A 72,089-nucleotide genomic window follows, 5' to 3' on the forward strand; every position below is an offset into this window, starting at 1 on the left:
AACATGGTGAGAATGTTCGTCTTTATTTTCATAACACATTTTGCTTTATTTTCTTAACACATTAAAAAGTATTATAATTTACTGTTGAGTACTTGTGTTTACTCATCTCATTACTATTTGATTGCTACATGCTTTCTATATTTGACACAGAATCTGTAGGTCAAAGAAATAGATAGTTGGACTTGAAAAGACAGAAGCAATGAAATTCTGGCTGGTACAACAGCATTTTTGCCTATTTATTATTGAGTGGTTTGTTGGTTATTTATTGAGCACAGTTTTGCCTGTGTCTTTTTGTTGTTTTTCTGTTTGCTTTCCTTGCAGTGAAAAAAAGCTTAAGCTAGCAAAGAACAGTAAGTAAGCAGTTTAGTTCTTTGATATAAAATGACCTGTATTGTTGTTTGCAACATGCTTTCGATACTTGACACACAATCTGTAGGTAAAAGAAACAGAAAGTTGGACTTGAAGAGTCACAAGAAATGACATTCTGGTTGGTACGACCGCATTTTTGCCTATTCATTTGTTATATATGTAGTAAGAATGTTCGTCTTTGTTTTCTTAACACCTTTTGCTTTATTTTCTTAACACGTATATTTTAGTATCAATTTATGATTGTAAAGATATTGTACTTTACTGTTGCGTACCAGTGTTTACTAATCTCATTACTATTTGATTGCTATTTAACTATATTACTACTTTATATAACTCTGTTCCCTTTCAGCATTGTGAAATTATTATTGAGTTGTTTGTTCCTTATTTGTTGAGCACAGTTTTGTTTGTGTGTTTCTGTTGTTGTTTTTCAATTTGGTTTCCTTGCAGTGAAAAAAAAGCTTAAGCTAGCAAAGTACTGTAAGTAAGCAGTTTCGTTCTTTGATATAAAATGACCTGTATTGTTGTTTGCAACATGCTTTCTATATTTGACACACCATCTGTAGGTAAAAGAAACAGATAGTTGGACTTGAAAGGACAGAAGCAATAAAATTCTGGCTTGTACAACCGCATTTTTGCCTATTCATTTGCTATATACATAGTAAGAATGTTTGTCTTAATTTTCTTAAAACCTTTGGCTTTATTTTCTTAACACATATATTTTAGTATCAATTTATGATCGTAAAATGTATTGTAAATGACTGTTGCGTGCTAGTGTTTATTCAACTCATTACTATTTGATTGCTATTTAACTATATTACTACTTTATATAACTCTGTTCCCTTTCAGCATTGTGAAATTATTATTGAGTTGTTTGTTCCTTATTTGTTGAGCACAGTTTTGTTTGTGTGTTTCTGTTGTTGTTTTTCAATTTGGTTTCCTTGCAGTGAAAAAAAAGCTTAAGCTAGCAAAGTACTGTAAGTAAGCAGTTTCGTTCTTTGATATAAAATGACCTGTATTGTTGTTTGCAACATGCTTTCTATATTTGACACACATCTGTAGGTAAAAGAAACAGATAGTTGGACTTGAAAGGACAGAAGCAATAAAATTCTGGCTTGTACAACCGCATTTTTGCCTATTCATTTGCTATATACATAGTAAGAATGTTTGTCTTAATTTTCTTAAAACCTTTGGCTTTATTTTCTTAACACATATATTTTAGTATCAATTTATGATTGTAAAGATATTGTACTTTACTGTTGCGTACCAGTGTTTACTAATCTCATTACTATTTGATTGCTAGTGAACTATGTTATTACCTTATAAAATTGTGTTCCCTTTCACCATTGTGAAATTATTATTGAGTTGTTTGTTGGTTATTTATTGAGCACAGTTTTACCTGTGTCTTTTTGTTGTTGTTTTTCTGTTTGCTTTCCTTGCAGTGAAAAAAAGCTGAAGCTAGCAAAGTACTGTAAGTAAGCAGTTTAGTTCTTTGATATAAAATGACCTGTATTGTTGTTTGGAACATGCTTTCGATATTTGACATACAATCTGTAGGTAAATGAAACAGAAAGTTGGACTTGAAGAGATAGAAGAAATGAAATTTTGGTTGGTACGACCCCATTTTTGCCTATTCATTTGTTATATACATAGTAAGAATGTTCATTTTTATTTTCTTAACACCTTTTGCTTTATTTTGTTAACACATATATTTTAGTATCAATTTGTGATTGTAAAGATATTGTACTTTACTGTTGCGTGGTAGTGTTTACTCATCTCTTTACTATTTGATTGCTAGTTAGCTATATTATTACTTTATAAAAATGTGTTTTCTTTCAGCATTGTGAAATTATTATTGAGTTGTTTGTTGGTTATTTATTGAGCACAGTTTTGCCTGTGTCTTTTTGTTGTTTTTCTGTTTGCTTTCCTTGCAGTGAAAAAAAGCTTAATCTAGCAAAGTATAGTAAGTAAACAGTTTAGTTCTTTGATATAAAATGACCTGTATTGTTGTTTGCAACATGCTTTCTATATTTGACACACCATCTGTAGGTACAAGAAACAGATAGTTGGACTTGAAAGGACAGAAGCAATAAAATTCTGCCTTGTACAACCGCATTTTTGCCTATTCATTTGCTATATACATAGTAAGAATGTTCGTCTTTATTTTCTTAACACATATATTTCAGTATCAATTTATGATTGTAAAAATTATTGTACTTTACTGTTGCGTACTAGTGTTTACTCATATCATTACTATTTCATTGCTAGTTGACTATATTATTACTTTATAAAATTGTGTTCCCTTTCAGCATTGTGGAATTATTATTGAGTTGTTTGTTGGTAATATTTTGAGCACAGTTTTGCTTCTGTGATTCTGTTGTTGTTTTTCTGTTTGCTTCCCTTGCAGTGAAAAAAAGCGTAAGCTAGCAAAGTACAGTAAGTAAGCAGTTTACTTCTTTGATATTAAATGAACTGTATTGTTGTTTGCAACATGTTTTCGATATTTGACACCCAATCTGTAGGTAGAAAAAACAGAAAGTTGGACTTGAAGAGACAGAAGTGAAATTCTGGTTGGTACGACCGCATTTTTGCCTATTCATTTGCTATATACATAGTAAGAATGTTCGTCTTTGTTTTCTTAACACCTTTTGCTTTATTTTCTTAACACATATATTTCAGTGTCAATTTATGATTGTAAAAATTATTGTACTTTACTGTTGCGTACTAGTGTTTACTCATATCATTACTATTTGATTGCTAGTTGACTATATTATTACTTTATAAAATTGTGTTCCCTTTCAGCATTGTGAAATTATTATTGAGTTGTTTGTTGGTTATTTATTGAGCACAGTTTTGCCTGTGTCTTTTTGTTGTTTTTCTGTTTGCTTTCCTTGCAGTGAAAAAAAGCTTAATCTAGCAAAGTATAGTAAGTAAACAGTTTAGTTCTTTGATATAAAATGACCTGTATTGTTGTTTGGAACATGCTTTCGATATTTGACATACAATCTGTAGGTAAATGAAACAGAAAGTTGGACTTGAAGAGATAGAAGAAATGAAATTTTGGTTGGTACGACCCCATTTTGGCTATTCATTTGTTATATACATAGTAAGAATGTTCATTTTTATTTTCTTAACACCTTTTGCTTTATTTTGTTAACACATATATTTTAGTATCAATTTGTGATTGTAAAGATATTGTACTTTACTGTTGCGTGGTAGTGTTTACTCATCTCATTACTATTTGATTGCTAGTTAGCTATATTATTACTTTATAAAATGTGTTTTCTTTCAGCATTGTGAATTATTATTGAGTTGTTTGTTGGTTATTTATTGAGCACAGTTTTGCCTGTGTCTTTTTGTTGTTTTTCTGTTTGCTTTCCTTGCAGTGAAAAAAAGCTTAATCTAGCAAAGTATAGTAAGTAAACAGTTTAGTTCTTTGATATAAAATGACCTGTATTGTTGTTTGCAACATGCTTTCTATATTTGACACACCATCTGTAGGTACAAGAAACAGATAGTTGGACTTGAAAGGACAGAAGCAATAAAATTCTGCCTTGTACAACCGCATTTTTGCCTATTCATTTGCTATATACATAGTAAGAATGTTCGTCTTTATTTTCTTAACACATATATTTCAGTATCAATTTATGATTGTAAAAATTATTGTACTTTACTGTTGCGTACTAGTGTTTACTCATATCATTACTATTTCATTGCTAGTTGACTATATTATTACTTTATAAAATTGTGTTCCCTTTCAGCATTGTGGAATTATTATTGAGTTGTTTGTTGGTAATATTTTGAGCACAGTTTTGCTTCTGTGATTCTGTTGTTGTTTTTCTGTTTGCTTCCCTTGCAGTGAAAAAAAGCGTAAGCTAGCAAAGTACAGTAAGTAAGCAGTTTACTTCTTTGATATTAAATGAACTGTATTGTTGTTTGCAACATGTTTTCGATATTTGACACCCAATCTGTAGGTAGAAAAAACAGAAAGTTGGACTTGAAGAGACAGAAGTGAAATTCTGGTTGGTACGACCGCATTTTTGCCTATTCATTTGCTATATACATAGTAATAATGTTCGTCTTTGTTTTCTTAACACCTTTTGCTTTATTTTCTTAACACATATATTTTAGTATCAATTTATGATTGTAAAAGTATTGTACTTTACTGTTGCGTACTAGTGTTTATTCATCTCTTTACTATTTCATTGCTAGTTAACTATATTATTACTTTATAAAATTGTGTTCCCTTTCAGCATTGTGAAATTATTATTGAGTTGTTTGTTGGTTATTTGTTGAGCACAGTTTTGTTTGTGTGTTTCTCTTGTTGTTTTTTTTATTTGGTTTCCTTGCAGTGCAAAAAGCTTAAGCTAGAAAGTACAGTAAGTAAGCAGTTTAGTTCTTTGATATAAAATGTCCTGTATTGTGTGCAACATGCTTTCTATATTTGACACAGAATCTGTAGGTCAAAGAAACTGATAGTTGGACTTGAAAAGACAGAAGGAATGAAATTCTGGCTGGTACAACAGCATTTTTGCCTATTTATTATTGAGTTGTTTGTTGATTATTTATTGAGCACAGTTTTGCCTGTGTCTTTTTGTTGTTTTTCTGTTTGCTTTCCTTGCAGTGAAAAAAAGCTGAAGCTACCAAAGTACAGTAAGTAAGCAGTTTAGTTCTTTGATATAAAATGACCTGTATTGTTGTTTGCTACATGCTTTCGATATTTGACACACAATCTGTAGGTAAAAGAAACAGAAAGTTGGACTTGAAGAGACAGAAGAAATGAAATTCTGGTTGGTACGACCGCATTTTTGCCTATTCATTTGTTATATACATAGTAAGAATGTTCGTCTTTGTTTTCTTAACACCTTTTGCTTTATTTTCTTAAAACATATATTTCAGTATCAATTTATGATTGTAAAAATTATTGTACTTTACTGTTGCGTACTAGTCTTTACTCATATCATTACTATTTGATTGCTAGTTGACTATATTATTACTTTATAAAATTGTGTTCCCTTTCAGCATTGTGAAATTATTATTGAGTTGTTTGTTGGTTATTTATTGAGCACAGTTTTGCCTGTGTCTTGTTGTTGTTGTTTTTTCTGTTTCCTTTCCTTGCAGTCAAAAAAAGCTTAAGCTAGCAAAGTATAGTAAGTAAGCAGTTTAGTTCTTTGATATAAAATGACCTGTTTTGTTGTTTGCAACATGCTTTCTATATTTGACACACCATCTGTAGGTAAAAGAAACAGATAGTTGGACTTGAAAGAAAGGACAGAAGCAACAAAATTGTGGCTTGTACAACTGCATTTTTGCCTATTCATTTGCTATATACATAGTAAGAATGTTCGTCTTTATTTTCTTAAAACCTTTTGCTTTATTTTCTTAACACATATAGTTTAGTATCAATTTATGATCGTAAAATGTATTGTAAATGACTGCTGCTTGCTAGTGTTTATTCATCTCTTTACTATTTGATTGCTAGTTAACTATATTACTACTTTATAAAATTGTGTTCCCTTTCAGCATTGTGAAATTATTATTGAGTTGTTTGTTGATTATTTGTTGAGCACAGTTTTGTATATATGTTTCTCTTGTTTTTTTTATTTGGTTTCCTTGTAGTGCAAAAAGCTTAAGCTGGCAAAGTACAGTAAGTAAGCAGTTTAGTTCTTTGATATAAAATGACCTGTATTGTTGTTTGCAACATGCTTCCGATATTTGACACACAATCTCTAGGTAAAAGAAACAGAAAGTTGGACTTGAAGAGACAGAAGAAATGAAATTCTTGTTGGTACGACCGCATTTTTGCCTATTCATTTGTTATATACATAGGAAGAATGTTCGTCTTTGTTTTCTTAACACCTTTTGCTTTATTTTCTTAACACATATATTTTAGTATCAATTTATGATTGTAAAGATATTGTACTTTACTGTTGTGTACTAGTGTTTACTAATCTCATTACTATTTGATTGCTATTTAACTATATTATTACTTTATATAACTCTGTTCCTTTTCAGCATTGTGAAATTATTATTGAGTTGTTTGTTCCTTATTTGTTCAGCACAGTTTTGCTTCTGTGTTTCTGTTGTTGTTTTTCTGTTTGCCTTCCTTGCAGTGAAAAAAAGCTTAAGCTAGCAAAGTACAGTAAGTAAGCAGTTTAGTTATTTGATATAAAATGTCCTGTATTGTTTGCAACATGCTTTCTATATTTGACACAGAATCTGTAGGTCAAAGAAACAGATAGTTGGACTTGAAAAGACAGAAGGAATGAAATTCTGGCTGCTACAACGGCATTTTTGCCTATTTATTATTGAGTTGTTTGTTGGTTATTTATTGAGCACAGTTTTACCTGTGTCTTTTTGTTGTTGTTTTTCTGTTTGCTTTCCTTGCAGTGAAAAAAAGCGTAAGCTAGCAAAGTACAGTAAGTAAGCAGTTTAGTTCTTTGATATAAAATGACCTGTTTGTTGTTTGCAACATGCTTTCGATATTTGACACACAATCTGTAGGTAAAAGAAACAGAAAGTTGGACTTGAAGAGACAGAAGAAATGACATTCTTGTTGGTACGACCCGCATTTTTGCCTATTCATTTGTTATATACATAGGAAGAATGTTTGTCTTTGTTTTCTTAACACCTGTGCTTTATTTTCTTAACACATATATTTTAGTATCAATTTGATGATTGTAAAGATATTGTACTTTACTGTGTGTACTAGTGTTTACTAATCTCATTACTATTTGATTGCTAGTAATATATTATTATTACTTAAAACTCTGTTCCTTATCAGCATTGTGAAATTATTATTGAGTTGTTTCTTGGTTATTTATTGAGCACAGTTTGTGCCTGTGTCTTTTGTTGTTGTTTTTTGTTCCTTCCTTGCAGTCATAAAAAGCTTAAGCTAGCAAAGTACAGTAAGTAAACAGTTTAGTTCTTTGATATAAAATGACCTGTATTGTTGTTTGCAACGTGCTTTCTATATTTGACACACCATCTGTAGGTAAAAGAAACAGATAGTTGGACTTGAAAGAAAGGACAGAAGCAACAAAATTGTGGCTTGTACAACTGCATTTTTGCCTATTCATTTGCTATATACATAGTAAGAATGTTCGTCTTTATTTTCTTAAAACCTTTTGCTTTATTTCTTAACACATATAGTTTAGTATCACTTTATGATCGTAAATGTATTGTAAATGACTGCTGCTTGCTAGTGTTTATCATCTTTTACTATTGATTGCTAGTTAACTATATTACTACTTATAAATTGTGTTCCCTTCAGCATTGTGAAATTATTATTGAGTTGTTTGTTGATTATTGTTGAGCACAGTTTTGTATATATGTTTCTCTTGTTGTTTTTTTTATTTGGTTCCTTGCAGTGCAAAAGCTTAAGCTGGCAAAGTACAGTAAGTAAGCAGTTTAGTTCTTTGATATAAAATGACCTGTATTGTTGTTTGCAACATGCTTCCGATATTTGACACACAATCTCTAGGTAAAAGAAACAGAAAGTTGGACTTGAAGAGACAGAAGAAATGAAATTCTTGTTGGTACAACCGCATTTTTGCCTATTCATTTGTTATATACATAGGAAGAATGTTCGTCTTTGTTTTCTTAACACCTTTTGCTTTATTTTCTTAACACATATATTTAGTATCAATTTATGATTGTAAAGATATGTACTTTATTGTGTACTAGTGTTTATAATCTCATTACTATTTGATTGCTATTTAACTATATTATTACTTTATATAACTCTGTTCCTTTTCAGCATTGTGAAATTATTATTGAGTTGTTTGTTCCTTATTTGTTGAGCACACTTTTGCTTTTGTGTTTCTGTTGTTGTTTTTCTGTTTGCCTTCCTTGCAGTGAAAAAAAGCTTAAGCTAGCAAAGTACAGTAAGTAAGCAGTTTAGTTATTTGATATAAAATGTCCTGTATTGTTTGCAACATGCTTTCTATATTTGACACAGAATCTGTAGGTCAAAGAAACAGATAGTTGGACTTGAAAAGACAGAAGGAATGAAATTCTGGCTTGTGTAACCGCATTTTTGCCGATTCATTTGCTATATACATAGTAAGAATGTTCGTCTTTATTTTCTTAAAACCTTTTGCTTTATTTTCTTAACACATATATTTTAGTATCAATTTATGATCGTAAAATGTATTGTAAATGACTGTTGCGTGCTAGTGTTTATTCATCTCTTTACTATTTGATTGCTAGTGAACTATATTATTACTTTATAAAATTGTGTTCCCTTTCAGCATTGTGAAATTATTATTGAGTTGTTTGTTGGTAATATGTTGAGCACAGTTTTGCTTCTGTGTTTCTTTTGTTGTTTTTCTGTTTGCTTTCCTTGCAGTGAAAAAAAGCTTAAGCTAGCAAAGTACAGTAAGTAAGCATTTTAGTTCTTTGATATAAAATGACCTGTATTGTTGTTTGCAACATGCTTTCGATATTTGACACACAATCTGTAGGTAAAAGAAACAGAAAGTTGGACTTTAAGGCACAGCAGAATTGAAATTCTGGTTGGTACGACCGCATTTTTGCCTATTCATTTGTTATATTCATAGGAAGAATGTTTGTCTTTGTTTTCTTAACACCTTTTGCTTTATTTTCTTAACACATATATTTTAGTATCAATTTATGATTGTAAAGATATTGTACTTTACTGTTGTGTACTAGTGTTTACTAATCTCATTACTATTTGATTGCTATTTAACTATATTGTTACTTTATAAAATTGTGTTCCCTTTCAGCATTGTGGAATTATTATTGAGTTGTTTGTTGGTTATTTGTTGAGCACAGTTTTGTATATATGTTTCTCTTGTTGTTTTTTTTATTTGGTTTCCTTGCAGTGCAAAAAGCTTAAGCTAGCAAAGTACAGTAAGTAAGCAGTTTAGTTATTTGATATAAAATGTCCTGTATTGTTTGCAACATGCTTTCTATATTTGACACAGAATCTGTAGGTCAAAGAACCAGATAGTTGGACTTGAAAAGACAGAAGGAATGAAATTCTGGCTGGTACAACGGCATTTTTGCCTATTTATTATTGAGTTGTTTGTTGGTTATTTATTGAGCACAGTTTTGCCTGTGTCTTTTTGTTGTTTTTCTGTTTGCTTTCCTTGCAGTGAAAAAAAGCGTAAGCTAGCAAAGTACAGTAAGTAAGCAGTTTAGTTCTTTGATATAAAATGACCTGTTTTGTTGTTTGCAACATGCTTTCGATATTTGACACACAATCTGTAGGTAAAAGAAACAGAAAGTTGGTCTTGAAGAGACAGAAGAAATGACATTCTTGTTGGTACGACCGCATTTTTGCCTATTCATTTGTTATATACATAGGAAGAATGTTTGTCTTTGTTTTCTTAACACCTGTTGCTTTATTTTCTTAACACATATATTTTAGTATCAATTTATGATTGTAAAGATATTGTACTTTACTGTTGTGTACTAGTGTTACTAATCTCATTACTATTGATTGCTAGTTAACTATATATTACTTTATATAACTCTGTTCCTTTTCAGCATTGTGAAATTATTATTGAGTTGTTTGTTGGTTATTTATTGAGCACAGTTTTGCCTGTGTCTTTTTGTTGTTGTTTTTCTGTTTCCTTTCCTTGCAGTCATAAAAAGCTTAAGCTAGCAAAGTACAGTAAGTAAACAGTTTAGTTCTTTGATATAAAATGACCTGTATTGTTGTTTGCAACGTGCTTTCCATATTTGACACACCATCTGTAGGTAAAAGAAACAGATAGTTGGACTTGAAAGGACAGAAGCAACAAAATTCTGGCTTGTACAACCGCATTTTTGCCTATTCATTTGCTGTATACATAGTAAGAATGTTCGTCTTTATTTTCTTAAAACCTTTTGCTTTATTTTCTTAACACATATATTTTAGTATCAATTTATGATCGTAAAATGTATTGTAAATGACTGTTGCGTGCTAGTGTTTATTCATCTCTCTACTGTTTGCAACATGCTTTCTATATTTGACACAGAATCTGTAGGTCAAAGAAACAGATAGTTGGACTTGAAAAGACAGAAGGAATGAAATTCTGGCTGGTACAACGGTATTTTTGCCTATTTATTATTGAGTTGTTTGTTGGTTATTTATTGAGCACAGTTTTGCCTGTGTCTTTTTGTTGTTTTTCTGTTTGCTTTCCTTGCAGTGAAAAAAAGCTTAAGCTAGCAAAGTACAGTAAGTAAGCAGTTTAGTTCTTTGATATAAAATGACCTGTTTTGTTGTTTGCAACATGCTTTCGATATCTGACACACAATCTGTAGGTAAAAGAAACAGAAAGTTGGTCTTGAAGAGACAGAAGAAATGAAATTCTTCTTGGTACGAACGCATTTTTGCCTATTCATTTGTTATATACAGAGTAAGAATGTTCGTCTTTATTTTCTTAACACCTTTTGCTTTATTTTCTTAACACCTTTTGCTTTATTTTCTTAACACATATTTTAGTATCAATTTAGGATTGTAAAAATTATTGTACTTTACTGTTGCGTACTAGTGTTTACTCATATCAATACTATTTGATTGCTAGTTGACTATATTATTACTTTATAAAATTGTGTTCCCTTTCAGCATTGTGAAATTATTATTGAGTTGTTTGTTGGTAATATGTTGAGCACAGTTTTGCTTCTGTGTTTCTGTTGTTGTTTTTCTGTTTGCTTTCCTTGCAGTGAAAAAAAGCTTAAGCTAGCAAAGTACAGTAAGTAAGCAGTTTAGTTCTTTGATATAAAATGACCTGTATTGTTGTTTGCAACATGCTTTCGATACTTGACACACAATCTGTAGGTAAAAGAAACAGAAAGTTGGACTTGAAGACACAGCAGAAATGAAATTCTGGTTGGTACGACCGCATTTTTGCCTATTCATTTGTTATATACATAGGAAGAATGTTTGTCTTTGTTTTCTTAACACCTTTCGCTTTATTTTCTTAACACATATATTTTAGTATCAATTTATGATTGTAAAGATATTGTACTTTACTGTTGTGTAATAGTGTTTACTAATCTCATTACTATTTGATTGCTATTTAACTATATTATTACTTTATATAACTCTGTTCCTTTTCAGCATTGTGAAATTATTATTGAGTTGTTTGTTGGTTATTTATTTAGCACAGTTTTGCCTGTGTCTTTTTGTTGTTGTTTTTCTGTTTCCTTTCCTTGCAGTCATAAAAAGCTTAAGCTAGCAAAGTACAGTAAGTAAACAGTTTAGTTCTTTGATATAAAATGACCTGTATTGTTGTTTGCAACGTGCTTTCTATATTTGACACACCATCCGTAGGTAAAAGAAACAGATAGTTGGACTTGAAAGGACAGAAGCAACAAAATTGTGGCTTGTACAACCGCATTTTTGCGTATTCATTTGCTATATACATAGTAAGAATGTTCGTCTTTATTTTCTTAAAACCTTTTGCTTTATTTTCTTAACACATATATTTAGTATCAATTTATGATCGTAAAATGTTTTGTAAATGACTGTTGCGTGCTAGTGTTTATTCATCTCTTTACTCTTTGATGCTAGTGACTACTATTATTACTTTATAAAAATTGTGTTCCCTTTCAGCATTGTGAAATTATTATTGAGTTGTTTGTTGGTAATATGTTGAGCACAGTTTTGCTTCTGTGTTTCTGTTGTTGTTTTTCTGTTTGCCTTCCTTGCAGTGAAAAAAAGCTTAAGCTAGCAAAGTACAGTAAGTAAGCAGTTTAGTTCTTTGATATAAAATGACCTGTATTGTTGTTTGCAACATGCTTTCGATACTTGACACACAATCTGTAGGTAAAAGAAACAGAAAGTTGAACTTGAAGACACAGCAGAAATGAAATTCTGGTTGGTACGACCGTATTTTTGCCTATTCATTTGTTATATACATAGGAAGAATGTTTGTCTTTGTTTTCTTAACACCTTTTGCTTTATTTTCTTAACACATATATTTTAGTATCAAATTATGCTTGTAAAGATATTGTACTTTACTGTTGTGTACTAGTGTTTACTAATCTCATTACTATCTGATTGCTATTTAACTATATTATTACTTTATATAACTCTGTTCCTTTCAGCATTGTGAAATTATTGTTGAGTGTTTGTTTGTTATTTATTGAGCACAATTTTGCCTGTGTCTTTTTGTTGTTTTTTTTTTCTTTCCTTTCCTTGCAGTCAAAAAAAGCTTAAGCTAGCAAAGTACAGTAAGTAAACAGTTCAGTTCTTTGATATAAAATGACCTGTATTGTTGTTTGCAACATGCTTTCTATATTTGACACACCATCTGTAGGTAAAAGAAACAGATAGTTGGACTTGAAAGGACAGAAGCAACAAAATTCTGGCTTGTACAACCGCATTTTTGCGTATTCATTTGCTATATACATAGTAAGAATGTTCGTCTTTATTTTCTTAAAACCTTTTGCTTTATTTTGTTAACACACATATTTTAGTATCAATTTATGATCGTAAAATGTATTGTAAATGACTGTTGCGTGCTAGTGTTTATTCATCTCTTTACTATTTGATTGCTAGTGAACTATATTATTACTTTATGAAATTGTGTTCCCTTTCAGCATTGTGAAATTATTATTGAGTTGTTTGTTGGTAATATGTTGAGCACAGTTTTGCTTCTGTGTTTCTGTTGTTGTTTTCTGTTTGCTTTCCGCAGTCAAAAAAAAGCTTAAGCTAGCAAAGTACAGTAAGTAAGCAGTTTAGTTCTTTGATATAAAATGACCTGTATTGTTGTTTGCAACATGCTTTCGATATTTGACACACAATCTGTAGGTAAAAGAAACAGAAAGTTGGACTTCAAGGCACAGCAGAATTGAAATTCTTGTTGGTACGACCGTATTTTTGCCTATTCATTTGTTATATTATAGTAAGAATGTTCGTCTTTAATTTCTTAACAACTTTTGCTTCATTTTTAACACATATATTTTAGTATCAATTTATGATTGTAAAGATATTGTACTTTACTGTTGTGTACTAGTGTTTACTAATCTCATTACTATTTGATTGCTATTTAACTATATTATTACTTTATATAACTCTGTTCCTTTTCAGCATTGTGAAATTAATATTGAGTTGTTTGTTGGTAATATGTTGAGCACAGTTTTGCTTCTGTGTTTCTGTTGTTGTTTTTTGTGTTTCCTTTCCTTGCAGTCAAAAAAAGCTTAAGCTAGCAAAGTACAGTAAGTAAACGGTTTAGTTCTTTGATATAAAATGACCTGTATTGTTGTTTGCAACATGTTTCTATATTGACACACCATCTGTAGGTAAAAGAACAAATAGTTGGAATTGAAAGGACAGAAGCAACAAAATTCTGGCTCGTACAACCGCATTTTTGCCTATTCATTTGCTATATACATAGTAAGAATGTTCGTCTTTATTTTCTTAAAACCTTTTGCTTTATTTTCTTAACACATATATTTTAGTATCAATTTATGATCGTAAAATGTATTGTAAATGACTGTTGCGTGCTAGTGTTTATTCATCTCTTTACTATTTGATTGCTAGTTAACTATATTACTACTTTATAAAATTGTGTTCCCTTTCAGCATTGTGGAATTATTATTGAGTTGTTTGTTGGTTATTTGTTGAGCACAGTTTTGTATGTATGTTTCTCTTGTTGTTTTTTTTATTTGGTTTCCTTGCAGTGCAAAAAGCTTAAGCTAGCAAAGTACAGTAAGTAAGCAGTTTAGTTATTTGATATAAAATGTCCTGTATCGTTTGCAACATGCTTCTATATTTGACACAGAATCTGTAGGTCAAAGAAAAACAGTAGTTGGACTTGAAAAGACAGAAGGAATGAAATTCTGGCTGTACGACGGCAGTTTTGCCTATTTATTATTGAGTTGTTTGTTGGTTATTTATTGAGCACAGTTTTGCCTGTGTCTTTTTGTTGTTTTCTCTGTTTGCTTTCCTTGCAGTGAAAAAAAGCGTAAGCTAGCACAGTACAGTAAGTAAGCAGTTTAGTTCTTTGGTATAAAATGACCTGTTTTGTTGTTTGCAACATGCTTTCGATATCTGACAACAATCTGTAGGTAAAAGAAACAGAAAGTTGGTCTTGAAGAGACAGAAGAAATGAAATTCTTGTTGGTACGACCGCATTTTTGCCTGTTCATTTGTTTATATTCATAGAAGAATGTTTGTCTTTGTTTTCTTAACACCTTTGCTTTATTTTCTAACACATATATTTTAGTGTCAATTTATGATTGTAAAGATATTGTACTTTACTGTTGTGTACTAGTGTTTACTAATCTCATTACTATTTGATTGCTATTTAACTATATTAATACTTTATATAACTCTGTTCCTTTTCAGCATTGTGAAATTATTATTGAGTTGTTTGTTGGTTATTTATTGAGCACAGTTTTGCCTGTGTCTTTTTGTTGTTGTTTTTCTGTTTCCTTTCCTTGCAGTCAAAAAAAGCTTAAGCTAGCAAAGTACAGTAAGTAAACAGTTTAGTTCTTTGATATAAAATGACCTGTATTGTTGTTTGCAACATGCTTTCTATATCTGACAGACCATTTGTAGGTAAAAGAAACAGATAGTTGGACTTGAAAGGACAGAAGCAACAAAATTGTGGCTTGTACAACCGCTTTTTTGCGTATTCATTTGCTATATACATAGTAAGAATGTTCGTCTTTATTTTCTTAAAACCTTTTGCTTTATTTTCTTAACACATATATTTTAGTACCAATTTATGATCGTAAAATGTATTGTAAATGACTGTTGCGTGCTAGTGTTTATTCATCTCTTTACTATTTGATTGCTAGTTAACTATATTATTACTTTATAAAATTGTGTTCCTTTTCAGCATTGTGAAATTATTATTGAGTTGTTTGTTGGTTATTTGTTGAGCACAGTTTTGTATGTATGTTTCTCTTGTTGTTTTTTTTATTTGGTTTCCTTGCAGTGCAAAAAGCTTAAGCTAGCAAAGTACAGTAAGTAAGCAGTTTAGTTCTTTGATATAAAATGTCCTGTATTGTTTGCAACATGCTTTCTATATTTGACACAGAATCTGTAGGTCAAAGAAACAGATAGTTGGACTTGAAAAGACAGAAGGAATGAAATTCTGGCTGGTACAACGGCATTTTTGCCTAGTTATTATTGAGTTGTTTGTTGGTTATTTATTGAGCACAGTTTTGCCTGTGTCTTTTTGTTGTTTTTCTGTTTGCTTTCCTTGCAGTGAAAAAAAGCTTAAGCTAGCAAAGTATAGTAAGTAAGCAGTTTAGTTCTTTGATATAAAATGACCTGTTTTGTTGTTTGCAACATGCTTTCGATATTTGACACACAATCTGTAGGTAAAAGAAACAGAAAGTTGGTCTTGAAGAGACAGAAGAAATGAAATTCTTGTTGGTACGACCGCATTTTTGCCTATTCATTTGTTATATACATAGGAAGAATGTTTGTCTTTGTTTTCTTAACACCTTTTGCTTTATTTTCTTAACACATATATTTTAGTATCAATTTATGATTGTAAAGATATTGTACTTTACTGTTGTGTACTAGTGTTTACTAATCTCATTACTATTTGATTGCTATTTAACTATATTAATACTTTATATAACTCTGTTCCTTTTCAGCATTGTGAAATTATTATTGAGTTGTTTGTTGGTTATTTATTGAGCACAGTTTTGCCTATGTCTTTTTCTTGTTGTTTTTCTGTTTCCTTTCCTTGCAGTGAAAAAAAGCTTAAGCTAGCAAAGTACAGTAAGTAAACAGTTTAGTTTTTTGATATAAAATGACCTGTATTGTTGTTTGCAACATGCTTTCTATATCTGACACACCATCTGTAGGTAATAGAAACAGATAGTTGGACTTGAAAGGACAGAAGCAACAAAATTGTGGCTTGTACAACCGCATTTTTGCCTATTCATTTGCTATATACATAGTAAGAATGTTCGTCTTTATTTCTTAAAACCTTTTGCTTTATTTTCTTAACACATATATTTTAGTATCAATTTATGATCGTAAAATGTATTGTAAATGACTGTTGCGTGCTAGTGTTTATTCATCTCTTACTATTTGATTGCTAGTGAACTATATTATTACTTTATAAAATTGTGTTCCCTTTCAGCATTGTGAAATTATTATTGAGTTGTTTGTTGGTAATATGTTGAGCACAGTTTTGCTTCTGTGTTTCTGTTGTTGTTTTCTGTTTGCCTTCCTTGCAGTGAAAAAAAGCTTAAGCTAGCAAAGTACAGTAAGTAAGCAGTTTAGTTCTTTGATATAAAATGACTTGTATTGTTGTTTGCAACATGCTTTCGATGCTTGACACACAATCTGTAGGTAAAAGAAACAGAAGTTGGACTTGAAGGCACAGCAGAAATGAAATTCTGGTTAGTATGACCGCATTTTTGCCTATTCATTTGTTATATACATAGGAAGAATGTTTGTCTTTGTTTCTTAACACCTTTTGCTTTATTTTCTTAACACATATATTTTAGTATCAATTTATGATTTTAAAGATATTGTACTTTACTGTTGTGTACTAGTGTTTACTAATCTCATTACTATTTGATTGCTATTTAACTATATTATTGCTTTATATAACTCTGTTCCTTTTCAGCATTGTGAAATTATTATTGAGTTGTTTGTTATTTATTGAGCACAATTTTGCCTGTGTCTTTTTGTTGTTGTTTTTCTGTTTCCTTCCTTGCAGTCAAAAAAGCTTTAGCTAGCAAAGTACAGTAAGTAAGCAGTTTAGTTCTTTGATATAAAATGACCTGTATTGTTGTTTTGCAACATGCTTTCGATATTTGACACACAATCTGTAGGTAAAAGAAACAGAAAGTTGGTCTTGAAGAGACAGAAGAAATGAAATTCTTGTTGGTGCGACCGCATTTTTGCCTATTCATTTGTTATATATATAGTAAGAATGTTCGTCTTTAATTTCTTAACAACTTTTGCTTCATTTTCTTAACACATATATTTTAGTATCAATTTATGATTGTAAAGATATTGTACTTTACTGTTGTGTACTAGTGTTTACTAATCTCATTACTATTTGATTGCTATTTAACTATATTATTACTTTATATAACTCTGTTCCTTTTCAGCATTGTGAAATTAATATTGAGTTGTTTGTTGGTAATATGTTGAGCACAGTTTTGCTTCTGTGTTTCTGTTGTTGTTTTTTGTGTTTCCTTTCCTTGCAGTCAAAAAAAGCTTAAGCTAGCAAAGTACAGTAAGTAAACGGTTTAGTTCTTTGATATAAAATGACCTGTATTGTTGTTTGCAACATGCTTTCTATATCTGACACACCATCTGTAGGTAAAAGAAACAGATAGTTGGAATTGAAAGGACAGAAGCAACAAAATTGTGGCTTGTACAACCGCATTTTTGCCTATTCATTTGCTATATACATAGTAAGAATGTTCGTCTTTATTTTCTTAAAACCTTTTGCTTTATTTTCTTAACACATATATTTTAGTATCAATTTACGATCGTAAAATGTATTGTAAATGACTGTTGCGTGCTAGTGTTTATTCATCTCTTTACTATTTTATTGCTAGTGAACTATATTATTACTTTATAAAATTGTGTTCCCTTTCAGCATTGTGAAATTATTATTGAGTTGTTTGTTGGTAATATGTTGAGCACAGTTTTGCTTCTGTGTTTCTGTTGTTGTTTTTCTGTTTGCCTTCCTTGCAGTGAAAAAAAGCTTAAGCTAGCAAAGTACAGTAAGTAAGCAGTTTAGTTCTTTGATATAAAATGACTTGTATTGTTGTTTGCAACATGCTTTCGATGCTTGACACACAATCTGTAGGTAAAAGAAACAGAAAGTTGGACTTGAAGGCACAGCAGAAATGAAATTCTGGTTAGTATGACCGCATTTTTGCCTATTCATTTGTTATATACATAGGAAGAATGTTTGTCTTTGTTTTCTTAACACCTTTTGCTTTATTTTCTTAACACATATATTTTAGTATCAATTTATGATTTTAAAGATATTGTACTTTACTGTTGTGTACTAGTGTTTACTAATCTCATTACTATTTGATTGCTATTTAACTATATTATTGCTTTATATAACTCTGTTCCTTTTCAGCATTGTGAAATTATTATTGAGTTGTTTGTTATTTATTGAGCACAATTTTGCCTGTGTCTTTTTGTTGTGTTTTTTGTGTTTCCTTTCCTTGCAGTCAAAAAAGCTTAAGCTAGCGAAGTACAGTAAGTAAAACAGTTCAGTTCTTTGTTATAAAATGACCTGTATTGTTGTTTGCAACATGCTTTCTATATTTGACACACCATCTGTAGGTAAAAGAAACAGATAGTTGGAATTGAAAGGACAGAAGCAACAAAATTGTGGCTTGTACAACCGCATTTTTGCCTATTCATTTGCTATATACATAGTAAGAATGTTCGTCTTTATTTTCTTAAAACCTTTTGCTTTATGTTCTTAACACATATATTTTAGTATCAATTTATGATCGTAAAATGTATTGTAAATGACGGTTGCATGCTAGTGTTTATCCATCTCTTTACTATTTGATTGCTAGTTAACTATATTATTACTTTATAAAATTGTGTTCCCTTTCAGCATTGTGGAATTATTATTGAGTTGTTTGTTGGTTAGTTGTTGAGCACAGTTTTGTATGTATGTTTCTCTTGTTGTTTTTTTTATTTGGTTTCCTTGCAGTGCAAAAAGCTTAAGCTAGCAAAGTACAGTAAGTAAGCAGTTTAGTTATTTGATATAAAATGTCCTGTATTGTTTGCAACATGCTTTCTATATTTGACACAGAATCTGTAGGTCAAAGAAACTGATAGTTGGACTTGAAAAGACAGAAGGAATGAAATTCTGGCTGCTACAACGGCATTTTTGCCTATTTATTATTGAGTTGTTTGTTGGTTATTTATTGAGCACAGTTTTGCCTGTGTCTTTTTGTTGTTGTGTACTAGTGTTTACTAATCTCATTACTATTTGATTACTATTTAACTATATTATTGCTTTATATAACTCTGTTCCTTTTCAGCATTGTGAAATTATTATTGAGTTGTTTGTTATTTATTGAGCACAATTTTGCCTGTGTCTTTTTGTTGTTGTTTTTTCTGTTTCCTTTCCTTGCAGTCAAAAAAAGCTTAAGCTAGCAAAGTACAGTAAGTAAACAGTTCAGTTCTTTGTTATAAAATGACCTGTATTGTTGTTTGCAACATGCTTTCTATATTTGACACACCATCTGTAGGTAAAAGAAACAGATAGTTGGAATTGAAAGGACAGAAGCAACAAAATTATGGCTTGTACAACCGCATTTTTGCCTATTCATTTGCTATATACATAGTAAGAATGTTCGTCTTTATTTTCTTAAAACCTTTTGCCTTATTTTCTTAACACATATATTTTAGTATCATTTATGATCGTAAAATGTATTGTAAATGACGGTTGCATGCTAGTGTTATCCATCTCTTTACTATTTGATTGCTAGTTAACTATATTATTACTTTTATAAATTGTGTTCCCTTTCAGCATTGTGGAGTTATTATTGAGTTGTTTGTTGGTTAGTTGTTGAGCACAGTTTTGTATGTATGTTGTTCTCTTGTTTTTTTTATTATTTGGTTTCCTTGCAGTGCAAAAAGCTTAAGCTAGCAAAGTACAGTAAGTAAGCAGTTTAGTATTTGATATAAAATGTCCTGTATTGTTTGCAACATGCTTTCTATATTTGACACAGAATCTGTAGGTCAAAGAAACAGATAGTTGGACTTGAAAAGACAGAAGAATGAAATTCTGGCTGGTACGACGGCAGTTTTGCCTATTTATTATTGAGTTGTTTGTTGGTTATTTATTGAGCACAGTTTGCCTGTGTCTTTTTGTTGTTTTTCTGTTTGCTTTCCTTGCAGTGAAAAAAAGCTTAAGCTAGCAAAGTACAGTAAGTAAGCAGTTTAGTTCTTTGATATAAAATGACCTGTTTTGTGTTTGCAACATGCTTTCGATATTTGACACACAATCTGTAGGTAAAAGAAACAGAAAGTTGGTCTTGAAGAGACAGAGAAAAATGAAATTCTTGTTGGTGCGACCGCATTTTTGCCTATTCATTTGTTATATACATAGGAAGAATGTTTGTCTTTGTTTTCTTAACACCTTTTGCTTTATTTTCTTAACACATATATTTTAGTATCAATTTATGATTGTAAAGATATTGTACTTTACTGTTGTGTACTAGTGTTTACTAATCTCATTACTATTTGATTGCTATTTAACTATATTAATACTTTATATAACTCTGTTCCTTTTCAGCATTGTGAAATTATTATTAAGTTGTTTGTTGGTTATTTATTGAGCACAGTTTTGCCTATGTCTTTTTGTTGTTGTTTTTCTGTTTCCTTTCCTTGCAGTGAAAAAAAGCTTAAGCTAGCAAAGTACAGTAAGTAAACAGTTTAGTTCTTTGATATAAAATGACCTGTATTGTTGTTTGCAACGTGCTTTCTATATTTGACACACCATCCGTAGGTAAAAGAAACAGATAGTTGGACTTGAAAGGACAGAAGCAACAAAATTGTGGCTTGTACAACCGCATTTTTGCGTATTCATTTGCTATATACATAGTAAGAATGTTCGTCTTTATTTTCTTAAAACCTTTTGCTTTATTTTCTTAACACATATATTTTAGTATCAATTTATGATCGTAAAATGTTTTGTAAATGACTGTTGCGTGCTAGTGTTTATTCATCTCTTTACTCTTTGATTGCTAGTGAACTATATTATTACTTTATAAAATTGTGTTCCCTTTCAGCATTGTGAAATTATTATTGAGTTGTTTGTTGGTAATATGTTGAGCACAGTTTTGCTTTGTGTTTCTGTTGTTGTTTTTTCTGTTTGCCTTCCTTGCAGTGAAAAAAAGCTTAAGCTAGCAAAGTACAGTAAGTAGCAGTTTAGTTCTTTGATATAAAATGACCTGTATTGTTGGTTTGCAACATGCTTCGATACTTGACACACATCTGTAGGTAAAAGAAACAGAAAGTTGAACTTGAAGACACAGCAGAATGAAATTCTGGTTGGTACGACCGTTTTTTGCCTATTCATTTGTTATATACATAGGAAGAATGTTTGTCTTTGTTTTCTTAACACCTTTTGCTTTATTTTCTTAACACATATATTTTAGTATCAAATTATGCTTGTAAAGATATTGTACTTTACTGTTGTGTACTAGTGTTTACTAATCTCATTACTATCTGATTGCTATTTAACTATATTATTACTTTATATAACTCTGTTCCTTTTCAGCATTGTGAAATTATTGTTGAGTTGTTTGTTTGTTATTTATTGAGCACAATTTTGCCTGTGTCTTTTTGTTGTTTTTTTTTCTGTTTCCTTTCCTTGCAGTCAAAAAAAGCTTAAGCTAGCAAAGTACAGTAAGTAAACAGTTCAGTTCTTTGATATAAAATGACCTGTATTGTTGTTTGCAACATGCTTTCTATATTTGACACACCATCTGTAGGTAAAAGAAACAGATAGTTGGACTTGAAAGGACAGAAGCAACAAAATTCTGGCTTGTACAACCGCATTTTTGCGTATTCATTTGCTATATACATAGTAAGAATGTTCGTCTTTATTTTCTTAAAACCTTTTGCTTTATTTGTTAACACACATATTTTAGTATCAATTTATGATCGTAAAATGTATTGTAAATGACTGTTGCGTGCTAGTGTTTATTCATCTCTTTACTATTTGATTGCTAGTGAACTATATTATTACTTTATGAAATTGTGTTCCCTTTCAGCATTGTGAAATTATTATTGAGTTGTTTGTTGGTAATATGTTGAGCACAGTTTTGCTTCTGTGTTTCTGTTGTTGTTTTTCTGTTTGCTTTCCTTGCAGTCAAAAAAAGCTTAAGCTAGCAAAGTACAGTAAGTAAGCAGTTTAGTTCTTTGATATAAAATGACCTGTATTGTTGTTTGCAACATGCTTTCGATATTTGACACACAATCTGTAGGTAAAAGAAACAGAAAGTTGGACTTCAAGGCACAGCAGAATTGAAATTCTTGTTGGTACGACCGTATTTTTGCCTATTCATTTGTTATATATATAGTAAGAATGTTCGTCTTTAATTTCTTAACAACTTTTGCTTCATTTTCTTAACACATATATTTTAGTATCAATTTATGATTGTAAAGATATTGTACTTTACTGTTGTGTACTAGTGTTTACTAATCTCATTACTATTTGATTGCTATTTAACTATATTATTACTTTATATAACTCTGTTCCTTTTCAGCATTGTGAAATTAATATTGAGTTGTTTGTTGGTAATATGTTGAGCACAGTTTTGCTTCTGTGTTTCTGTTGTTGTTTTTTGTGTTTCCTTTCCTTGCAGTCAAAAAAAGCTTAAGCTAGCAAAGTACAGTAAGTAAACGGTTTAGTTCTTTGATATAAAATGACCTGTATTGTTGTTTGCAACATGTTTCTATATTTGACACACCATCTGTAGGTAAAAGAAACAGATAGTTGGAATTGAAAGGACAGAAGCAACAAAATTCTGGCTCGTACAACCGCATTTTTGCCTATTCATTTGCTATATACATAGTAAGAATGTTCGTCTTTATTTTCTTAAAACCTTTTGCTTTATTTTCTTAACACATATATTTTAGTATCAATTTATGATCGTAAAATGTATTGTAAATGACTGTTGCGTGCTAGTGTTTATTCATCTCTTTACTATTTGATTGCTAGTTAACTATATTACTACTTTATAAAATTGTGTTCCCTTTCAGCATTGTGGAATTATTATTGAGTTGTTTGGTTGTTATTGTTGAGCACAGTTTTGTATGTATGTTTCTCTTGTTGTTTTTTTATTTGGTTTCCTTGCAGTGCAAAAAGCTTAAGCTAGCAAAGTACAGTAAGTAAGCAGTTTAGTTATTTGATATAAAATGTCCTGTATCGTTTGCAACATGCTTTCTATATTTGACACAGAATCTGTAGGTCAAAGAAACAGATAGTTGGACTTGAAAAGACAGAAGGAATGAAATTCTGGCTGGTACGACGGCAGTTTTGCCTATTTATTATTGAGTTGTTTGTTGGTTATTTATTGAGCACAGTTTTGCCTGTGTCTTTTTGTTGTTTTTCTGTTTGCTTTCCTTGCAGTGAAAAAAAGCGTAAGCTAGCACAGTACAGTAAGTAAGCAGTTTAGTTCTTTGGTATAAAATGACCTGTTTTGTTGTTTGCAACATGCTTTCGATATCTGACAAACAATCTGTAGGTAAAAGAAACAGAAAGTTGGTCTTGAAGAGACAGAAGAAATGAAATTCTTGTTGGTACGACCGCATTTTTGCCTGTTCATTTGTTATATTCATAGAAAGAATGTTTGTCTTTGTTTTCTTAACACCTTTTGCTTTATTTTCTTAACACATATATTTTAGTGTCAATTTATGATTGTAAAGATATTGTACTTTACTGTTGTGTACTAGTGTTTACTAATCTCATTACTATTTGATTGCTATTTAACTATATTAATACTTTATATAACTCTGTTCCTTTTCAGCATTGTGAAATTATTATTGAGTTGTTTGTTGGTTATTTATTGAGCACAGTTTTGCCTGTGTCTTTTTGTTGTTGTTTTTCTGTTTCCTTTCCTTGCAGTCAAAAAAAGCTTAAGCTAGCAAAGTACAGTAAGTAAACAGTTTAGTTCTTTGATATAAAATGACCTGTATTGTTGTTTGCAACATGCTTTCTATATCTGACAGACCATTTGTAGGTAAAAGAAACAGATAGTTGGACTTGAAAGGACAGAAGCAACAAAATTGTGGCTTGTACAACCGTTTTGCGTATTCATTTGCTATATACATAGTAAGAATGTTCGTCTTTATTTTCTTAAAACCTTTTGCTTTATTTTCTTAACACATATATTTTAGTACCAATTTATGATCGTAAAATGTATTGTAAATGACTGTTGCGTGCTAGTGTTTATTCATCTCTTTACTATTGATGCAGTAGTAACTATATTATTACTTTATAAAATTGTGTTCCTTTTCAGCATTGTGAAATTATTATTGAGTTGTTTGTTGGTTATTTGTTGAGCACAGTTTTGTATGTATGTTTCTCTTGTTGTTTTTTTTATTTGGTTTCCTTGCAGTGCAAAAAGCTTAAGCTAGCAAAGTACAGTAAGTAAGCAGTTTAGTTCTTTGATATAAAATGTCCTGTATTGTTTGCAACATGCTTTCTATATTTGACACAGAATCTGTAGGTCAAAGAAACAGATAGTTGGACTTGAAAAGACAGAAGGAATGAAATTCTGGCTGGTACAACGGCATTTTTGCCTAGTTATTATTGAGTTGTTTGTTGGTTATTTATTGAGCACAGTTTTGCCTGTGTCTTTTTGTTGTTTTTCTGTTTGCTTTCCTTGCAGTGAAAAAAGCTTAAGCTAGCAAAGTATAGTAAGTAAGCAGTTTAGTTCTTTGATATAAAATGACCTGTTTGTTGTTTGCAACATGCTTTCGATATTTGACACACAATCTGTAGGTAAAAGAAACAGAAAGTTGGTCTTGAAGAGACAGAAGAAATGAAATTCTTGTTGGTACGACCGCATTTTTGCCTATTCATTTGTTATATACATAGGAAGAATGTTTGTCTTTGTTTTCTTAACACCTTTTGCTTTATTTTCTTAACACATATATTTTAGTATCAATTTATGATTGTAAAGATATTGTACTTTACTGTTGTGTACTAGTGTTTACTAATCTCATTACTTTGATTGCTATTTAACTATATTAATACTTTATATAACTCTGTTCCTTTTCAGCATTGTGAAATTATTATTGAGTTGTTTGTTGGTTATTTATTGAGCACAGTTTTGCCTATGTCTTTTTCTTGTTGTTTTTCTGTTTCCTTTCCTTGCAGTGAAAAAAAGCTTAAGCTAGCAAAGTACAGTAAGTAAACAGTTTAGTTTTTTGATATAAAATGACCTGTATTGTTGTTTGCAACATGCTTTCTATATCTGACACACCATCTGTAGGTAATAGAAACAGATAGTTGGACTTGAAAGGACAGAAGCAACAAAATTGTGGCTTGTACAACCGCATTTTTGCCTATTCATTTGCTATATACATAGTAAGAATGTTCGTCTTTATTTTCTTAAAACCTTTTGCTTTATTTTCTTAACACATATATTTTAGTATCAATTTATGATCGTAAAATGTATTGTAAATGACTGTTGCGTGCTAGTGTTTATTCATCTCTTTACTATTTGATTGCTAGTGAACTATATTATTACTTTATAAAATTGTGTTCCCTTTCAGCATTGTGAAATTATTATTGAGTTGTTTGTTGGTAATATGTTGAGCACAGTTTTGCTTCTGTGTTTCTGTTGTTGTTTTCTGTTTGCCTTCCTTGCAGTGAAAAAAAGCTTAAGCTAGCAAAGTACAGTAAGTAAGCAGTTTAGTTCTTTGATATAAAATGACTTGTATTGTTGTTTGCAACATGCTTTCGATGCTTGACACACAATCTGTAGGTAAAAGAAACAGAAAGTTGGACTTGAAGGCACAGCAGAAATGAAATTCTGGTTAGTATGACCGCATTTTTGCCTATTCATTTGTTATATACATAGGAAGAATGTTTGTCTTTGTTTTCTTAACACCTTTTGCTTTATTTTCTTAACACATATATTTTAGTATCAATTTATGATTTTAAAGATATTGTACTTTACTGTTGTGTACTAGTGTTTACTAATCTCATTACTATTTGATTGCTATTTAACTATATTATTGCTTTATATAACTCTGTTCCTTTTCAGCATTGTGAAATTATTATTGAGTTGTTTGTTATTTATTGAGCACAATTTTGCCTGTGTCTTTTTGTTGTTGTTTTTTCTGTTTCCTTTCCTTGCAGTCAAAAAAAGCTTTAGCTAGCAAAGTACAGTAAGTAAGCAGTTTAGTTCTTTGATATAAAATGACCTGTATTGTTGTTTGCAACATGCTTTCGATATTTGACACACAATCTGTAGGTAAAAGAAACAGAAAGTTGGTCTTGAAGAGACAGAAGAAATGAAATTCTTGTTGGTGCGACCGCATTTTTGCCTATTCATTTGTTATATATATAGTAAGAATGTTCGTCTTTAATTTCTTAACAACTTTTGCTTCATTTTCTTAACACATATATTTTAGTATCAATTTATGATTGTAAAGATATTGTACTTTACTGTTGTGTACTAGTGTTTACTAATCTCATTACTATTTGATTGCTATTTAACTATATTATTACTTATATAACTCTGTTCCTTTTCAGCATTGTGAAATTAATATTGAGTTGTTTGTTGGTAATATGTTGAGCACAGTTTTGCTTCTGTGTTTCTGTTGTTGTTTTTTGTGTTTCCTCCTTGCAGAGCACAAAAAAAGCTTAAGCTAGCAAAGTACAGTAAGTAAACGGTTTAGTTCTTTGATATAAAATGACCTGTATTGTTGTTTGCAACATGCTTTCTATATCTGACACACCATCTGTAGGTAAAAGAAAACAGATAGTTGGAATTGAAAGGACAGAAGCAACAAAATTGTGGCTTGTACAACCGCATTTTTGCCTATTCATTTGCTATATACATAGTAAGAATGTTCGTCTTTATTTCTTAAAACCTTTTGCTTTATTTTCTTAACACATATATTTTAGTATCAATTTACGATCGTAAAATGTATTGTAAATGACTGTTGCGTGCTAGTGTTTATTCATCTCTTTACTATTTTATTGCTAGTGAACTATATTATTACTTTATAAAATTGTGTGTCCCTTTCAGCATTGTGAAATTATTATTGAGTTGTTTGTTGGTAATATGTTGAGCACAGTTTTGCTTCTGTTCTGTTGTTGTGTTTTTCTGTTTGCCTTCCTTGCAGTGAAAAAAAGCTTAAGCTAGCAAAGTACAGTAAGTAAGCAGTTTAGTTCTTTGATATAAATGACTTGTATTGTTGTTTGCAACATGCTTTCGATGCTTGACACACAATCTGTAGGTAAAAGAAACAGAAAGTTGGACTTGAAGGCACAGCAGAAATGAAAATTCTGGTTAGTATGACCGCATTTTTGCCTATTCATTTGTTATATACATAGGAAGAATGTTTGTCTTTGTTTTCTTAACACCTTTTGCTTTATTTTCTTAACACATATATTTTAGTATCAATTTATGATTTTAAAGATATTGTACTTTACTGTTGTGTACTAGTGTTTACTAATCTCATTACTATTTGATTGCTATTTAACTATATTATTGCTTTATATAACTCTGTTCCTTTTCAGCATTGTGAAATTATTATTGAGTTGTTTGTTATTTATTGAGCACAATTTTGCCTGTGTCTTTTTGTTGTTGTTTTTTGTGTTTCCTTTCCTTGCAGTCAAAAAAAGCTTAAGCTAGCGAAGTACAGTAAGTAAACAGTTCAGTTCTTTGTTATAAAATGACCTGTATTGTTGTTTGCAACATGCTTTCTATATTTGACACACCATCTGTAGGTAAAAGAAACAGATAGTTGGAATTGAAAGGACAGAAGCAACAAAATTGTGGCTTGTACAACCGCATTTTTGCCTATTCATTTGCTATATACATAGTAAGAATGTTCGTCTTTATTTTCTTAAAACCTTTTGCTTTATGTTCTTAACACATATATTTTAGTATCAATTTATGATCGTAAAATGTATTGTAAATGACGGTTGCATGCTAGTGTTTATCCATCTCTTTACTATTTGATTGCTAGTTAACTATATTATTACTTTATAAAATTGTGTCCCTTTCAGCATTGTGGAATTATTATTGAGTTGTTTGTTGGTTAGTTGTTGAGCACAGTTTTGTATGTATGTTCTCTCTTGTTTTTTTTTTATTTGTTTCCTTGCAGTGCAAAAAGCTTAAGCTAGCAAAGTACAGTAAGTAAGCAGTTTAGTTATTTGATATAAAATGTCCTGTATTGTTTGCAACATGCTTTCTATATTGACACAGAATCTGTAGGTCAAAGAAACTGATAGTTGGACTTGAAAAGACAGAAGGAATGAAATTCGGCTGCTATACAACGGCATTTTTGCCTTTATTATTGAGTTGTTTGTTGGTTATTTATTGAGCACAGTTTTGCCTGTGTCTTTTTGTTGTTGTGTACTAGTGTTTACTAATCTCATTACTATTTGATTACTATTTAACTATATTATTGCTTTATATAACTCTGTTCCTTTTCAGCATTGTGAAATTATTATTGAGTTGTTTGTTATTTATTGAGCACAATTTTGCCTGTGTCTTTTTGTTGTTGTTTTTTCTGTTTCCTTTCCTTGCAGTCAAAAAAAGCTTAAGCTAGCAAAGTACAGTAAGTAAACAGTTCAGTTCTTTGTTATAAAATGACCTGTATTGTTGTTTGCAACATGCTTTCTATATTTGACACACCATCTGTAGGTAAAAGAAACAGATAGTTGGAATTGAAAGGACAGAAGCAACAAAATTATGGCTTGTACAACCGCATTTTTGCCTATTCATTTGCTATATACATAGTAAGAATGTTCGTCTTTATTTTCTTAAAACCTTTTGCCTTATTTTCTTAACACATATATTTTAGTATCAATTTATGATCGTAAAATGTATTGTAAATGACGGTTGCATGCTAGTGTTTATCCATCTCTTTACTATTTGATTGCTAGTTAACTATATTATTACTTTATAAAATTGTGTTCCCTTTCAGCATTGTGGAGTTATTATTGAGTTGTTTGTTGGTTAGTTGTTGAGCACAGTTTTGTATGTATGTTTCTCTTGTTGTTTTTTTTATTTGGTTTCCTTGCAGTGCAAAAAGCTTAAGCTAGCAAAGTACAGTAAGTAAGCAGTTTAGTTATTTGATATAAAATGTCCTGTATTGTTTGCAACATGCTTTCTATATTTGACACAGAATCTGTAGGTCAAAGAAACAGATAGTTGGACTTGAAAAGACAGAAGGAATGAAATTCTGGCTGGTACGACGGCAGTTTTGCCTATTTATTATTGAGTTGTTTGTTGGTTATTTATTGAGCACAGTTTTGCCTGTGTCTTTTTGTTGTTTTTCTGTTTGCTTTCCTTGCAGTGAAAAAAAGCTTAAGCTAGCAAAGTACAGTAAGTAAGCAGTTTAGTTCTTTGATATAAAATGACCTGTTTTGTTGTTTGCAACATGCTTTCGATATTTGACACACAATCTGTAGGTAAAAGAAACAGAAAGTTGGTCTTGAAGAGACAGAAGAAATGAAATTCTTGTTGGTGCGACCGCATTTTTGCCTATTCATTTGTTATATACATAGGAAGAATGTTTGTCTTTGTTTTCTTAACACCTTTTGCTTTATTTTCTTAACACATATATTTTAGTATCAATTTATGATTGTAAAGATATTGTACTTTACTGTTGTGTACTAGTGTTTACTAATCTCATTACTATTTGATTGCTATTTAACTATATTAATACTTTATATAACTCTGTTCCTTTTCAGCATTGTGAAATTATTATTAAGTTGTTGTTGGTTATTTATTGAGCACAGTTTTGCCTATGTCTTTTTTGTTGTTGTTTTCTGTTTCCTTTCCTTGCAGTGAAAAAAGCTTAAGCTAGCAAAGTACAGTAAGTAAACAGTTTAGTTTTTTGATATAAAATGACCTGTATTGTTGTTTGCAACATGCTTTCTATATCTGACACACCATCTGTAGGTAAAAGAAACAGATAGTTGGACTTGAAAGGACAGAAGCAACAAAATTGTGGCTTGTACAACCGCATTTTTGCCTATTCATTTGCTATATACATAGTAAGAATGTTCGTCTTTATTTTCTTAAAACCTTTTGCTTTATTTTCTTAACACATATATTTTAGTATCAATTTATGATCGTAAAATGTATTGTAAATGACTGTTGCGTGCTAGTGTTTATTCATCTCTTTACTATTTGATTGCTAGTGAACTATATTATTACTTTATAAAATTGTGTTCCCTTTCAGCATTGTGAAATTATTGAGTTGTTTGTTGGTAATATGTTGAGCACAGTTTTGCTTCTGTGTTTCTGTTGTTGTTTTTTGTTTGCCTTCCTTGCAGTGAAAAAAAGCTTAAGCTAGCAAAGTACAGTAAGTAAGCAGTTTAGTTCTTTGATATAAAATGACTTGTATTGTTGTTTGCAACATGCTTTCGATGCTTGACACACAATCTGTAGGTAAAAGAAACAGAAAGTTGGACTTGAAGGCACAGCAGAAATGAAATTCTGGTTAGTATGACCGCATTTTTGCCTATTCATTTGTTATATACATAGGAAGAATGTTTGTCTTTGTTTTCTTAACACCTTTTGCTTTATTTTCTTAACACATATATTTTAGTATCAATTTATGATTTTAAAGATATTGTACTTTACTGTTGTGTACTAGTGTTTACTAATCTCATTACTATTTGATTGCTATTTAACTATATTATTGCTTTATATAACTCTGTTCCTTTTCAGCATTGTGAAATTATTATTGAGTTGTTTGTTATTTATTGAGCACAATTTTGCCTGTGTCTTTTTGTTGTTGTTTTTTGTGTTTCCTTTCCTTGCAGTCAAAAAAAGCTTAAGCTAGCAAAGTACAGTAAGTAAACAGTTCAGTTCTTTGTTATAAAATGACCTGTATTGTTGTTTGCAACATGCTTTCTATATTTGACACACCATCTGTAGGTAAAAGAAACAGATAGTTGGAATTGAAAGGACAGAAGCAACAAAATTGTGGCTTGTACAACCGCATTTTTGCCTATTCATTTGCTATATACATAGTAAGAATGTTCGTCTTTATTTTCTTAAAACCTTTTGCTTTATGTTCTAAACATATATTTTAGTATCAATTTATGATCGTAAAATGTATTGTAAATGACGGTTGCATGCTAGTGTTTATCCATCTCTTTACTATTTGATTGCTAGTTAACTAATTATTATTTATTATAAATTGTGTTCCCTTTCAGCATTGTGGAATTATTGAGTTGTTTGTTGGTTAGTTGTTGAGCACAGTTTTGTATGTATGTTTCTCTTGTTTTTTTTATTTGGTTTCCTTGCAGTGCAAAAAGCTTAAGCTAGCAAAGTACAGTAAGTAAGCAGTTTAGTTTGATATATAAAATGTCCTGTATTGTTTGCAACATGCTTTCTATATTTGACACAGAATCTGTAGGTCAAAGAAACTGATAGTTGGACTTGAAAAGACAGAAGGAATGAAATTCTGGCTGCTACAACGGCATTTTTGCCTATTTATTATTGAGTTGTTTGTTGGTTATTTATTGAGCACAGTTTTGCCTGTGTCTTTTTGTTGTTGTGTACTAGTGTTTACTAATCTCATTACTATTTGATTACTATTTAACTATATTATTGCTTTATATAACTCTGTTCCTTTTCAGCATTGTGAAATTATTATTGAGTTGTTTGTTATTTATTGAGCACAATTTTGCCTGTGTCTTTTTGTTGTTGTTTTTTCTGTTTCCTTTCCTTGCAGTCAAAAAAAGCTTAAGCTAGCAAAGTACAGTAAGTAAACAGTTCAGTTCTTTGTTATAAAATGACCTGTATTGTTGTTTGCAACATGCTTTCTATATTTGACACATCATCTGTAGGTAAAAGAAACAGATAGTTGGAATTGAAAGGACAGAAGCAACAAAATTATGGCTTGTACAACCGCATTTTTGCCTATTCATTTGCTATATACATAGTAAGAATGTTCGTCTTTATTTTCTTAAAACCTTTTGCCTTATTTTCTTAACACATATATTTTAGTATCAATTTATGATCGTAAAATGTATTGTAAATGACGGTTGCATGCTAGTGTTTATCCATCTCTTTACTATTTGATTGCTAGTTAACTATATTATTACTTTATAAAATTGTGTTCCCTTTCAGCATTGTGGAGTTATTATTGAGTTGTTTGTTGGTTAGTTGTTGAGCACAGTTTTGTATGTATGTTTCTCTTGTTGTTTTTTTTATTTGGTTTCCTTGCAGTGCAAAAAGCTTAAGCTAGCAAAGTACAGTAAGTAAGCAGTTTAGTTATTTGATATAAAATGTCCTGTATTGTTTGCAACATGCTTTCTATATTTGACACAGAATCTGTAGGTCAAAGAAACTGATAGTTGGACTTGAAAAGACAGAAGGAATGAAATTCTGGCTTGTGCAACCGCATTTTTGCCTATTTATTATTGAGTTGTTTGTTGGTTATTTATTGAGCACAGTTTTGCCTGTGTCTTTTTGTTGTTTTTCTGTTTGCTTTCCTTGCAGTGAAAAAAAGCTTAAGCTAGCATAGTACAGTAAGTAAGCAGTTTAGTTCTTTGATATAAAATGACCTGTTTTGTTGTTTGCAACATACTTTCGATATTTGACACACAATCTGTAGGTAAAAGAAACAGAAAGTTGGTCTTGAAGAGACAGAAGAAATGAAATTCTTGTTGGTACGACCGCATTTTTGCCTATTCATTTGTTATATACATAGGAAGAATGTTTGTCTTTGTTTTCTTAACACCTTTTGCTTTATTTTCTTAACACATATATTTTAGTATCAATTTATGATTGTAAAGATATTGTACTTTACTGTTGTGTACTAGTGTTTACTAATCTCATTACTATTTGATTGCTATTTAACTATATTAATACTTTATATAACTCTGTTCCTTTTCAGCATTGTGAAATTATTATTGAGTTGTTTGTTGGTTATTTATTGAGCACAGTTTTGCCTGTGTCTTTTTGTTGTTGTTTTTCTGTATGCTTTCCTTGCAGTGAAAAAAAGCTTAAGCTAGCAAAGTACAGTAAGTAAGCAGTTTAGTTCTTTGATATAAAATGACCTGTATTGTTGTTAGCAACATGCTTTCTATATTTGACACAATCTGTAGGTAAAAGAAACAGATAGTTGGACTTGAAAGGACAGAAGCAATAAAATTCTGGTTTGTACAACCGCATTTTTGCCTATTTATTTGCTATATACATAGTAGGAATGTTCGTCTTTATTTTCTTAAAACCTTTTGCTTTATTTTCTTAACACATATATTTTAGTATCAATTTATGATCGTAAAACGTATTGTAAATGACTGTTCCGTGCTAGTGTTTACTCATCTCATTACTATTTGATTGCTAGTTAACTATATTATTACTTTATAAAATTGTGTTCCCTTTCAGCATTGTGGAATTATTATTGAGTTGTTTGTTGGTTAGTTGTTGAGCACAGTTTTGTATGTATGTTTCTCTTGTTTTTTTTATTTGGTTTCCTTGCAGTGCAAAAAGCTTAAGCTAGCAAAGTACAGTAAGTAAGCAGTTTAGTTATTTGATATAAAATGTCCTGTATTGTTTGCAACATGCTTTCTATATTTGACACAGAATCTGTAGGTCAAAGAAACTGATAGTTGGACTTGAAAAGACAGAAGGAATGAAATTCTGGCTGCTACAACGGCATTTTTGCCTATTTATTATTGAGTTGTTTGTTGGTTATTTATTGAGCACAGTTTTGCCTGTGTCTTTTTGTTGTTGTGTACTAGTGTTTACTAATCTCATTACTATTTGATTACTATTTAACTATATTATTGCTTTATATAACTCTGTTCCTTTTCAGCATTGTGAAATTATTATTGAGTTGTTTGTTATTTATTGAGCACAATTTTGCCTGTGTCTTTTTGTTGTTGTTTTTTCTGTTTCCTTTCCTTGCAGTCAAAAAAAGCTTAAGCTAGCAAAGTACAGTAAGTAAACAGTTCAGTTCTTTGTTATAAAATGACCTGTATTGTTGTTTGCAACATGCTTTCTATATTTGACACACCATCTGTAGGTTAAAAGAAACAGATAGTTGGAATTGAAAGGACAGAAGCAACAAAATTATGGCTTGTACAACCGCATTTTTGCCTATTCATTTGCTATATACATAGTAAGAATGTTCGTCTTTATTTTCTTAAAACCTTTTGCCTTATTTTCTTAACACATATATTTTAGTATCAATTTATGATCGTAAAATGTATTGTAAATGACGGTTGCATGCTAGTGTTTATCCATCTCTTTACTATTTGATTGCTAGTTAACTATATTATTACTTTATAAAATTGTGTTCCCTTTCAGCATTGTGGAGTTATTATTCAGTTGTTTGTTGGTTAGTTGTTGAGCACAGTTTTGTATGTATGTTTCTCTTGTTGTTTTTTTATTTGGTTTCCTTGCAGTGCAAAAAGCTTAAGCTAGCAAAGTACAGTAAGTAAGCAGTTTAGTTATTTGATATAAAATGTCCTGTATTGTTTGCAACATGCTTTCTATATTTGACACAGAATCTGTAGGTCAAAGAAACAGATAGTTGGACTTGAAAAGACAGAAGGAATGAAATTCTGGCTGGTACGACGGCAGTTTTGCCTATTTATTATTGAGTTGTTTGTTGGTTATTTATTGAGCACAGTTTTGCCTGTGTCTTTTTGTTGTTTTTCTGTTTGCTTTCCTTGCAGTGAAAAAAAGCTTAAGCTAGCAAAGTACAGTAAGTAAGCAGTTTAGTTCTTTGATATAAAATGACCTGTTTTGTTGTTTGCAACATGCTTTCGATATTTGACACACAATCTGTAGGTAAAAGAAACAGAAAGTTGGTCTTGAAGAGACAGAAGAAATGAAATTCTTGTTGGTGCGACCGCATTTTTGCCTATTCATTTGTTATATACATAGGAAGAATGTTTGTCTTTGTTTTCTTAACACCTTTTGCTTTATTTTCTTAACACATATATTTTAGTATCAATTTATGATTGTAAAGATATTGTACTTTACTGTTGTGTACTAGTGTTTACTAATCTCATTACTATTTGATTGCTATTTAACTATATTAATACTTATATAACTCTGTTCCTTTTCAGCATTGTGAAATTATTATTAAGTTGTTTGTTGGTTATTTATTGAGCACAGTTTTGCCTATGTTTTGTTGTTGTTTTTCTGTTTCCTTTCCTTGCAGTGAAAAAAAGCTTAAGCTAGCAAAGTACAGTAAGTAAACAGTTTAGTTTTTTGATATAAAATGACCTGTATTGTTGTTTGCAACATGCTTTCTATATCTGACACACCATCTGTAGGTAAAAGAAACAGATAGTTGGACTTGAAAGGACAGAAGCAACAAAATTGTGGCTTGTACAACCGCATTTTGTGCCTATTTTGCTATATACATAGTAAGAATGTTCGTCTTTATTTTCTTAAAACCTTTTGCTTTATTTTCTTAACACATATATTTTAGTATCAATTTATGATCGTAAAATGTATTGTAAATGACTGTTGCGTGCTAGTGTTTATTCATCTCTTTACTATTTGATTGCTAGTGAACTATATTATTACTTTATAAAATTGTGTTCCCTTTCAGCATTGTGAAATTATTATTGAGTTGTTTGTTGGTAATATGTTGAGCACAGTTTTGCTTCTGTGTTTCTGTTGTTGTTTTTCTGTTTGCCTTCCTTGCAGTGAAAAAAAGCTTAAGCTAGCAAAGTACAGTAAGTAAGCAGTTTAGTTCTTTGATATAAATGACTTGTATTGTTGTTTGCAACATGCTTTCGATGCTTGACACACAATCTGTAGGTAAAAGAAACAGAAAGTTGGACTTGAAGGCACAGCAGAAATGAAATTCTGGTTAGTATGACCGCATTTTTGCCTATTCATTTGTTATATACATAGGAAGAATGTTTGTCTTTGTTTTCTTAACACCTTTTGCTTTATTTTCTTAACACATATATTTTAGTATCAATTTATGATTTTAAAGATATTGTACTTTACTGTTGTGTACTAGTGTTTACTAATCTCATTACTATTTGATTGCTATTTAACTATATTATTGCTTTATATAACTCTGTTCCTTTTCAGCATTGTGAAATTATTATTGAGTTGTTTGTTATTTATTGAGCACAATTTTGCCTGTGTCTTTTTGTTGTTGTTTTGTGTTTCCTTCCTTGCAGTCAAAAAAAGCTTAAGCTAGCAAAGTACAGTAAGTAAACAGTTCAGTTCTTTGTTATAAAATGACCTGTATTGTTGTTTGCAACATGCTTTCTATATTTGACACACCATCTGTAGGTAAAAGAAACAGATAGTTGGAATTGAAAGGACAGAAGCAACAAAAATTGTGGCTTGTACAACCGCATTTTTGCCTATTCATTTGCTATATACATAGTAAGAATGTTCGTCTTTATTTTCTTAAAACCTTTTGCTTTATGTTCTTAACACATATATTTTAGTATCAATTTATGATCGTAAAATGTATTGTAAATGACGGTTGCATGCTAGTGTTTATCCCTCTCTTTACTATTTGATTGCTAGTTATAACTATATTACTTTATAAAATTGTGTTCCCTTTCAGCATTGTGGAATTATTATTGAGTTGTTTGTTGGTTAGTTGTTGAGCACAGTTTTGTATGTATGTCTCTTGTTTTTTTTATTTGGTTTCCTTGCAGTGCAAAAAGCTTAAGCTAGCAAAGTACAGTAAGTAAGCAGTTTAGTTATTTGATATAAAATGTCCTGTATTGTTTGCAACATGCTTTCTATATTGACACAGAATCTGTAGGTCAAAGAAACTGATAGTTGGACTTGAAAAGACAGAAGGAATGAAATTCTGGCTGCTACAACGGCATTTTTGCCTATTTATTATTGAGTTGTTTGTTGTTATTTATTGAGAGCAGTTTTGCCTGTGTCTTTTTGTTGTTGTGTGTAGTGTTTACTAATCTCATTACTATTTGATTACTATTTAACTATATTATTGCTTTATATAACTCTGTTCCTTTTCAGCATTGTGAAATTATTATTGAGTTGTTTGTTATTTATTGAGCACAATTTTGCCTGTGTCTTTTTGTTGTTGTTTTTCTGTTTCCTTTCCTTGCAGTCAAAAAAAGCTTAGCTAGCAAAGTACAGTAAGTAAACAGTTCAGTTCTTTGTTATAAATGACCTGTATTGTTGTTTGCAACATGCTTTCTATATTTGACACACCATCTGTAGGTAAAAGAAACAGATAGTTGGAATTGAAAGGACAGAAGCAACAAAATTATGGCTTGTACAACCGCATTTTTGCCTATTCATTTGCTATATACATAGTAAGAATGTTCGTCTTTATTTCTTAAAACCTTTTGCCTTATTTTCTTAACACATATATTTTAGTATCAATTTATGATCGTAAAATGTATTGTAAATGACGGTTGCATGCTAGTGTTTATCCATCTCTTTACTATTTGATTGCTAGTTAACTATATTATTACTTTATAAAATTGTGTTCCCTTTCAGCATTGTGGAGTTATTATTGAGTTGTTTGTTGGTTAGTTGTTGAGCACAGTTTTGTATGTATGTTTCTCTTGTTGTTTTTTTTATTTGGTTTCCTTGCAGTGCAAAAAGCTTAAGCTAGCAAAGTACAGTAAGTAAGCAGTTTAGTTATTTGATATAAAATGTCCTGTATTGTTTGCAACATGCTTTCTATATTTGACACAGAATCTGTAGGTCAAAGAAACTGATAGTTGGACTTGAAAAGACAGAAGGAATGAAATTCTGGCTTGTGCAACCGCATTTTTGCCTATTTATTATTGAGTTGTTTGTTGGTTATTTATTGAGCACAGTTTTGCCTGTGTCTTTTTGTTGTTTTTCTGTTTGCTTTCCTTGCAGTGAAAAAAAGCTTAAGCTAGCATAGTACAGTAAGTAAGCAGTTTGTTCTTTGATATAAAATGACCTGTTTTGTTGTTTGCAACATACTTTCGATATTTGACACACAATCTGTAGGTAAAAGAAACAGAAAGTTGGTCTTGAAGAGACAGAAGAAATGAAATTCTTGTTGGTACGACCGCATTTTTGCCTATTCATTTGTTATATACATAGAGAAGAATGTTTGTCTTTGTTTCTTAACACCTTTTGCTTTATTTCTTAACACATATATTTTAGTATCAATTTATGATTGTAAAGATATTGTACTTTACTGTTGTGTACTAGTGTTTACTAATCTCATTACTATTTGATTGCTATTTAACTATATTAATACTTTATATAACTCTGTTCCTTTTCAGCATTGTGAAATTATTATTGAGTTGTTTGTTGGTTATTTATTGAGCACAGTTTTGCCTGTGTCTTTTTGTTGTTGTTTTTCTGTATGCTTTCCTTGCAGTGAAAAAAAGCTTAAGCTAGCAAAGTACAGTAAGTAAGCAGTTTAGTTCTTTGATATAAAATGACCTGTATTGTTGTTAGCAACATGCTTTCTATATTTGACACACAATCTGTAGGTAAAAGAAACAGATAGTTGGACTTGAAAGGACAGAAGCAATAAAATTCTGGTTTGTACAACCGCATTTTTGCCTATTTATTTGCTATATACATAGTAGGAATGTTCGTCTTTATTTTCTTAAAACCTTTTGCTTTATTTTCTTAACACATATATTTTAGTATCAATTTATGATCGTAAAACGTATTGTAAATGACTGTTCCGTGCTAGTGTTTACTCATCTCATTACTATTTGATTGCTAGTTAACTATATTATTACTTTATAAAATTGTGTTCCCTTTCAGCATTGTGAAATTATTATTGAGTTGTTTGTTGGTAATATGTTGAGCATAGTTTTGCTTCTGTGTTTATGTTGTTGTTTTTCTGTTTGCTTTCCTTGCAGTGAAAAAAAGCTTCAGCTAGCAAAGTACAGTAAGTAAGCAGTTTACTTCTTTGATATAAAATGACCTGTATTGTTGTTTGCAACATGTTTTCGATAGTTGACACACAATCTGTAGGTAAAAGAAACAGAACGTTGGACTTGAAGAGACAGAAGAAATGAAATTCTCGTTGGTACGACCCCATTTTTGCCTATTCATTTATTATATACATAGTAAGAATGTACGTTTATATTTTCTTAACGTCTTTTGCTTTATTTTCTTAACACATATATTTTAGTATCAATTTATGATTGTAAAAATATCGTACTTTACTGTTGCGTACTAGTGTTTACTCATCTCATTACTGTTTGATTTCTATTTAACTATATTATTACTCTATAAAATTGTGTTCCCTTTCAGCATTGTGAAATTATTATTGAGTTGTTTGTTGGTAATATGTTGAGCACAGTTTTGCTTGTGTGTTTTTGTTGTTTTTCTGTTTGCTTTTCTTGCAGTGAAAAAAGCTGAAGCTAGCAAAGTAGTTCTTTGATATAAAATTACCTGTATTGTTGTTTGCAACATGCTTTATATATTTGACACACAATCTGTAGGTGAAAGAAACAGATAGTTGGACTTGAAAGGACAGAAGCAATGAAATTCTGGCCGGTACAACCGCATTTTTGCCTATTCATTTGCTATATACACAGGAAGAATGTTCGTCTTTATTTTCTTAAAACCTTTTCCTTTATTTTCTTTACACATATATTTTAGTATCAATTTATGATCGTAAAAAGTATTGTAATTTACTGTTGCGTACTAGTGTTTACTCATCTCATTACTATTTGATTGCTTGTCAACTATATTGTTACTTTATAAAATTGTGTTCCCTTTCAGCATTGTGAAATTATTATTGAGTTGTTTGTTGGTTATTTGTTGAGCACAGTTTTGTTTGTGTGTTTATGTTGTTTTTCTGTTTGCTTTCCTTGCAGTGAAAAAAGCTTAAGCTAGCAAAGTACAGTAAGTTAGCAGTTTAGTTCTTTGATGTAAGATGACCTGCATTGTTTAGTTCTTTGATATAAAATGACCTGTATTTTTGTTTGCAACATGCTTTCTATATTTGACACACAATCTGTAGGTAAAAGAAATTGATAGTTGAACTTGAAGAGACAGAAGCAATAAAATTCTGGCTTGTACGACTGCATTTTTGCCTATTCATTTGATATGAACATAGAAAGAATGTTCCCCTTTATTTCTTAACACATTTTGCTTTATTCTGAACACGTATATTTGAGTATCAATTTATGATCATAAAAAGTATTGTAAGTTACTGTTGCGTACTAGTGTTTACGCATCTCATTACTATTTGATTGCTAGTTAACTATGTTATTACTTTATAAAATTGTGTTCCCTTTCAGTGTAGTGAAATTATTATTGAGTTGTTTGTTGGTAATTTGATGAGTACAGTGTTGCCTGTTTGTTTCTGTTGTTTTTCTGTTTGCTTTCTTTGCAGTGAAAAAAGCTTAAGTAAGCAGTTTAGTTCTTTATATAAAATGACCTGAATTGTTGTTTGCAACATGCTTCATGTATTTGACACACAATCTGTAGGTAAAAGAAACAGATAGTTTTCTTGAGGAGACAGAAGCAATGAAATTCTGGCTGGTAGGACCGCATTTTTGCATATTCACTAACATTCAAAGCCACTTTAATATGTATTGACAGAAGCAAGTATTACATGAAAGCAAAAGACAATTTTTTTCTTAAACAAAAGTGGTATTGTTTAACAGTTTTCGCATTAGCATGTTTCTCAGTTTCCATCTTTGCCAGATACAAAATGATGACATGAAGAATCCTAGATAGTGTCATTCAGATAAGAAAACTTTATTGTATTCAGCTGAAAGTAATAGCGTGTATGTTTTCTGAGTATTTTATTCACTGACAGACGTGCTGAATGCTGGAAGAAAATTGAGTATGTAAGGAATCAACTTTTTTGTCTTTGCCCCAATTCCTGTCTATGGCTAACATCTCAAGACTTTTCTTGTGTTTAATTTCCTGTGCAACTGATTTTATGCAGATTGTTGTTTTCTTCTTTCACTGTGGCATTTTTGAATCTTGATATGAACATAGTAAGAATTTTCCCCTATCGTAACAATTGAAATTAATAATTGCAGTTGTGTTTGTTACTTAAAAAAATGTTTACTTGCAATGTAGGGAAACTAAATCGGAAATAGTATAGTAGCTTTTTGAGTAATGTTATGGGCAGTGTTTTGGAAAATGTGCTTTGTTCGTTTCTCACCAGATATTCAGATAATGAAATTGGAAAGTGTCTTGATACATGTGTAAAATTGAAGATAGCAGCTATGCGATTTACGAGGTAGGTCATTGTTTCCGCATATGATGGTAAAGAGAATAACATTTTAGCATGTCTGTGTAGAGGTCAACTGTGAATGTAAGAATTGTTTCTTGTGTGTAGAAACTACGTACTTTTACTGTGCATGCATATGTTTGTATGTTTCTGTCATTGGCAGATGTGATGACATGAAGAGGATTGGATAAGACAACAGCACTAAGATAAGCCTTATTACTTCAATTCTGTTTAGTGGTTTTTCTGTAGATATTTGGATGAAGATTATGCTAAATGTAATGTTTAAATTTGATTATTTGGTAAGCATGGAAAATGCTGGAGATAAGTAATTGCATAGAGAGTTGATGATATTTTGTGTTGGTTGCAAACATTTCTCTTCGTAGGTTTTGGAATTATTGAAAAATGCTCTGTAAGTGCTTACAGTTACCTACCGTATTACTGTAATGTTAAATTTTAAAAGATTGATTGGATAAATTTAAGGCCGAACTGTTTGTTTTTTTATGCATGTTATTCTTTGACAGATGCAAAAGCTCTACAGGAAAAGTAGGACTTCCAATAAGATAAGAGAAAAGTTTGTTTGTAGTTATATAACTTTGTTTCATCTGTGTGTTGTATGTATGAAAAACGCTGCACGTTGTAAGAGGGTCAAGAGTTTGAGTGTTCTCTGAATAAGTGGTACGTTTTGTTTTCTTTTTATGATGCTTCATTTTCTTAACACATATTTTAGTATCAATTTATGATCGAAAAAAAGTATTGTAATTTTCTGTTGTGTACTAAGGTTTACTTATCTCATTACTATTTGATTTCTTGTTAGCTATGTTATTACTTTATAAAATTGTGTTCCCTTTCAGCATTGTGAAATTATTATTGAGTTGTTTGTTGGTAATTTGTTGAGCACAGTTTTGTTTGTGTGTTTCTGTTGTTGTTCTTCTGTTCGCTTTCCTTGCAGTGAAAAAAGCTAAAGCTAGTAAAAAGTACAGTAAGTAAGCAGTTTAGTTTTTTGATGGAAGATGACCTGTATTTTTGTTTGCAACATGCTTTCTATATTTGACACACAATCTGTAGGTAAAAGAAATTGATAGTTGAACTTGAAGAGACAGAAGCAATAAAATTCTGGCTTGTACGACTGCATTTTTGCCTATTCATTTGATATGAACATAGAAAGAATGTTCCCCTTTATTTTCTTAACACATTTTGCTTTATTTTCTGAACACGTATATTTGAGTATCAATTTATGATCATAAAAAGTATTGTAAGTTACTGTTGCGTACTAGTGTTTACGCATCTCATTACTATTTGATTGCTAGTTAACTATGTTATTACTTTATAAAATTGTGTTCCCTTTCAGTGTAGTGAAATTATTATTGAGTTGTTTGTTGGTAATTTGATGAGTACAGTGTTGCCTGTTTGTTTCTGTTGTTTTTCTGTTTGCTTTCTTGCAGTGAAAAAAGCTTAAGTAAGCAGTTTAGTTCTTATATAAAATGACCTGAATTGTTGTTTGCAACATGCTTCATGTATTTGACACACAATCTGTAGGTAAAAGAAACAGATAGTTTTCTTGAGGAGACAGAAGCAATGAAATTCTGGCTGGTAGGACCGCATTTTTGCATATTCACTAACATTCAAAGCCACTTTAATATGTATTGACAGAAGCAAGTATTACATGAAAGCAAAAGACAATTTTTTTCTTAAACAAAAGTGGTATTGTTTAACAGTTTTCGCATTAGCATGTTTCTCAGTTTCCATCTTTGCCAGATACAAAATGATGACATGAAGAATCCTAGATAGTGTCATTCAGATAAGAAAACTTTATTGTATTCAGCTGAAAGTAATAGCGTGTGTATGTTTCTGAGTATTTTATTCACTGACAGACGTGCTGAATGCTGGAAGAAAATTGAGTATGTAAGGAATCAACTCTTTTTGTCTTTGCCCCAATTCCTGTCTATGGCTAACATCTCAAGACTTTTCTTGTGTTTAATTTCCCTGTGCAACTGATTTTATGCAGATTGTTGTTTTTCTTCTTTCACTGTGGCATTTTTGAATCTTGATATGAACATAGTAAGAATTTTCCCCTGTCGTAACTATTGAAATTAATAATTGCAGTTGTGTTTGGCTACTTTAAAAAATGTTTACTTGCAATGTAGGGAAACTAAATCGGAAATAGTATAGTAGCTTTTTGAGTAATGTTATGGGCAGTGTTTTGGAAAATGTGCTTTGTTCGTTTCTCACCAGATATTCAGATAATGAAATTGGAAAGTGTCTTGATACATGTGTAAAATTGAAGATAGCAGCTATGCGATTTACGAGGTAGGTCATTGTTTCCGCATATGATGGTAAAGAGAATAACATTTTAGCATGTCTGTGTAGAGGTCAACTGTGAATGTAAGAATTGTTTCTTGTGTGTAGAAACTACGTACTTTTACTGTGCATGCATATGTTTGTATGTTTCTGTCATTGGCAGATGTGATGACATAGAGGATTGGATAAGACAACAGCACTAAGATAAGCCTTATTACTTCAATTCTGTTTAGTGGTTTTTCTGTAGATATTTGGATGAAGATTATGCTAAATGTAATGTTTAAATTTGATTATTTGGTAAGCATGGAAAATGCTGGAGATAAGTAATTGCATAGAGAGTTGATGATATTTTGTGTTGGTTGCAAACATTTCTCTTCGTAGGTTTGGAATTATTGAAAAATGCTCTGTAAGTGCTTACAGTTACCTACCGTATTACTGTAATGTTAAATTTTAAAAGATTGATTGGATAAATTTAAGGCCGAACTGTTTGTTTTTTTATGCATGTTATTCTTTGACAGATGCAAAAGCTCTACAGGAAAAGTAGGACTTCCAATAAGATAAGAGAAAAGTTTGTTTGTAGTTATATAACTTTATGTTTCATCTGTGTGTTGTATGTATGAAAAACGCTGCACGTTGTAAGAGGGTCAAGAGTTTGAGTGTTCTCTGAATAAGTGGTACGTTTTGTTTTCTTTTTATGATGCTTCATTTTCTTAACACATATTTTAGTATCAATTTATGATCGAAAAAAAGTATTGTAATTTTCTGTTGTGTACTAAGGTTTACTTATCTCATTACTATTTGATTTCTTGTTAGCTATGTTATTACTTTATAAAATTGTGTTCCCTTTCAGCATTGTGAAATTATTATTGAGTTGTTTGTTGGTAATTTGTTGAGCACAGTTTTGTTTGTGTGTTTCTGTTGTTGTTCTTCTGTTCGCTTTCCTTGCAGTGAAAAAAGCTAAAGCTAGTAAAAAGTACAGTAAGTAAGCAGTTTAGTTTTTTGATGGAAGATGACCTGTATTTTTGTTTGCAACATGCTTTCTATATTTGACACACAATCTGTAGGTAAAAGAAATTGATAGTTGAACTTGAAGAGACAGAAGCAATAAAATTCTGGCTTGTACGACTGCATTTTTGCCTATTCATTTGATATGAACATAGAAAGAATGTTCCCCTTTATTTTCTTAACACATTTTGCTTTATTTTCTGAACACGTATATTTGAGTATCAATTTATGATCATAAAAAGTATTGTAAGTTACTGTTGCGTACTAGTGTTTACGCATCTCATTACTATTTGATTGCTAGTTAACTATGTTATTACTTTATAAAATTGTGTTCCCTTTCAGTGTAGTGAAATTATTATTGAGTTGTTTGTTGGTAATTTGATGAGTACAGTGTTGCCTGTTTGTTTCTGTTGTTTTTCTGTTTGCTTTCTTTGCAGTGAAAAAAGCTTAAGTAAGCAGTTTAGTTCTTTATATAAAATGACCTGAATTGTTGTTTGCAACATGCTTCATGTATTTGACACACAATCTGTAGGTAAAAGAAACAGATAGTTTTCTTGAGGAGACAGAAGCAATGAAATTCTGGCTGGTAGGACCGCATTTTTGCATATTCACTAACATTCAAAGCCACTTTAATATGTATTGACAGAAGCAAGTATTACATGAAAGCAAAAGACAATTTTTTTCTTAAACAAAAGTGGTATTGTTTAACAGTTTTCGCATTAGCATGTTTCTCAGTTTCCATCTTTGCCAGATACAAAATGATGACATGAAGAATCCTAGATAGTGTCATTCAGATAAGAAAACTTATTGTATTCAGCTGAAAGTAATAGCGTGTGTATGTTTCTGAGTATTTATTCACTGACAGACGTGCTGAATGCTGGAAGAAAATTGAGTATGTAAGGAATCAATTTTTGTCTTTGCCCCAATTCCTGTCTATGGCTAACATCTCAAGACTTTTCTTGTGTTTAATTTCCCTGTGCAACTGATTTTATGCAGATTGTTGTTTTTCTTCTTTCACTGTGGCATTTTTGAATTTTGATGTGAACATAGTAAGAATTATCCCCTGTCGTAACTATTGAAATTAATAATTGTAGTTGTTTCGCTACTTTAAAATGTTTACTTGCAATGTAGGGAAACTAAATCGGAAATAGTATAGTAGCTTTTTGAGTAACGTTATGGGCAGTGTTTTGGAAAATGTGCTTTGTTCGTTTCTCACCAGATATTCAGATGATGAATTTGGAAAGCGTCTCAATACGTGTGTAAGATTGAAGATAGAAGGTATGCGATTTACGAGGTAGGTCATTGTTTCAGCACAGGAGGGTAAAGAGAATAACATTTTAGCATGTCTGTGTAGGGGGTCGACTGTGAATGTAAGAATTGTTTCTTGTGTGTAGAAACGATGTACTCTTACTGTGCATGCATATGTGTATGTTTCTGTCATTGGCAGATGTGATGACATGAAGAGGACTGGATAAGACAACAGCACTAAGATAAGCCTTATTACTTCAATTCTGTTTAGTGGTTTTTCTGTAGATATTTGGAGGAAGATTATGCTAAATGTAATGTTTAAATTTGATTATTTGGTAAGCATGGAAAATGCTGGAGATAAGTAATTGCATAGAGAGTTGATGATATTTTGTGTTGGTTGCAAACTTTTCTCTTCGTAGGTTTTGGAATTGTTGAAAAATGCTCTGAAAGTGCTTTCAGTTACCTACCTTATTACTGTAATATTAAATTTTAAAAGATTGATTGGATAAATTTAGTGCCGAACCGTTTGTTTTTTTATGCATGTTATCTTTGACAGATGCAAAAGCCCTTCAGGAAAAGTAGGACTTCAAATAAGATAAGAGAAAGGTTTGTTTGTAGTTTATATCACTTTATGTTTCATCTGTGTGTTGTATGTATGAAAAACGCTGCATATTTTAACCCTTTCGTTACTATATTTCTGACCAAAATACACCCCTTATGTTTTTCAATTAATTTCTAACATAATCATAAATTTAGTCTGGTTTCATTAAACAACTATAACTTTTTTATTTATCAATATATTAACATGAATTTTGGAAGATAATTTAATGAAATGTTCTCAACCAATTCTATACTATAATTTTTGTCACAAAGTGACTCTAATTGCAGGTAGATACAGGTAAATTCAACAAAATATAAAATTATTAAAATTTTGTTGAAACATCGCTATAGAAAATGGGTTATTAGCTAATATTCAATTGGGTATACAACAAAATTTTACGATAGAATTTGTTATTCTGGGTAGCTTTCTGTTACTCATAATAATATTTATGGCAAAATAGTCTTAATTTCATTTAAGGTTATGGGAAACCACCATCTATCCTTTCTTTCGCTTTGTTTACATTTAGCGTAGTGGTTCATTTCCCCCGTAATGATTTCAAATAGGCTCATTCGAAAAAGTAAGAAGAAATAGTCTAAGGCTTTACTCTTCTGGGAAAGTCTGTGGCTTGGTCCAGTTTCTTCAGAAAAATCACCGAAAGAAACAGTTTTTAAATTTTTACTCCATTCAGGTGCCAATTCATTTTCTTTATCGCTGTCGGAGCTCTCGGATTCACTGTTTTCACTTTCGGAAAATGAAACAGATTCATTATCAAATACCACATGCTTTTTTTTTTTCAGTCATAGAGTTAGATTTATGAAGGTCTTCAGTAGAAAATCCTTCGAATTCTGACTCGCTGCTTGAGATAATGAAATTCGTATCCATCTTTTGTCAGAATTACAAATTTTGAAAACACAATAGGAACAAATTTCGGGAAAAAAATCTCCCAAAATTCACGGAATTAAAATTACACTTCGATTGTTGTACAAAACTGTATTTGAACTGTTTACGAAGTATAATACGTGTTTTCACGAATGTACTAAAGAGATTTGCTCTGATATTCTCATTTAAATATGAATAGGTAAATACGGGCGGGTTTGGGCAGTTTGGTCACATTAACCAAAATTTTTTTCGGGCGGCTTTGGGCGGTTTGGTAACGAAAGGGTTAAGAGGGTCAAGAATTTGGAAAATGTGCTTTGTTCGTTTTTCACCAGATACTCAGATGATGAAATTGGAAAGCTTCTCGATTTGTTTGTAAGATTAAAGATAGCAGCTATGCAGTTTACGCGGTAGGTCATTATTTCAGCACATGAAGTTTAAGAAAATATGATTTGATCTTGTGTTTGTAGAGCGAAACTGTGAGCATAAGTGCTAAATTGTTTCTCGTTTGTAAAATCAACTTACTATAACTGTGTGTGCACATGCTTACCTACCTTATTACTTTAATGTTAGGTTTTAAAAGATTGATTGGATAAATTTAGGGCCGAACCGTTTGTTTTTTGTTCATTATTGTTTGACAGATGCAAAAGCTGTCCAGGAAAGTAGGACTTCCAATAAGATAAGAGAAAAGTTTGTTTGTCTTTAATATCCATTTTTGTTTCATCTGTGTATGGTATGTATGAAAAATGCTGCGAGTTGTAATTTGGACATTAATTTGAGTGATCTCTGAATTAGTGGTACGTTCCGTTTGCTTTTATGATGCAATATTTTCTTAACCCATGTATTTTCATATTACAATTTATGTATGAAAAAAATATTGCAATTTGTTGTGGCTTCCTAGTATTTACTCATCTCATTACCATGTGATTGCTAGTTCACTATATTATTACTTTTGTATTAAAACAATTAGAAATTAAAACAAATAGTAATTAGTAATTAAAACAAATAGTAATTGAATGCAAAAGGCTCTTTTCTTCAGGAAAAAAGTATTGCTGAGCAATTTTACTTTTAGCATGGTTGTCAGTTTCCGTCTTTGACAGATACAACAATGATGTGTTAAATCCTAGAATGTTCTATTGAGACATGAGAACTTCATGGCATTTAGCTGAAAGTAATAACTCTTATATGTGTGTCTATGCCTTTGTATTTTATTCATTGGCAGATGTGTTGGATAACAGATGAAAATTCAATGAATTAGCTATCAGCTCTTTTTGTTTTCCCTGTTTGTCTTTCCTCAACATCCAAAGACTTGTATTTACCTACACAACTGATTTAACAGTGACTGTTTTACCCCTTCAGCTGTGTCATTTTGCAGTTTGGATATGAACAGAGTAAGCATGTTTCATTGTTATAACTATTGAAATTAGTAATGTTTACTTGCAATGTAGGATAGTAAAAGGAAAATGGTATAGTGGCTTTTTGTGTAAACGTTGTTGTCAGTATTCTGGAAAATGTGCTTTATTTGTTTCTCACCAGATATTTAGATGATGAAATTGGAAAGTGTCTTGGTACATGTCACAGATTGAAGATAGGTAGGTTATTGCTTTCGCATATTAAGGTAAAGAAAATATCAGTTGATAGATGCAAAAGCCCTCCAGGAAAAGTACGACCGCCAGTAAAATTAAAGAAAAACTTTGTTTACAGTTAATGTCCATTTCTTTTTCACCTGTGTATTGTATGCTTGGAAATATAACTATTATAAAGATAACTTTAAATTTCACATGTACAGATTTTGTATGTTCTAATTTGCCTGTGTGAAGGTTTCATCTCCTTTTTTTTTTTGTCCCTTGTAGTATTTATTTTTGCTTTGAGATGAAGATAGATTTTGTTATGAAATTTTACTGTTCGGTTCATGCCTGTTATTGGTAATATTTTACATTGCCTATTCTGCCTTGGTTGCGTAAATACTCTGTTCACAGAAAAAAACCTGACGGAAATGTATGAGGATGTTGAAGACTGTTAATATTGTCATGGAGTTACATTCAGTGAATTAGTGATTGGAGACTAATTCTGTTGGTAAGTCTGGATTTTATGTATTCAGTGTATGTGAATCTCTCTACCCTTGAAGCACTTTTTCCTTTCTCCCTTTTTAGTGTTAAATATTTTGAGCAAAATTTAGCTTCATGCTGTGGAATATCAAATGTTTGATCTCATTAGAAAAAAAATCCCAAAGAAAATGCTGTTGTGGATACATAAGCTTCGAAAATTAGGGCTTTTGGTTTCATTAACAAAGTATTTAGAAATGATTTTCTTATGAGGCTTCCTCATTAAATAAAGTTGCAAGAGGTTTGAGTTTTGCATTATCTTTTGTCTAGGATGAATATAACAAATATGTACAGCAATACAAATAACCAAAGAAATCAAGCTTTGAAAAGAGCCCTCCATAAATTATGTCTCTGAAAGAATAAAGAAATCTTTACAAGAAAGGAAAGGTGTTTTGAGAGTAAGAGTTACTTTGTTGTTAATCAAACTGTTTAAATATTTTTTAGGTGTATTAAATATTTTGTACTCATTTTCTCTCTTCTGATGAATTTTTTATAAGATTTTATATACATATAATAATGTATGTGTGAAAACACCACCATGTGTGTATAAATTTTGTGCTGGTGTGTGACATGATTTGGGTGTTGGTTTGTGTGTTCAATTCTTTTATTATGTGGTGTGTTGTCTGTAAGCAACACTTCAAGGATTGACACATTTCATACTACCTTTGTCCACTCAGCAGAACATGAGGATCAGCAAATAGCAGATATGCCTCTGTTTAGTGGGTATAGTTTGTTACTCATCTGCAGATTAATTTTTTGTATTAAAAATTATATTTACTACTTAATGTCAACTTTAGAATACTGAAGATTAGCAAGAAATACATATTTCCTGTTAGATTTTACTAATATTTTTGAAAGTATTTAAAAAAAAATTTATTTTCTATTTGTAACAACTCCTTTTTCTAGGTAGGTTGAACAATTGTTTAAAAGTTGCCCTGTACTGATGTGATCAATCACTTGAAGTTAATTATGATTTTGCAGCAATAGATTGGCAGTTATGGCCTCCAGTGTCTTCTGGTAAACTTTCACTTACTGTATTTTATAAATGCTAATTAAAATTTGCATTTTTTTTTAATTAGCTGCTTTTTTTTCACTTCTGTTAAGTAGCTTATTTCAAATGATGTTTGTATATAAAATTTCCTTCTCTAACTGTACAGTAGACTTTGACTTGCACAAATTTTCTTTTATTTGTCTAGGATGAATTTAATAATCGCACATAATGATGGAATGGCAAAAGAACTTGAGCTCAAAATGAATTCTCATTAAAATTGAAGTTTCCAAATGAAATATTATTCCAAAGGAAAAACAGTCAGAAATTGATAAAATTATCTGTTGAAATTAAGAAGTTTTTCTTGTGATCACAAGAAGCTCATTATCATTAAAATGTCAGTTATTTCACTTGCTAATTAAATTGTGCTACTGAAACAAAATTTATGAAATACATTGTGAATATATACAAACAAAATAATTGAGTGGTCTGGAAATGATAATAACTCACAAACGTAAAAGAGAAACATCAAAAAGTGCCAAACAAATATTTTAATTTTATTTTATTTATTGAAATTGTACAAGTGATGAAACTATATGAAAACTGAAAAAATTGCATTGGCATATTTACTTATCAAATCTTCTGTAGGCATCTGGATAGTGGTAATATACTCCATGTTTGACAAAACACTGATACTATTATGAATATAATTGTCTGTGTTTTAAATGGCTATCATGCATCTATAAAAAAAAAGATTCAGATGTAATTATTTATCAAATCTTATGAAAAGCTTAATATGGCAATGTCTACTGAAAACCACCCTTACAGAATGAAATATATTCTGCAGAGAGTAATCTCCCCTATCTTGTATCAGTAAAAATTTTTGTTTTAAGACATTTACTAATTAACATCCAAAATAAATAGTGCTGTTTATGATGTAAAGATAATTTTTTATGCTTAAAAATACAATTCTTGTATTCTTTTGGTGGTTTTAGTCTTTGGTATGTTTATTTTTATTGATCTCTCCCAAGATAACCAGGTGTAAGATGTGACAATCAATGTGGGACAAACGATATTTTTGTCCAATGCACTGACCCTATCATCCAATGTCAGTATACATGCACATATATAATTTTGTTCATGTTCTGTGGTGATGTGGATTAGACGGTTCAACAGTATCTGAGGGGCCTGAGATTCTCAGCTTAAGTGTGGTGTGTGTGTGTGTGTATATATATGTTACCATGTGTGTATCGTTGGCAATTTTTTTCACTCCGTCTTCCCTTCCTTGGATCTTTGCTTTTTCTATGTTTCTGACGAAGAGCTCCGCTCGAAACATTAAATCCTCCTTTTTTTCCTTTCCTGAGCGTCCAATAACACTATACTTGTTCAACATCCTCGCGTTGTGTTTTCTCTTTGAGTTAACTATATAAGTAACTTGCACGGACTCTGGAAATACATCTGCCATCACCAGAGAAAACAAAGCAACTACCCCCAGCGACTTGCCTGACCTTTCATTGGACAAAAGCTACCTACCTGCCATTCTAATGGACACTGGCTAAACATCACTGCTGATATTTTTGTATAAATAGACATCATAAATCGCTGTAAGAGCAGTTGGCTTTTTGGTAGTCGACTGATGTAAATCGTGTCCCTCTCGCCTGCCACGCTCGCCACTCACGCCGCCTCGAACCTTTGTACTGCTATTTCACGCCTGAAATAAATTGCTGTATAAACTTACACCTCTTGTCTGCTCGTCATTTCAACTACTGCTTTCGTCTGTCCAGTTTTGCTGATTACGACCACAGTCCTTTTCAGGGCTAATTCAAGTCTGATCTGAATGCGATAACAGTCCTTTTTAGGACTATTCTTGGATCGGATCTAATTGCGATAACCATCCTTTTAAGGGCTACTCTCAGATCAGACCAGAAGTAGTGGCCAAGAATCGTACCCGCTACATATATATATATATATATGGCTGTATGCCCTTCCTAGAGCTAACCACTTTGCAGAGTGTACTGGGTGCATTTTTTGTGGCACAAGTACTACTGAGGTCACAATGTAACTTGCAACACTAAAGAGCTCTCAACTGAGTGGGAGGATAGTAGAGAAGGTGACTTTATGCTAGGTGTTGAGAAGTTCAAAGTATGATGGAACAGGAATTACTTTGTTTTAGAAGAGATACATGCATGCAATTTCTACCAATGGTAAAAGACACCTACTCTAAGTGTCGTGTTGGGGGAATGGTTCATAACGGTCATTGCAAAACTAACTTCTTAACCACCAGCCATCCTCATATTTTATATACAAAATTAAAATTTTAATAAAATGTATTGCAAACCAGAAAGTGTGAAATAAAGCAAAAAATGAGAAATATAAAATTTGAATGCATGTGCAACAAACAAGGAGTCGAAATCTTAAAAGTAATTTAATTACCTTCGAAAGTATTGTTTGGTTGAAAACATTATTTAATGTTGGTGTAGTTGCCTACAATTTCATGTTAATAATTTCATATATTTGTGTAATTTTCTCACAGTATTTTCAATATGATAAGAGAAAGAAACTTTCAATCTGGTATTTGAAACTAGTTGCTGCAGTTCTTGCTATAATGTAGCACCTGTCTTGGATGCAGTGGTAGTCCTTCAAATAAAGCTGTTGTAACTAAAATTTTTCAGCAAAAGTTGCCAATAACACTTGCAAAACATTGATTGATTGGTCTGTTAAATTTTCATAAATAAATATATAACCAATAAAAGAGAAAGCAGATACTTATTTGAGGCAGTGTTTTATGCAACCAGCTGTTTTCCCTGTCATCAACCTTTAACTGTTTTTCAAGTAAATAGTTAAATAGAAATATTCATCTAATTTTCCAAACTGTTGAGCTACAGAACAGTGACCATTTGAAATGTCGACACTATTTTTTGCTCAAGTGATCTCATGTAAACAGTGGAAACGACAATTTCTCACAGCCACACAAGTATGTGTGTGTGAATATATATATACACACATCCACACACAGGGTGCCCAATACGTTTTGCCCAATTCTTATTTTGAAAACTATTGTAGGTTTTTCAATTAATTTTATTGTATAGAACAATTGTCTGTCTCCTTGTTGTAAATCTTTGTGTTACCACGTGTAGCAATCCTGATTGAAAACATGCCACTCTACTTCGTAAGGATAATTGTAAATACATCCCGAATTCTAGAAAAACCATACACACAGTTTTATATATCAGCACGCACCACATATGAATATATACACAAAACGAATTTAAATCATACTTTCTTCTTCACTGATGCACTGCAGTGAGTATCGTGCGCATATTATAAACATACCAACCATTGACTCCTTACATCTCTTGATTGTACATATAATTGTATCTTTTTCATTCACACATACAATGAGGAAAGTGGGAACAGTTAACAACAAAAAATAAGATCTTCTTTATCTCCCTAACAAGTGCACACATTATAAACACACCAACCATTGACTCCTTACATCTCTTGATTGCACATATAGTTGTATCTTTTTGTATACACACATACTACAATGAAGACAGCGGAAACAGCTAACAACAATAACAACAAAAAATAAAACATCTTATTTATCTCCCTGACAAGTGTGCTATATCTTCACGTCCTTTTTTTTTCTTTTCTTTGTTTACCTTTGTACTATGGTACGGATGGGCAGACAGAACAAAACTTCCACGGTATCATCTGTGGATGAGCTGTGTGACAAAACTGGTCGCTGTCCTAAAATAGAGCATTGCCCGGCAAATCACATCTGTCATCTATGCACAAAACTCAAAAATTCCTTCTGAAATAGATGGGTTGAATGCAGTAAATGTCGTGTTTCAATCTGCTTTCAAGGTGCCACAAACTTTCAAAAGATCCCAGGTCAAAAAAAAAGGACACCATACTTCTATAATGGATAAACTCTGGGAAGAAATGGTCCAGCTACCAAACTGGTCATTTCAGTGCCTGACTTGTGTCCCCTGCTACCATTGCTGCTGAACAGCAACAACGAAGTCCGACAACTGTGTCTTCCTCTGCCATTGCTGCTGAACAGCAAAAACCGAACTACTATGTCTCCCAAAACCAGTTCTGTTGATGAAGAACGACAACAAAAATTAAAGCTGCCCGTGTCTTCCTCTCCTGTCACTCTTCAACAACAGCAACAAAAATCGGCCATTCCTGTTGAAGAACATCAACAAAAACTTAAGACGCCCGTGTCTTCCTCCCCTATTGCTCTTCAACAACAAAAATTGATCATTCCAGCCGAAATACATCAGCAGGAACAAAAGCCAACCATGCCTTCCTCTCCCGATACTTCTCAACATCAACAAAAATCGACCATCAGCACAGAAGTTGCGGAAATTAGACAAATGATTTCTGCTTTAAGCCGCGAAATAGGAGGAATCAAAACCAGCGTCTGTGCAAAACCTCACAATGAGGGGTCGTATCGGAGTGCCTTGCTCAGCAATTTACCCATAGCTCTTACGGAACCTTGACGCATTTAGGAAGTCACTGAATCAACCATTCATGAGGTAATTGCCATCAGAGTATCGGAAGACGTGGTAGATCTACAGGCATTTACTGGCAACACATCTAAGGACCTAAGCTGTGTTCCTCCAAAAATGGCTTTCTGCCTTAGCCGACCAGGATCCAAACCCAGATTGATTAGGCTGATGTTTTCAAACTCTACTGAGGCGCGGGCATACAATCTAGCTGCTGATAGGCTCAGTGCGCAAACAATTACCTTTAGGACACGTCCTGGCCTGCCACCTGATGTATGCCCAAAGCTAAGATCTGTAGCTTCCCTAAATCGCAACTCAGTGCCACAGGAAAGTTTTAGCCTACATGATGATGGGCAAATATGGAAATTCATCAAGTCTGGTGAGTCGTGGATAAGGAATATCAGTTGGTCTGAGCAAACTGCACCCACAATAACTGGCAATACAAAAATCATGGGAAACTAAACAAGAACAATCAGCCATCCCCTGTATGTCATCACCATCTGAAATCCAGATACAAACTGTTGTCCTTAAATGCCCATAGTTTATGCAACAAGGTACATCTTTTTGACTCATGTCAAAAGTATCGACCTAGATTTCATCACAGTCACAGAAACATGGGCACATTCTGCACTCTGTGATGGGGTTTTCAGCATAGCTGGCTACAACCTGTTCCACAAAGACCGCATTAATCGCTGTGGTGGGGTGTGATGGTTTATGTTCGATCAAATCTATCGGCAATTCCCTGTGATAATTTGAACCAATCTCAGCAGGGAGTATTTCTCTGCAATATACACATGACCATCTGAACACTTCTACTTGGAGTTGTTTACTGCCCCCCAAATTATCATCAAGACACACAACTTTTTGATATCCTCAGAGCTGCTGCCATGAAAACAGCCACTTTTGTTTATATTGCGGGGGACTTCAATTTCCCTGAAATTGACTGGGAGGCCTTCCGTTGGCTGCAAAGTGCAGATGATTTCCTTGAATTGGTACTGAATTCAAACTGGTCCCAAGTCGTTACCTCCCCCACAAGGGGTAACAACATTTTGGATCTGCTATTTACAGCTTCTGAAACAATTATTAGTGTCACTACTGAAGAACCTTTAGGTGACTCTGATCATTCCATGATCATGGCCAACTTGTCTCTGATTGGTTGTAACAAAAACCACAACCATCTTCAAACTGCCCGCTTTGACTGGAATAAAGCAGACTGGAGCTCTTACTGTACCGAGCTGCGACGCCCAAACTGGTTCAAATTTTATGCCTCTGGAGATGTGAACACTATACTTCAGAACATTCTGAATTCAATATGGGCAGCATGTGCAGCATCAGTACCACGCAAGCACAAAAACCACCTGATAGTGCAATTTGGGAGACTGCAGATGTCCGACTTGCCAGGAAAGAATGCCGTAAGGCTGAACAGGAATACAAATTGCACAAATCAGAGATCAACAGGAAAAAGCACAATAGATCAGCCAACCATCTCAAGCAGGTGACAAAGGCAGTGCTTGAATTTGAACAGCACATAGCAACCAACCCTGACAGCAAAGTGTTCTGGAAGTATGTACATTCAAAGCAGAGACCTCACTCTCCAGTTGGTCCCCTTCGCAATCCCCACACGGCAGATTACTGGCAATCCCAAAGAATATGCAGAAATCATTGCTGGATGCTATGCAGGCATCTTTACTGTCAAAGATCAAAATGTTCCATCTCCATCACCTCTGACACCGGCCTTTATAACTACTATGAAATTTACACCAGCATTGCTACAATGCTACCTTAAGAATAAACGTAACTATGCCTCTCCAGGTCTCGAGAAAACTGCCAGTGTTATCCCTCTGTTCAAAAAAAGTGACTGCTCATCGCCTGTCAACTATCGCCCCGTTAATCTTACTAGCTGCATCACCAAACTGATGGAATCCTGTGTCAGAGAAACCTTCTGGAAGTCTCACAGCCTCATCCAGCCATCACAATTTGGATTTATTCCTAACTCCAGCTGCTGTAATCAATTCATCGAGTTTCTTGACATTACCTAAATCACTGATTGCGGATCCTGGGTGGATGTTGTTTACCTGGACTTTGCTAAGGCTTTTAATTCTGTGCCACACAAAAGACTTATGGTGAAATTCTCTGCAATGGGTGTAAGAGATGATCTCTATAACTGGTTGAAGTCCTTCATTATTGGCCGAAAAGAGGTTGTCACAGTTCTAGGACAGCACTCTTCATTCTATGAGATGACATCTGGTGTACCACAGGGATCTGTTCTTGGCCCCCTTTTATTTGTTGCATGTGTTAAAATAAAGAAGACAGATTCTGTACACTATAGATCTCTATTGCAATCAGACCTGGACACAATGCAGCAGTGGATCATGGACTGGCAACTCAAGCTGGCTGTGGACAAATGTACCACCATGCATTTTGGGAGGAAAAACCCAGCGTCTACTTACTCCCTCCACAACACTAATCTCAAAAGTCTTTTTGTGAACGTGACCTGGGCATTATTGTTGACAGCGATTTGCGTTGGACAAAGCACATTGCTAAAATTGCCAAGAAGGCTGAGGGTGTCTTAGCATCACTCACCAAGTCCTTTGTGAGCTGCTCTCCGGCTATCTATCTGCGGCTTTATATAGCTATGGTGCAACCTCACCTGGAATTTGCATCACCGGTCTCGAACCCCTATCTTGCCCAGGATATTAATTGTCTGGAAACCATTCAGCGACATGCAACCAAGAGAATACCTTCCATCAGGCATTTGCCATATTCTGAATGCCTTACTTCCCTGGGCATGGATACATTGAAACTCCGACGTCTGGCAGCTGATTTGGCAGACACCCATAAAATTATTAACCATCTTACAAACAATAACTCTGAGCACCTTTTCAAACTCCACCTGTCTAACACCCGTGGACATGTTTACAAAGTCAGAAAACAGCACAGCTCCCATGACTTTCAGAAACATTTTTTCACACTAAGAGTTGCTGAAGCATGGAACAAACTGCCAGCATCAGTTGTTAGTTGTCGGAGCACTGCATCCTTCAAAACTTCCATGCTTCCTGAGATTCGCCAACACTACACCTGATTTTCTCCCCTCCATACACACACAAGCATGTATCTGACTCATACACTGTTCACTTTCCAGACATTTGTACATTACTGCATATGCTTTATATGCACTTTTGACAAGTTGTGGTGCACCTGAGCACTGTATACAATAATTTCATTATTATTATGATGATGAATAATAACTACAAATGAAACAATGATACAACAATGATAACTATGCTTCCAACTGCTCACCTTTTTCATCAGATGATGCAGTAGCGGGTCATCCCAATGTGGGTGCGTTGTTTACAGACCCGGTTGTTTTGAACTTGTTAATGAGTGACTGTTCCTGCCCTGAACTACATGAATATGAAATTCTTCATTGAGGTGATGACTTGCCTCAGCTACATTTGGGTCCACACTGATAGTGATGTCGGACAGCAGCAATTCGTTGATTCCAATTCAGTCTAAAAGACAAACCTGCAATAATACAATAAAATGTACATCATCATCATCATTTAACGTCCGCTTTCCATGCTAGCATGGGTTGGATGGTTCAACTGGGGTCTGGGAAGCCAGAAGGCTGCACCAGGCCCAGTCTGATCTGGCAGTGTTTCTACAGCTGGATGCCCTTCCTAACGCCAACCACTCCGTGAGTGTAGTGGGTGCTTTTTACGTGCCACTGGCACAGGTGCCAGACGAGGCTGGCAAATGGCCATGATCGGATAGTGCTTTTTACGTACCACCGGCACGGGGACCTGACAAAGCTGGCAACGGCCTCGGTCAGATGGTGCTTTTTATGTGCTACCGGCACGGAAGCCAGTCGGGCGGCGCTGGCTACGGCCACGTTCGGATGGTTCTCTTACGTGCCACCGGCACTGGTATCACAGCTACAAATTCCATTGATGTTGATAGATTACGATTTTGATTTTGATTTTCACTTGCCTCAACAGGTCTTCACAAGTGGAGTTTTGTGTCCCAAGAAGGAAAGGAATGCATAAGTGGGCTGGCTACATGCCAGGTGTAGGCCACGGGATTATGGCCTCACTTGTCCTGCCGGGTCTTCTCACGCACAGCATACTTCCATAGGTCTCGGTCTCTAGTCATTTCCTCGGTGAGACGTAAAGTTCAAAGGTCATGCTTCACCACCTCGTCCCAGGTTTTCCTGGGTCTACCTCTTCCACAGATTCCCTCAACCGCTAGGGTGTGGCACTTTTTCACACAACTATCTTCATCCATTCTCGCCACATGACCATACCAGCGCAAACGTCTCTCTTGCACACCACAACTGATGCATCTTAGGTCCAACTTTTCCCTCAAAGTACTTACACTCTGTCGAGTATGAACACTGACATTACACATCCATCGGAGCATACTGGCTTCATTTCTTGCAAGCTTCTGCATATCCTCAGCAGTCACGGCCCATGTTTCACTGCCATGTAGCATAGCTGTTCGTACACATGCATCATACAATCTGCCTTTTACTCTGAGCGAGAGGCCTTTTGTCACCAGCAGAGGTAAGAGCTCTCTGAACTTTGCCCAGGCCATTCTTACTCTAGCAGTTACACTTTCAGCGCACCCATCCCCGCTGCTGACTCGGTCACCTAGGTAACGGAAACTATCAACTACTTCTAGTTTTTCCCCTGGAAAGTAACGGAAGTTGTTTTCTGCAGATTTTCAGTGTTTATTGCTCCTGAGCATCTGCCACATACAAAAACTATTTTCCTAGTTAGCCTTCCTTTGACATTGCTGCACCTCTTATGTGTCCATAGCTTACATTTGGTGCATCTTATAGAGTTTCTACCTACGCCTTTTCTACAGATCGAGCAGGGCCATCTACCTGAGGGTGTTTGTGATTTGTCTACCTTCCTACTTATTAGAACTTTGGTTTTACCTAGGTTGACTCTAAGGCTCTTCGATTCTAATCCTTGCTTCCACACCTGAAACCTCTCCTCCAGTTCTGATAGTGACTCAGCAATTAGGGCAAGGTCATCAGCATAGAGGAGCTCCCAGAAGCAACCTGTCTTGAATTCCTCCATTATTGCTTGGAGGACTATGATAAATAGGAGGGGGCTGAAGACTGAACCTTGGTGGACCCCTACCTCTACCCGGAATTCTTCACTGTACTCGTTGCCAACCCTCACCTTACTAACAGCGTTCCTGTACATGTCTTGTACAGCTCTCACTAACCATTCATCTATCCCTAGTTTCCTCATTGACCACCAGATAAGGGATCGGGGGACCCTGTCAAAGGCTTTCTCCATGTCGTCGAAAGCCAGTTACAGAGGTTTATCTTTGGCTAGGTATTTCTCCTGCAGCTGTCTTACCAGAAATATGGCATCAGTGGTGCTTTTCCCTGGCATGACTCCAAACTGCATCTCGTCCAAGTTGACTCTCTCTCTAATCAGTTGGGCTATGACCCTCTCCGTAACCTTCATTACCTGATCCAACAGCTTGATACCTCTGTAATTATTTGTATCTAGGGCGTCACCTTTACCTTTGTAGCAGTTGACTATTATGCTGCTACACCAGTCATTGGGAATGACTCCTTCGTGTATCACCTGGTTAACTATACGGGTGACTAGGCTATAGCCGACACTGCCAGATATTTTGAGCATAATAAAATAAAAATCGGGTGAAACTCTCTGGACACACTGTATATATAATGAGCTTTCATAGAATTTGTCTGCCAGTGGCATTTTCTCAAAGTGCTATGCATTCAGGCTGAATTTAAAGTTCTTAACCCCACACAGCCATACCTGTGACTCAATGGACAAAAACATAAATAGGAAAAATAAAATTGTAGGAATTGTGTTAGTGCATTTAAATATTGCTTTGGCCTCATATACTTGCATTTTTCATTAAAATGTTAGGAGTGGCTGTGTGGTAAGTAGCTTACTTACGAACCACATGGTTCCAGGTTCAGTCCCACTGTGTGGAATCTTGGGTAAATGTCTTCTACTATAGCCTCGGGCCAACCAAAGCCTTGTGAGTGGATTTGGTAGACGGAAATTGAAAGAAGCCTGTCGTGTATATGTATGTGTGTCTGTGTTTGTCCCCCCAACATGGCTTGACAACTGATGCTGGTGTGTTTACGTCCCTGTAACATAGCAGTTTGGCAAAAGAGACCAATAGAATAAGTACTAGGCTTACAAAGAATAAGTCCTGGGGTCGATTTGCTCAACTAAAGGTGGTGCTCCAGCATAGCCCCAGTCACATGATTGAAACAAGTAAAAGAGTATATAATAACACATAAAACTTAAAGATTTCTCAAATTGGTGCCAACTACTCTTAGCCATCACTGCAACTAGTTTCAAAAATGAACTTGAAAGTTATCTCATATTCCATCCAAAAGAACACATGTGAGAAAAAGTATCATAGATTTATTTCATTTGCATTGTAATCAATATGGAAAAATAAAAAAAAATATTTATAAACAAGTGTTTATCAAGGGTGAATCGAAGTAAAGTAGATACCCCCGACAACGATGCTATCTCTGATACCCCTTATTCTGCTTGTTCCCTAATTCCTGCCCCTCAAACTTCACAGCTCAGCATTGTCTATACAAACTCATGCTCCTTATTTCCAAAGTTCAGCGAACTATTTACACTGGCCATGCGTGATTCCCCTAATGTGATAGCTATCACCGAGACTTGGCTGACTCCAGCAGTAAAGGACTCGGAAATCAACCTACAGGGCTACACCCTCTTCAGATGTAACAGAGAAAAAAGGTGAGGTGGAGGTGTTGCTGTGTATGTTAAATCTGATCTCAAACCGTCCAGCTGTATTCTACCCACTAATGCTCAACCTACAACAAAATTCGATGCTGTCTATTGCAAGCTGAGCCTATCCGGGTTTTGCCTGCCCGTGATAGCTGTCTACAGACAGCCTCTTGCTGACCCCCAGGACGATGCTCATTAACTCGAAGCACTAAGATTCGTTTCATCTTCTCATGAATGTTTGATATTAGGTGACTTCAATGTTCCCACGATTGACTGGCCCGCATCAATTTGTACATCATCTTCCCGGTTCGACCAGGCCCTTCTTGATGTGGCTGAAGATTGTTTTCTATCGCAACATGTTGAATCTCCGACAAGGCATCGGTCTGGGCAGCAATCATCTATGCTGGATCTGGTATTCTCCCGCTATCCAAGATAAGTGTCAGGCTTATCTGTGTGTGCCCCTCTTGCCAAGAGTGATCACATGGTCCTGAAGTTTGACATGCACACAACTTTTCCTATGCCCACGACTACTTCACTGCCATGTAGAGTTTTCTCTGCAATCAATCTTGAAATTGTAACCGAGGCTTCTGGACTGGTGATCCCTGATGATGATGTCCTCAGTTAACGAACTATGGTCGTCCCTCAAATCATATGTAATCTGGTTGACTGACCAAGCAGTTCCCGTTGGGCTTCCCAAGAAGAAAAAACAAGCCCTGGGTGATGCAGAAGGTCAAACAAAAACTTCGACTCAGAGATATTGCTTGGGCTGAATTCAAAAATCAAGATTTGACTGCAGCTTTTGAGGTGTACAAAACTTAACAAGACCGAGCTGTGAAAATTGAAAAGGAAGAACGCTTCAGATATGAATATAGAATCGCGGCAAACGCCAGTCGCAATCCAAAAACCTTCTTGCCCAGGTCCAACAAAATTCCCGCTTGAACAACCAAATTGCAACGTTGATAGACTCAACAGGCGTATCGATTGAGGACCCTTATCAGCAGAGTCAGTCATTTGCCGAGGCTTTTTCGACAATTTTCAAACAAGATGATGGTCGTGAACCCCCTCCATTTGATAGATCGGTTCCTCCAATGCCTAGATTGGTCATCACTCGTGATGAAGTTGAATGCGTTTTTCAAGGCCTCGATGTCAACAAGGGTCACGGCCCTGACGGCATACACCCACAGGTTATCAAAGCGTTGGCTCGGTCATCTGCGAACCTTTAACGCTTCTATTCAATGTCATTGGCGACAGATGTTGTACTTGCGGACTGGAGAAAAGCAATAATCTGCCCGATTTTTAAGAAAGGGAGCTGCAAAGACCCACTTAACTACCGACCAATTTCCCTTACTTCAATAATCAACAAGATGTTCAAAGCCATCCTCAAAAGTATGTTGCTCCACCTCCAAAACACAGCCTCTATCTCTGATTCCCAACACGGCTTCGTGCCGAAGAGATCATGCTTGACCAACTTACTGGTAATGGAAGAATTGGTGACGCGTATCCTGGATGATGGTGATGCTGTTGACATCATTTTATTGGACTTTGCCAAAGTTTCTGATTCGGTTAACCACCGCCTATTACTTGTCAAGCTTCAAGCATATCATTTCCATCCTGATATTGTACAATGGGTTGGTGCCTTCCTCTCAGATCGCTCCTTCCAAGTCCAAGTTAATGGTTCGCTGTTCGACATCTCCAGTGCGAGCAGTGGTGTGCCTCAAGGTTCAGTGCTTTGGCCGTTATTGTTTTTAGTCTTCATCAGTGACTTGCCCGACGACCTCACACAACACACCCTTCTATTTGCCGACGATGTCAAACTGGTCGCTATTCGCAGTGATATAGATGAACTTCGTTGATGCCTCCACCAAGTTTGGAGATGGTCAAACGAATGGGACCTGTGTCTGAACGTGTCAAAGTGCTGTCATCTGCCAGTTGGCTCCTCTCCTGCAACTTAACTTGATTTCGAGCCGGGTCGTCTGCTGCTGGAGAAGACAGACTGAGTAAAGGACCTAGGTATCTTGATGGATTCTTCCTTTTCGCCTTTGGCCTAATGCGTCCATGCTGCCAACAAAGCACATGGAGTTCTGTTTTTGATTCGATGGTCATTCGGAATGCTCACGGCAGCCATATTCCTACCGCTCTATGTCACACTGGTGAGACCCATATTGGAGTACGAGATTCAAGCCACTTCTTATCTCCTCAAAGACATACATCATCTTGAAAGAGTCCAGAAGCTGGCTACCTGCATGGTTCTTGGTCTCAAGAATTTGTCTTATGAAGAAAGGCTGAAGATGCACAACCTTTTTTCTCTTGAAAAATGACGCCGCCGTGGTGATCTCATTCTCGCTCACAACATCATAAGCGGAAAGTGTAACCTCTTGAAAGAGCTGTTCTTCACTCCTGCTCCAGAGCATGGGCTGCAGGGTCACTCCAAAAAGCTCTATCTACAACAATTTGATCTCAATCGAAGGAGAGGGGCTTTCTCCATCCAGGTTGCGGATCTGTGGAATAAGCTGCCGGACGAGATAGTGAAGTTGCTGATGACCGCTCGGTTCAAAGTTTCTCTTGACCAGAAATGGCCAAACTCTTTGTATGACCATCCTCCCTGTACAAAACTCCCTGTCCCCCTACATGGCCTTGCTTTTGCTTTTTGAGCCAATCAAAATTAAATTAAAATTAAAAAAAGTGTGCCACATATCTTAATAGGAATAAAATATAAAAAATAGGTTTGTTCTCTTTATAAATTGAGGATGTGTATTTTTGTAAATTGTTTTACTAAATTATAAAGTTTGTTGATGGCAAAGCTTCAAGAAAGTTAACTACTAAAAATCATTTGTGTTTTTGGGTTTGAGAAAGCAGGGCTGATTTGGTGCTAAGCATCATCATCAAGTGTACAAAGAGACTAATGATTGTCTGCATTCGCAAAAATCAGTTTATGAAATAAACCGTATCTCTTACTCATAAGCTATTGATTTATCTTCTTACCATCCACTTTATCAGATAGTTTGAAGTGGATTTTCTATGACTTTATTCCCTTATTGCCAAACTTCACCTGTTTCCAGATAAGTTAATATTTCCTCATGGCCTGACATGTTTTTGCAGAATATTGGAAAAGAATGCCACTGCTAGTATGACTGACATTCATTTACATCTATCACGATATATGTGCATGGAAAAGACACCCAGTACACTTCGTAAAATGGTTGGTGTTAGGAAGGGCATCCAGCTATAGAAACCAAGCCAAAATAGATGCCTGGAGTAGCTCTCTGGTCAAACCATCTAACCTATGCCAGCATGGAAAGCAGACATTAAATGATGATGATATACACACATGAAAGGTTTATTTTTTAATTGCCCTCTATCAAATCCACACACAGCTTTGGTTGGCCTCTAGCTGCATAGGAGACACTTGCCAAGTTGCCACACAGTTGGACAGAAGTTAAAACCATGTGGTTTGGAAGCCAACTTAACCACACAGCCAAGCCTGTAATTTAGTAAAGAGAAAAATGCTTTGTATTTCTACATAAAGCATGGCAAGAAACATTTATTTCAAGGAAGTTGAATTTGAAAGCAAGTTTTGTAATTGAAACTTTGCATTCACAAATGTTTATGTTGCCTTGCAAACAACTTGCACATGCAAGTGCTACCAGTCAAAAACTCCACATACTGGAAACCAGCAAGGTATGGGGTCATCAGGAGAGAATGTGCACCATTTTGGGGCCTACCTCTCGAAGGCAGCAATCCGCACCAGCCCCCCTCACTGATATGAGGCCCCGCTTGCTAGATCAGCTGGTTATCAAATAAAGCTCAATATTCGTCTAGCCATCGCTCATTGTCTCTTTTTAACCAAATCCAGAGGACAAACAAGGACAGACAAACGGATTAAGTCGATTATATCGACCCCAGTGCGTAACTGGTACTTATTTAATTGACCCCGAAAGGATGAAAGGCAAAGTCGACCTCGGCGGAATTTGAACTCAGGATGTAACGGCAGATGAAATACGGCTACGCATTTCGCCTGGTGTGCTAACGTTTCTGCCTTACACTAATCCTCTACTACAGTTTCCTTGTGCCACAATTGTCGGAGTAGGACGAAGAGCTTCTTTTGCAGACAATTGCAATATTTATAGACTTTATATGAGATGCCATCACCTCCTGGGGCACTCTTGCTCTAGCTTTTCTTACGAAATCATTCACCTCTCTCCCTGATGTCCCCAATCTGGAATTCGATATCAGGTCCTGAGAGATGATTTAGTGGCTGGTTATGGTGCGGATCGCTGTAGGTTTCTTTGATACGAGCGTCCAAATCTTCTTTTGTGCATGATAAAGAACCACTCTTCGGTTCAGTGAACAGCTTCTTAGTAAACCTGTACGGGTCCTTCAGAAACTGCCCCTGAGTCCTTTTACCCTCCTTTTGACGCTCATATTGGCAGATATGTCGTTACACATAACGACATTTCCTTTTCAAATCGTTATACAGCAGCGCGAGGCCAGGTTTCTCATCCTGTGAGGTATTGCGTTATATACAAATAGAAAGCATTTCTCTTAAGAAGGTAATTTATTTATGAAATAACTTTGTATTAGCTCATCCCATAAATAATGTGGTTTTTATATACTTTTTATTTTTCAAAATTAAGATTAAAGTTCTTTTTTAATCTAAAATATACTCTCCATTTTCTACGAGGCTCTTCCATCTATCTGGTAGATCTGCAAGGCCTCTCTTCCAAAATTCACTTGTCCATGATGAAAAATTGTCCTCCAGTACTGTTCTGATCTCATCTACAGAATTCATATTTTTTCTGTTCAAATTATTTTGAAGACTGTGGAATAAATAATAATTAGATGGGGCAATGTCTGGCAAATATGGTGGGTGGAGCATCATTTCCCTGAGCATTATCCTGATGGAAGAACACCTTTCGTCTTGAAACAAAAGATGGTTGTTTTTCTTCCTAGTGCTGGTGTCAATGAATGGTTGAAATGACCAAATCCAAGCTAGTTCCTCAACAGTTATGATGAGATTTGAAAGATGTCCTCATCAGGCTCTACAGATCTTCCAGGACTAGGCTCTAGTTTCCGGCTCGGAATTTCTGGAACCACTGTTGACACTGGGGTTAATGTAATCAACTTACCCTCTCTCTGAACTTGCTGGCCTTGTGCCAACATTTGGAATCAATATTAAGTCCTGACTCACTGTATTCTCAGATGAATTCCCCTCTCTTTTTTTTTTTCACTAAGTGTTAATAAAATAGAGTACTGGTTAAGTTTTGGGATGAAATTGACTATGCACCTTTCTACAAAATTTGTAACCTGCCTTTGTAAGAAATCAATATATTTCAAAATAATTTGCTCTCCTATGAAAGGTTCTTCTGTACATTACTGCTACTATAACTATTACCTCCACTTCAATATTACAAATATTTTTTTTCCATAAAAATGTTTCTGATTTAAGCACAAAGCTAGCAACTTTTAAAGAAACAATGTGAGTTGACATTGCCTCCTACTATCAGGCTGAGTAAAAAGTAACATTTTGAAACATGAAATTCATCATAATATATTTCAACAATGCAGAAATTTTATTCATCAAAGTAAGTACCATTACAATCAACACATTTTTTCCAATGAGTTACAAGTTTGTTTATTCCGGTAACATAAAAATCTGGAGTTCTGGAGCTGATGAACTCTTTGAACACACTTTCAGCATTGGTTTGATTTTTGAACCCCTTTTCTTGCATGAACCCAAGGTGCTTGAAAATGTAGTAGTCAGTAGGAGAAAGGTCTGTGGAATAAAAAAAAATCTGCAAAGTGTGTTGCAGACTCTCTTCATTTTTTTCAGAAAAACCCTTACAGTAAACTGAAAATACAGTGGAATTTGATTTAACCTCTCCTTTATGCTTGAGACTGGCTGCAGGTTTTATAAGGCGTGCTGAGTATTTTTATTCAAGAATTATATTTTTAAGGTGCTTCATATCTCTCATGAGAGCTGATATCTTGGGCCATACTGTTTTTATCGTATGTAATAATTTGAACATTCCTTTCTTAATACTGCATGGTTGGGGAGATTCATGATATAAGTAATTCAGTAACAGTTGGTTTCCAATACACTAATGTTCTGACATTTACATCTGTCCTGTGCAAAGAATGGTGTCTGGTTGTTACTTTCTTTCTCCAGGATAAACTGAATTGATAAATGTAGTGATTTCATATGGTCTAACAAATGTCCTCTTAATGGTATCAAGACATCTCATCCATGTGAGTTTCCATGTTGAACATTCTTCATAATTTGAAGTATTTCATGGAGCTATTAGCCACTCCTGATGACAATTGTGAACCTATAAACATCCTTCCAACCTGCTAGATTTTATTTTTGTTCTGAAGTACAATGTTAGCATCTTTAAAATGTTTATCAGTTGATACATTTGTGGATCCACAGAGACTAGTCTGATACTGACAACTGACAATGCCTCATCTGTTGGAACCATTGTAAAGAGACTCACAACATCAAAGCTGATCATTTGACAGGGCATGATTAGTATACTTTGTTCTATGAAGTGTACTGAATTTTCCACAAAAAGATGTTCAGCCACAAGGAATTTTATCAAGGATGTTAATCAGGAAATGACTCAGATGATGATGACTCATAAATATGTAATCTTTAAGGAAGTTGTATATATTTTATAGCTTACTATGATATTTCATAAGTTGTGTGTAATGATAGTTAGCAAGACTGTTCTTGTTGACTACTGCTATCTTCTGTAGGACTGACAATTTGTATTGTGTCAATGTTATTTGGCTTTCTGTAACATTTTTATTACATACATAAGAATCTTCAATTATCAATATATTCTAATCTTTCCTTGGCCACTGTATGATTATTGTCTACAAGTAGAATTATATTACTTGCTTATATCATGTTTATTATGACATTTTCTAAACATATATCCACTTAGGAAACTAAGTGGCCTTCATCAATACATTTCAAGTTCTCCATCTTCATTCTTTTTTTTTTTTTTTTTGCAATTTTGTTACTTTGATTAGCTTTTTAATTAATTTACAAGGTCTAAGAAAGAAATCTGCTTGGTGGTAGGTGCAAGCTATAGCCCTTTGTTCAGCATTGATTTTCTTAACTTTCTTTCACAAAGAAAATAACTAGCATCATCATCAACAAGGCACACACATGCATGGAGACACACGTTGCCAAATGACAATGACTTTATTGTGGATCATGACCTCACAGACATGCCAGGAAGCATTCTGGTGGATTTCAGCACACACACAAAGATTATAGCTCTGGTTCTTGAAACGAGGAGGGAACAATGCTCTTGTGGTTCTGTGAAGCAAAGAACTTATGGATCTGCAACACTAACCACACATACACACACGTGTGTGTTTAATTATTTTTTTATAAAGCCAAAACAATACAAGTTATAAAAAATACAGGTTAATGATCATTACCTTTTCCTTGTATGTCAATATTTCAAGGTTAGGACCCCTTTTTCAGGATGTCTTTGGAGAAATGGTGTGGTGAGCTGACTTTTCTGCTTTGTTGTGTATGAAGGGTTGCTTTGCATTGTTATAGCAGCAAATCAAATGTATTCAGTTTGGTTCTGTTGCTAATATGCGGGCTGGTCTTGCTAATTAAGTTGGTTTCTTTTATTCTCAAGTTCCCAGTGTTTCTTTCTGTAGATTCAATGGAAACTTGGATGTCTTGAGTGTAGCATTTCTGTAGATGTTTTTTGATGGAAGACGCATTAGCATAGAGGTGTTCTTTAATCTGCATGTTTATTTGTTTGATGATACTTCTGATGTAGAATTCATTACATTCACTACTCATGATTTTATACACCACATAAGACTGCAGACATAAACTTTCACCCATTGATTGGGCCGTTGGCCAATGTACATATGGCATTGTTTTGTCGTGGCTTGTTTTTGTTAGAAACCACCTCTGAGAAGGTTCAGGGTGTCTCAGTTAAACATTCAATCCCTTCCTCCAGATGGTTTGCAGCAATTGTTTTTGTGTTAAAATGTAACAGTTTCAGAACACACTTTATCCTTGGGTGTATAAGTTTTGATAGTCTGGTGATATTCTGTCATTTAGTGAAAGAGAATGGATAGCCATTCTCCATCCAACCCATGCTAGCATGGAAAGCGGACGCTAAATGATGATGATGATGATGATGATTAATACACTTTCCTATACTGTGTCAGGGAACTTTCGCACACACATATATATTTAAATATATATCTGCGCACTCTGGGTGCACTCCGGCGTATCCACTTATACTTACTATATTAGGTTTATCTTTGTGCCCTCCTTAATTTGTATTCCATTTTACTTATCTATTTATCTATACATGGATATATATATATATATATATATATATATATATTCATATTTATTTATTTAATTATTTATTTTTGTTTATTTGGCACTTACTAATCTATAATTAATTTAATTTATAATTAATAAACTTATTCTAAATTAATAGTAACCTCTATCCACTTATACTTACTATATTAGGTTTATCTTTGTGCCCTCCTTAATTTGTATTCCATTTTATTTATCTATTTATCTATACATGGATATATATATATATATTCATATTTATTTATTTAATTATTTATTTTTGTTTATTTGGCACTTACTAATCTATAATTAATTTCATTTATAATTAATAAACTTATTCTAAATTAATAGTAACCTCTGTAGGTGTGTGAAAATGTGTATGTGTACGTATGTATGTTTTTGTACATATAGGTATGATCGTGGGTGGATGTACGGATGTATGTTTTTATTACACATTTGAGCACGCAGGTGCATACTTAGATATGTATATATGTATATGCAGGGTTGCATTTACAACCCCTATCTCAATTTGTATATATATATATATATATATATATATATATATATATATTTCCTTCAGGGTGAACCGGTAGCCATGGAACTAGTCACTGTAGTTAAGTGGTGTGAACCAAATCCTGCCTCATTCCAGCATAGTGTAGCATCGACACGTGATGACAGCTAGGGAGAGTTGTGAGAATGCGTCCATTCTATTCGACTGTCAGCTTCGAGAGAGCACAATACATGAGAAGTTTTGCTGCTACTAGTTCTCTGCATTTGTGCATGAGGGATCTTCTGGCAGGCCTCCCAGAAGAATCCAACTCTGCACATGCATGCTGAAGACTTCCAAAATGGTGTCACTACAAGGCTCCCCATCGAGTACGAAAGATTGTAGTGGATCCAGAAAACAAGATGGCTACTGATCACCCAGATGTGGCACACAATATGACAGAAATAACTGTGAATGCAAAAAAAAATAATAATAACATGCACAAAGTTGGTTTTTTTTCTTAACAAAATGTCCAAGAGTAAAAACATGAAATTGATCAGGAGAAAAAGAGAATGCCAAATACAAATTGTTTTTGAAAGTTTCTTGGGCCAGTGAACAGTTCTGCCTGATCTAGTAACATACGGTTTGCCCAGGGCACTTTTCGATGATGAAGGTGGCATTATAGGCGTTGGTAGGGGCAAAGGTGTCTCTGTAGGTGAATGTGTTGTCAAAAGTGCATAGGTGGGTGTGGCAGCAGTGTCATCAAAAGATGTAGACACCTCAAAATGTGCTTTTTTTAGTCAGTCCACAAAAACGGTCTCTGTACGACCATTTACCTCGATGGGGAAAACTTTGGGTGTGTGAGAAAGTACACAGAAAGGTCCTTTATAAAGAGAAACAAGAGGTCCCTTGACAGAGTCGTCTCGAACAAAAACATGCGACCAAGAGTCCATATCCGGTGGGACATGAGAGGGTGGAGATTGTTCCCTGGAAACCATGGGTGGAAGATTTGAAAAATAAGTACGAAGTCTGGCGACATAATACGCCGGATCAGGGAGCTGTAAAGTGTCTGGCACCAACATCGTACTAGGCAATGCCAGTGTGGTACCACATAGTAGCTCTGCAGAAGAAAAACTCAGGTCTGTCTTGACAGCAGCACGACAACCAAGAAGCACAATTGGCAGAAATTCAGTCCAAGACTGTGGATCTGCAGAGGCATGAAGAGCAGCCTTGAGCTGTCTATGGAACCGTTCAACTAATCCATTGGAAGCTGAATAATAACTGGTAGTGTGAATGTGATGCACACCTAGAATACATGACAATTCACCAAATAACGAAGCTTCAAACTGACGTCCACGATCAGTGGTTAATCTGGACGGAACTCCGAAACGAGAAATCCAGTTAGAAACAAAAGCTCGAGCAACAGACTCAGCAGAAATATCTGCTATTGGAATGGCTTCGGGCCAGCGGGAGAAGCGATCGACACTGGTTAAAAGATAAGAAAACCCGCGACTCATAGGCCGCGGTCCAACCAAATCAATGTGCACTTGACGAAAACGGGCCTCCATAGGAGGAAAATGTCCAAGCGGGGCACAAACGTGCCATTGAATCTTGGACCGTTGGCACTTGGAGCAAATGCATGTCCAAGAGGTAATAGTGTGATGCATATTCAGC

At 33.6% G+C, this 72,089-nt stretch overlaps 6 long non-coding RNA genes across 12 annotated transcripts in view; all 6 read left to right on the forward strand.

Annotated features, from left to right (window-relative positions):
- Window positions 1-1,988, forward strand: part of LOC118764353 — a 20,615-nt gene extending 18,627 nt beyond the window's left edge. The window contains exons 3-4 of one of the 2 annotated variants that reach the window (XR_005000174.1): window positions 177-466; window positions 963-990. This is a non-coding gene — a long non-coding RNA (uncharacterized LOC118764353). Of the gene's footprint in view, window positions 1-176; window positions 467-962; window positions 991-1,923 lie in introns of those variants that run through there. The other variant, XR_005000173.1, reaches the window with a different exon arrangement.
- Window positions 1,989-14,895: 12,907 nt separating this feature from the next.
- Window positions 14,896-19,693, forward strand: LOC118764355. Of its 3 annotated transcripts, none has more exons than XR_005000186.1 (3): window positions 14,896-15,310; window positions 18,545-19,039; window positions 19,471-19,693. It is a non-coding gene; the product is annotated as an uncharacterized LOC118764355 (long non-coding RNA). The 3 variants fall into 3 exon arrangements; XR_005000187.1 differs by lacking the exon at window positions 14,896-15,310 and adding an exon at window positions 16,530-16,572; XR_005000183.1 differs by lacking the exon at window positions 14,896-15,310 and adding an exon at window positions 17,075-18,052.
- Window positions 19,694-28,112: 8,419 nt separating this feature from the next.
- Window positions 28,113-31,069, forward strand: LOC118764354. The gene is made up of 3 exons (XR_005000180.1): window positions 28,113-28,194; window positions 28,624-29,118; window positions 30,871-31,069. It is a non-coding gene; the product is annotated as an uncharacterized LOC118764354 (long non-coding RNA).
- Window positions 31,070-31,248: 179 nt separating this feature from the next.
- Window positions 31,249-40,027, forward strand: LOC118764350. Its single transcript, XR_005000169.1, has 6 exons — window positions 31,249-31,357; window positions 31,788-32,282; window positions 33,974-34,468; window positions 36,217-36,301; window positions 38,972-39,853; window positions 39,887-40,027. It is a non-coding gene; the product is annotated as an uncharacterized LOC118764350 (long non-coding RNA).
- Window positions 40,028-41,011: 984 nt separating this feature from the next.
- LOC115212107 lies at window positions 41,012-52,040 on the forward strand. Of its 4 annotated transcripts, none has more exons than XR_005000168.1 (3): window positions 41,012-41,191; window positions 48,803-50,332; window positions 50,512-52,040. It is a non-coding gene; the product is annotated as an uncharacterized LOC115212107 (long non-coding RNA). The 4 variants fall into 4 exon arrangements; XR_005000167.1 differs by lacking the exon at window positions 41,012-41,191 and having other exon boundaries at window positions 47,376-49,730; window positions 50,222-50,332; XR_003881704.2 differs by lacking the exon at window positions 41,012-41,191 and having other exon boundaries at window positions 47,376-49,713; window positions 50,222-50,332.
- LOC118764359 lies at window positions 44,346-46,492 on the forward strand. The gene is made up of 3 exons (XR_005000191.1): window positions 44,346-44,357; window positions 44,460-44,462; window positions 46,005-46,492. It is a non-coding gene; the product is annotated as an uncharacterized LOC118764359 (long non-coding RNA).
- Window positions 52,041-72,089: the final 20,049 nt, after the last annotated feature.

Source organism: Octopus sinensis, linkage group LG1, assembly GCF_006345805.1.
Source record: "Octopus sinensis linkage group LG1, ASM634580v1, whole genome shotgun sequence".
NCBI classification, from domain to species: domain Eukaryota; kingdom Metazoa; phylum Mollusca; class Cephalopoda; order Octopoda; family Octopodidae; genus Octopus; species Octopus sinensis.